We start from the raw sequence: 71,833 nt of genomic DNA on the forward strand, positions 1-71,833 counted from the left end.
CAAAGAAGATGAGGCTTAGGCAATTTTGTTTTCTTCAAATTTTCGAATTTTCGAATTTCTGAATTTTCGAATTTTCGAATTTTCGAATTTTTGAATTTCCGAATATATATATATATATATATATATATATATATATTTTTTTTTTAAAGCTTTGTAGGTGAAGTTTTGAGGTTGAAGCTTTGTTGGGACTATGAATTGATTTTGCTTCACACTACCTTGATCTCGAGTGTGTGAAGCTTTTGTAGGTGAAGCTTTTGTGTTGAAGCTTTGTAGGTGAAGCTTTTGTGTTGAAGCTTTGTAGGTGAAGCTTTTGTGGGTCAAGCTTTTGTGGGTGAAGCTTTTGAAGGTGAAGCTTTTGTGGGTTAAGCTTTTGTAGGTGAAGCTTTTGTGGGTCAAGCTTTTGTGGGTCAAGCTTTTGTAGGTGAAGCTTTTGTGGGTGAAGCTTTTGTGTTGAAGCTTTTGTAGGTGAAGCTTTGGAGTTGAAGTTTTATAGGTGAAGCTTTGGAGTTGAAGCTTTTGTTGGGTACCATGAATTGATTTTGCTTCACACTATCTTGATCAAGAGTGTGAAGCTTTTGTAGGTGAAGCTTTGTAGGTGAAGCTTTTGTGGATCAAGCTTTTGTAAGTGAAGCTTTTGTGGGTGAAGCTTTTGTAGGTGAGTTTTTGTGGGTGAAGCTTTTGTGGGTGAAGCTTTTGTAGGTGAAGCTTTGTAGGTGAAGCTTTGGAGTTGAAGCTTTTGTTGGGTACAATGAATTGATTTTGCTTCACATTATCTTGATCAAGAGTGTGAAGCTTTTGTAGGTGAAGCTTTTGTGTTGAAACTTTTATGGGTGAAGCTATTGTGGGTGAAGCTTTTGTGGGTGAAACTTTTATGTTGAAGCTTTGAAGTTGAAGCTTTGTAGGTGAAACTTTTGTAGGTGAAGCTTTGGAGTTGAAGCTTTGTAGGTGAAGCTTTGGAGTTGAAGCTTTTGTTGGGTACCATGAATTGATTTTGCTTCACACTATCTTGATCAAGATAGTGTGAAGCTTTTGAGAATTTGTAGTTGTCCTCCATTGATGAAGCTTTGTTGAATTTCTTTTTTTTTTTTTTTGGAAAATCTAGAAATTTGTTGAATTTCCCAATTTCCTTTTTTTTTTTTTTTTTTTGGGGAAACTAGAAATTTGAAAATGTGGGAGAGACAACATAGACAAATTTTGCTTCCACACTGTTGAGCAAGAGATTATGATGCTAGCCACACCTTGTAGTAGGCGAAGGTTTGGATGAACCATATACATTGAATTTGCTTCGAACTGTTTTGAACAAAAGTGTGTGAAGTTTTTAAGGATTGTGGTTGAACTCCTTTGATGAAGCTCTTATTGGCACCATAAATTGGTTTTGCTTCACACTGTCTTGATCAAGAGTGTGTGAAGCTTTTAATAATTGTGGTTGCCCTCCATTGATGAAGCACTTGTTGGCACCATAAATTGGTTTTGCTTCACACTGTCTTGATCAAGAGTGTGTGAAGCTTTTGAGAATTGTGGTTAAACTCCATTGATGAAGCTCTTGTTGTCACCATAAATTGGTTTTGCTTCACACTGTCTTGATTAAGAGTGTGTGAAGCTTTTGAGGATTGTGGTTGCCCTTCATTGATGAAGCTCTTGTTGGCACCATAAATTGGTTTTGCTTCACACTGTCTTGATCAAGAGTGTGTGAAACTTTTGAGAATTGTGGTTGAACTCCTTTGATGAAGCTCTTATTGGCACCATAAATTGGTTTTGCTTCACACTGTCTTGATTAAGAGTGTGTGAAGCTTTTGAGAATTGTGGTTGCCCTCCATTGATGAAGCTCTCGTTGGCACCATAAATTGGTTTTGCTTCACACTGTCTTGATCAAAAGTGTGTGAAGCTTTTGAGAATTGTGGTTGAACTCTTTTGATGAAGCTCTTGTTGGCACCATAAATTGGTTTTGCTTCACACTGTCTTGATCAAGAGTGTGTGAAGCTTTCTACGAGTTGTAGTGTCTGCATTGTTACAGAGGGTAAATGTATGAAGCAGATGCAAGAAGGCTGAATAGCTTGATCTTCGCATGTCATACACTGAAGTTGTTGTTGGCTTGCAATAAGACTTTGTTGGTGACTATAACTCTTGTTGGACATAAGTGTTCCCCTAGTTGAGTTGTTAAGCTTGAGGGTTTTTGATTATTTGTGAATGCTGGGAGTTCACATGTACAAGTTTTACCACTCGTCTTCTGGTAGGTGGAATGAATGGTGAATTGATTTCATCACTTGGTTGGTGGTACGAAGGTGAGTTCATTCATCACCTTTCATCACATTTCATCACCTGGTTGGTGGCACGAGGATGAGTTCCTTTTTTACCTGGTTGGTGGCATGAATGGCAAGTTGCCAAATGATATTAGAGTATGGGTTGTATATTTCATCACCTGGTTTGGCAAGAAGGAGAGTACGGGTTGTACATTTCATCACCTGGTTGGTGGCATGAAGATGAATTCTTTCTTCACCTGGTTGGTGGCATGAGTGGCAAGTTGCCAAATGATATTAGAGTACAGGTTGTACATTTCATCACCTGGTTGGTGGCATGAAGGAGAGTACGAGTTGTACATTTCATCACCTAGTTGGTGGCATGAATGGCAAGTTGCCAAATGATATTAGAGTACGGTTGTACATTTCATCACCTGGTTGGTGGCATGGAGATGAGTTCCTTCTTCACCTGGTTGGTGGCATGAGTGGCAAGTTGCCAAATGATATTAGAGTATGGGTTGTACATTTCATCACCTGGTTGGTGGCATGTAGGAGAGTATGGGTTGTACATTTCATCACCTGGTTGGTGGCATGAAGGAGGGTACAGGTTATACATTTCATCACCTGGTTGGTGAGAATAAGGGCAAGGTGTCGAGGCATATTGTAGCAAGTGTTGAATGACACAAAGTATGTTGAACCCTTTCGAAGCACAGTTGGCTTATGTATGAATGTGTTGGAATGTATAATTGAACGAATATATTGTGAAGCTGTTTGTTTATTTGTATAGTCTTGTTGACATATACTTAGACTTTGTTTCATGTTGGAAGCATTCATGTTGAAGCTTTGAACCTGAGTGTTTCATTGCTAGGAATGTAAGAGGATTAGGACCGAGTTGTCTAAATCACCTCTTTATTGAATTCATGCCCAATAGTTTTCGTTACATAGGATGCCGAACGGCTGAAGCTTGACACTTGTAGAATGTGAGTTTACTTGTAATAGTACTTCAAGTGATCAACGTTCCATGGATGGCTAAGGGTCTTGCCATCAGAGCTTTTAAGCTTGTAGGAGCGAGGGCGACTGATGCCAACAACTTCAAACGGTTCATCCCAATTTGGACTAAGTGTTCATTCACTCGGGACTCTGTCGCAGAGTAATTTTTCTTCAATACCCAGTCCCCCACTTTGAAAGAACGAGGTTTGACCCTTGAGTCATAGTAGTTGGAGATGCGCTGCTTGTAGGCGACATTCCTCAAGTGAGCCTGGTTTCTATGTTCCTCGACTAAATCTAAGTTGAGGGTAAGATGTTTGTTATTTTTGCTTTGCACGTAGTTCTGAACTCAGAACGTTGCTTACTCAAGCTCAATTAGGACAACTGCCTCTGTACCAAAGGCAAGTGAGAATGGGGTTTCTCCTGTTGATGTTCGATACGAAGTGCGGTATGACTAAAGAACTTGGGGTTCAAATTCTGGCCAACAACCTTTAGCCTTGTCCAAGCTGGTTTTCAAAGTTCGCTTGATTATTTTGTTGATGGTTCGACTTGTCCATTAGACTGGGGATGAGCTGGGAAGGTAAAATATAAGTTGATGTTGAACTTCGAGCAAAACATCCTGAAATTATTGTTGTCAAACTGTCGCCTGTTGTCAGTGACTATTGCACTGGGAATGTCGAATTTACAAAGGATGTTCTTCCATATGAAGTCTTCTATTTTTGCCTCAGTAATGGTTGTCAATGGTTCTACTTCAACCCACTTTGTGATGTAGTCAACTGCAACGATTGCATAGCGGACCTTACCCTTCCATGCAGGCATTGAGCGGATCAAATCAAGTCCCCATTGGGCGAAAGGCCAAGGGCTAATCATAGGAATGAGCGACTCGGGAGGCAAGTGAGGAATAGTTGCGTAGCGTTGACACTTATCACATGAGCGAGATATTCTGATGGCATCTTGGTGGAGTGTTGGCTAGTAATATCCTTGGCAAAAAGCCTTTTATGCTAAGGATCCAGATCCAGCATGATCTCCGCAGGACAATTTCCGCCTCTACTAGCGTAAGGCATCTTAGGTATGGTAGGTTAAAACCCCGCTCCGCTTGTAGAGTTGGTCATTAATGATCAAGTAACGGGTAGCCTTATATCGAATCTGCTTAGCTTGGACTTTGTCATTTGGAAGAGTGCCATGAGCAAGGAATCTATAAATCAGGGTAATCCAACTATCCCCCTGTTATAAGTTGCACACTTCCACAACCATGATGCTTGGTGCTGCCAACAATTCGACCTGAATTTTTCTCCTGATCTTATCTTCCACCGCTGAGGCGAGGCGAGCCAAAGCATCTGCATGACTGTTTGCCACTCGAGGAATTTGGGTAATCTGGTAGTGGAAGTGCTTGAGCAACAATTGTGTTTGTGCCAGATATGCTGCCATGGAGCTATCATTAGCGTCAAAGTTGTTGGAGACTTGGTTAACCACCAATTGGGAGTCACTGAAGATATCAATTCGTTTAACCCCAAGATGTTTGGCCAAACGTAAGCCTACTATGAGGGCTTCATATTTGGCGTCATTGTTCGACGCCTTGAATTTGAAACGAAGAGCATACTCCATCGCCACTTTGTTAAGGGTCGTAAAGACTAGTCCTGCTCCACAACCATGTTGGTTGGACGAGCCATCAACATATAGACTTCATGTTGGGGCTGTTGGTTATATTTTCTGAGCTTTCGAGGGTAATGAAACCACTTCTTTAGGCATAGAAACGATGTCAACAAGATATGTGAAGTTGGCGATGAAGTCTGCCATTGCTTGGCCCTTCTCAGCTGGCTTTGGTTGGTAGGAGATGTCAAACTCACCCAATGCTATCGCCCATTTTATCATTCGCCCCGAAGTGTCAGGACTTTGGAGTATCTGTCGAAGAGGATGATTGGTAAGCACGATGATGAAGTGTGCTTGGAAGTAAGGGCGATGTTTTCGAGCAGACATGACCAATGCTAGAGCCAATTTCTCAATGTTAGAGTATCGTGTCTCTGCATCTTGTAAGTACTTGCTAGCGTAGTAGACCGGCCGTTAGACATTACCTTTATTTCGAATAAGAACGGAACTTACTGCTGAAGCCGATACCGGTAGATAGATAATGAGAGTGTTACCAACCTCAGGTTTGGAGAGCAGATGGGCTTTACTCATGTAGTCTTTGAGGTTCTTGAATGCCTCGACACATTCATCAGTCCATGTAATGTACTTCTTACTTCCCTTAAGTGATTTGAAGAAATGAGCACATCTATCTGTGGCCTTAGAGATGAACCTAGTTAAGGCTGCCACCTTGCCAGTAAGGTTCTGGATGTCTTTTGAAGTTACCGGTTCCTTCATGTCGAGGATTGCTTTGATCTTCTTGGGATTAGCCTCAATGCCTTGTTGGCTTATCATGAAGGCTACGAATTTTCCAGAGCCCACGCCGAAGGCACATTTATTGGGATTCAACCTCATTCGATACCTCTTCAAAATGGTGAAAGTTTCAGATAGGTGAGCGATGTGTTGGTCAACATGTTTGCTATTAACTAACATATCATCAACGTAAACTTCCATGCTCTTTCTAATCTATTCGGCGAACATTAAATTGACTAGTCTCTGATTAGTCGCTCCTACATTCTTTAGGTCGAAGGGCATGACTTTATAGCAATATAGTCCCCTGTCAGTAGTGAAGGCTGTGTGTTCTTGGTCCGAAGGGTTCATGAGGATTTGATTATATCCTGAGTAAGCATTCATGAAGCTCAAGAGTTCACACCCTGCCATAGATTCTATAAGTCTGTCTACGAGAGGAAGAGGAAAGCTATCATTCGGGCATCCTGTGTTTAGGTCGGTGTAATCGACACACATTCTCCACAAGACCTTTTGGTGCAGGAGACTTTCCTTGGTCAAATTCTTCTTAACAAGGACACCATTTGCTACCCACGTTGGATAATTGACTTCGCGGACGAAGCCTATGCTTTTGAGTTTTTCAACTTCTGACTTCATTGCCTCGTACCGTTCAGCGTTATAAGATCTTTGTTTCTATCTTACTGGCTTAGTCTTGGGGTCAATACTTAAGCGATGACAGATGATATCGGGAGAGATGCCTGACATGTCCTCGTATGACCAGGCGAAAACCTCAGTGTTCTCTTGTAAAAAAGAGATCCATGCCAACCGAATGGGTGGTGACAAGGTGGTGTCAATCTTCACCATGCGATTTGGATAATCTTTTGAGATAGAGGCCTTCTCTAACTCTTCAGCGGGTTGTGCTTGTTGGGTGAAAGAGTCATATCGAGGATCGTCGGGTTGACTAGTGCCACCGTGAAGATCCAAGTTGGCTTCGTCTGAGCTGGTCTTTATGACTTGGTCATGTATAGAAAGGGTTTCCTTGGGCACAGACATATGTTGTTGCTTGACCGAAGTGTTGTAACATGATCGTGCACTAAGTTGATCTCATCTGATGTAACCATTGCCATAGGGGGTTGGAAATTTCATCAACAACATATGTGTGGATACAATGGCCTTGAGATCATTGATGCCTGTGCGTCCGAAGATGACATTGTATGCCGTTGGGCAATCAACCACCAGGAAGTTAGTGGTAATGGTAGCTGTGTTAGGGCCTGTACCAATGGTGAAAGGTAAGTGTATGCTCCCCAAAGGTTGCACGGTATCACCGGAGAAATTTATCAGAGGAGTAATCGAGCGATCGGGCAAGTGTTTAGCTACATTAAGTGCCCTGAAAGCTTCAACAAACATGATATTAACCGAAGCTCCCGTGTCTACCAAGATTCGTCGTACTTCAAAGTTGGCTATGTGAGCTACCACGATCAGTGGGTCGTTGTAAAGGTAGATGATACCTTTTTCTTCCTCAGGGTAGAAACATATTGGATCCTAGTTAGGCTTTTGATACTTGCCTTCCCTGATGTCTTCCACGTGAAACACTTAGTGGCCAGACCTTAAAGCTCGTTCACTATTTTTCATGGCCCTGTTGGAAGATTTAGATATGGGTGTGCCACCACTTATGGAATATATCACATTCACCTAGCGTTGGTTACGGTTATCCCTTGGAGGGTGAAGGAGGAATTGATCAATTTTTCCTTCACATGCCAAAGCTTCAATATGATCACGAAGGGTGATACATTTCTCGCCGTCATGGCCGTTATGTTCGTGGTAGCAGCAAAATGTGCCCATGTTCTTCGTGGGCTTGTAACCCGACTACCTCGGCATTGGCTTCAGTATCAGGTCTGCTATACTGCCGTAAATGGCCATGCATGTGGCGTTCAAAGGTGTGTATGTCTCATACCTCGGGGTAGGGCCTGTCCTGACACATGCTTGGCCCACTGTGTTGACTGCCTGGGGGCGGGCATTATCGTGGCGATACCCTTGGTTATCACGATAGTGTCCTTTACTCCTTTTACTAAAATGGGATTGGTGAAGATGGAAATCTTTCCTTTTGCCCTGAGATTGATATGTCTGTTGACTTGGCGAAGTATTAAGTAAGGCAATAGGAGGTACTGCTACCGTTTAGAAGGTCAAGGTTTTCTCATTTAGTTGAATCTGGCTTCCATTCCCTACTTGTTTATAAGGGGTGGCTGTAGGGGGTTTTCCCTTAATATGTCATTGCCTCAGCGGAGGCATGGTTGTAAGCCTGTGCCATCACCTCAAAGTAAGTCTTCCAAGTGTTGGCATTGATCATGTACTTAAAGAAACAATCACGTAGGCCTGCCGTGAAGGCTTTGAGGGTAATCTTGTCGTCTGCCTCGGCACAACGGGAATACTTATGGCTAAAGCGGCTAGCATACATACGTAATGACTCGTCTGGCTTATGGCGAATAGTGTACAAGTCATCCGCATAGTGCAATCGATCGGTTTGGAAAATGTGTTGAGAAACAAACAGTTTCCTCAATTCCTCAAATGAATCTAGTGTCTCAGGTGGAAGATGACAATACCAGTTTAGAGCTCCACCAAAGAGGGTGGAGGGGAAGAGAAGACATCGCTCTTCGTCGGTGTGCATCCAGTATGCCATGGTGGACTTAAAAAGGTTAAAGTGTTCAATCGGGTCCTCCTTTCCAGTATATAGTTGCAAGCCAAGCTTCTGCTTTGTCTTTGCTTGGAGGGGGTGTCGAGGATCCTCCTTGTAAGAGGGCCAGGCCTAGGTTGGTTCCAATCAGGTATCTCAGCTTGTCGTTCGGCCTTTAACTTGTTTACTTCCTTAAGAAGCTGTAAGACAAGAGGGTCTTGAGTGGAGTCATGTACCACTGGAGCTTTCTTTCGTAAATCTCCATCTCCTTTTGGAAGTATGAAGGTTTGATCAAGAGCATGTGATTTTTCCCTGGGTCATCTCTGAGTCCCCTATACCTTTGTGTTTCTCTAGGACTTGTTGCCCCTTCCCCAATTTGGTAGCCAGCCTGGGACATGGGAGGGGACCGATTCTTTTAGAGACCCTTGGGTCATTGATCTTTGAGCTTACATGGATGGGATTGTCTCGACGTTGCTTTAGGAAGTCTCGACAGTCGCAAAAGACGGCTTTCGATCCTTCCACTCCTTTTGTAAGGAGGTGCCTTCCTCCACTCCTCCTGCTTCGGGTCGAAGTAGCTGGGTTGAGAGAAGTCTCATGTTGGTCGCCATTTCGATGAGTAGCTCACTCCTCAACGGGAATACCCATGTCGAGGGCAAATGACCCTCCGTGTTGGGGGCACCCAGTTGATGGTTGACTTCCACATGGGTGATGAGTTCGTGTGTTTTAGTATATCTAGCCTTGTGGAGCATCTCGAAGACCTTCTCATACTGCTCTTGGAGGATCTCATTCTTCATCGCTATCTTATTTTTCTGAGCCTCCAGCTTATCGACTTTAGCCTGAAGAGCAAACTTCTTTTGTTCATTCTTTCGTTGCTTCGCACCAGGTGCAAGAGGGGTGTCATTCTGTGTGCTGTGGCTTCCTTCGCTCCTCATGTTGGAAAGGGATGCCTGGTCAAAAGAGAGTGTACGAATGGTGGAAACCAACTTAACAAAGCTGAAGAGAGTGGGAATAAGTGTCGTTCCCACAGATGGCGCCAAATGTTGATGCATAAAATCGGTGAGGACTTTGGTACAATAGAAAGTGTTAAGTTTGTGACCTTCGCTAGATTGCTCCGGTCACTAGTGTGGATAAGTATGTAAATGAATAGGGACAGGGAAGCAAACACAAGATGTACATGGTTCACCCAGATTGGCTACGTCCACGGAGTAGAGAAGTTCTCATTAATTGTGAAAGGTTTACACAAGTACATAGGTTCAATCTCTCATTTAGTGAGTACTAGTGAATGATTTAGTACGAATGACATTAGGAAATATTGTGAGAGAATGATCTATATTTATAGAAGAGAGTTTCTAGTTTCATTCTGACATTGACACGTGTCGTGTTGTGATTGGCTTCTAATATTGACACGTGTCGCGCTATGATTGGCTTCTAATGTCGACACGTGTCGCGCTGTGATTGGCCTCCTGGTTGGAGGGAAACTCTTCTGGGTCCTTGAAGGTATAACGTTGACTGGTGCTCAGTAGTTTCGGGATTGGTCAAATATGGTACAAACAAAATCAAAAGTTTTAAGTTTGTATTGATTGCAAATCTGCAAAATATGTTTTACAAAATGATGTTCAAAATATTGCATCCAAACAGATTTTTGCACGATGGCAAGCCATATTAAGTATTTTTTATTTTGACATTGAGTATATCAAAGGCAGCCATAATTGCATCCCAGATTTTTTAACAAGAGAATTTTTGCAGGGGAAGAATGTCCGGAAATAGCAGTAGCCAGAGAAGGCTTCACGCCACCTTTCCAACTCCACCACCAGTAAAACAGGAATCTATTCCTGATTCCTCATCGGCCCTAGCCATTACCAACAAATTTACTCCCTTAGGAGCACCCATAGGTTCAACCATCGGACAATTCTGTCCAAACTACCAAACGGCCTTAGCCAATCCATATGATCCATACTTTTCCATGCCAGCACCATCAACCCTTAAAAAACCTAGCTTTGCTAAAACATCGCCCTATGTCAAGAAAAATCCAATGGAATACATTTTCTGCATCCCTAACCATATTTTAACAAAAGGCAATCCCCAGAAAAAATAGCCAAAACAATCTTGCCCCCAAACTTTCATCACATCCTAACTAAATCTTTCAAAACCCTCAAATATTATCAAGCCATTCTCAGTGAAACAGAAAGCATTGCTATCAAACCTATCTATAGCACCACTCATCAAAACAAAATTCTCTACCATTTCCTACATATAGGAAAATTTATTACAAAACAAGAATGGAGAATTCCCCTCTATCACACCAGACGACTCCATACCTAAAATAATCTCATTCCCAACAACAAATACAGTTATTTCGACTACATTCAAACATGGACCAACATATTTTTACACCAGACATTTGACTTTAGTCATTCTTGGTTTATTGCATTTGATAAAAAATTTAGGTTAAATTTCCCAGCATTGTTTCCTAATTGGTGGTCAGCTCATGGCCCAACAGCCAGCCTAATACCAGAGGACCTCATGCAAATTTTATCGTCTGGTTTCCAGAAGAAGTTTGATCGAAGCCGTTTCGACGACAGAATTACTCTTCTTTCATTGTTTATGGCAAAATACAAGGTCCCTTGGATCATGAAATGGAATTATGAGATAGAAACATGTCAAGTCTGCAGAGCCCGGTGGGTTTAATAGTGGGACAAATTCGATTACGGAAAAATTATCAATTTAATCGCATCGGAATTTCCAATTGAACTTGTTCCAATAATATCTCCACCAGCAACAACAACAAAGGCATTGCCAGAAATCCCAGAAAATACACAGTCCTTATCAGACATTAGTCTTTCATCCTCCTTCGAATGAATCACTAAATCATCCAGGTCTTCCAAAACTTCAAGTTCGAAGAAGAATGAGAAATCCTCACAGCTCATGAAAATGGCAGATAAGCTTATAGCAGAAACAGCTTTACTGTGCAATGAAGATGAAGACCCAAGTTCAGACTCATCAGACGCTTCGTCTCAACTAGCCAAGTGGGCAGATTACCAGGATGCCCAAGACCCATTTGATTTGTAAAATTTCAAAAATGTAATGATTTGTAATCATTTTAAGTTTTTTCCCATGTAAATCGCACAATAGAAGCCATGTGATTTTCATAGAGAAAGCAACAACAGCAGTAGCAACAATCATTCTGACAAGACACTATTCATGAATAGTAAAATCACTTTTTATTATTCATCCATCATTTCTGCCAGCAGCAGCGTGAATACACAGGGAAAACATCATCATTCGCCAGCCTTTACAACCTTTGGCACATGTAAGCGACAGACGACAGCGAGATTCTCGGCCTCAATCATTCAATCTCTTCCTACAAAATACGAATTCATTTTCAGTGGAGGGGGGAAACTTTCGGTACAACATAGCTGAGACTTTCTGCTAATTCTCTAGAGAACAGAAATCACTATTCAGCTCCATCCCATAAAAATATCAAATACTTGTATTTTATTTTCAATCAAGGATGCCTGCGAGCACCATCGTTTTCCTAATCAATCGTCAGTAGACGAAATTGTCAGTTGATTTCCAGTTTGGAATAAAATTATTTTCAATCTATATCTGCATCATTAATTATAATTTATTATTTTCATTATGAAGAATATTTTCATAACTATTGATTTTAAATGGCACAAAATTCTTACTCACAGTCAATTCATTGAGTATTTCAAATTCAAGGTAAATACTGATCAATCATTCATTCAATTCTTCTTATTTGTTTATCATAGCTGGTTTCAGATTTGTTATGGTACAGATGATAATAATCCAATTCCATATTCATCTTATCAATATGATCATTATTGTTCTCATTCTTATTGTCCTTATCAAACTTTCCATCATTAGAAATCTGCTAGTAAGCTTCCACGTACATTTGGTATCAGAGCCAAGTGAATGGTAATTGTATTAGCATCTTCATAATCTACAAATTAAGTTTGTCTTTACAAGCTTTCATTTTACAGTCTATCTTATCTGTCGGTCCTCATAGTCGTTTGTTCAACTCCCCAACCAAACAGTAAGGCGTGTTCCAAACAATAAGACCCAGGAGAGGCATGAGCGGGGAAGGGGTTTAGTCAGCGCACGAGGAAGGTGAAATAGTATAAGTTTTCTGTATTCTGTTTGTTTGATTTGTGAACTCTATGAGTAGATTATTTAGATCTAATTCAATGGTCAGCACTAGCTCTAGGTCCAGTTTAGGCGTTATCCCTGATATTGTTAAGGAAGAACAAAAACTTGATTTTCAAATTGATGAAAGTGTTGACTTTGGAGATTGGAATATCCCCAAGGTTTCAAGTAAAAATATTTACAAAAAGAAATGGTCAGTAACCTCATTTAGAAGTGAACATCATGTTAAAACAGTTGAAAAAGCTTATGCTCTTAGTAAAGAACATGAAACTTGTCAATTGTTTTCATCTGAACAAATCAAATCCCATAGGAAAGATGGTCATAACTATATTCATATATATATATATAGGAGTTGAATGGATTTGTGTCACGCCCCAACTCAAGTATTAACGTAAACCTTGTTTAGAATGTGATTCACTCCTTAACTATAAACCTTAGCAACATAATTATAGTGGGAAATGAAATATAAAATAAGAACATGAATAATTCGCTTGGAACAAATTCAGCGGAGCAACTTATCATCCATTGTAAAATACAACCAAAATTATAACTTAGAAACTACTCAAAGTTCACACATGACTAGCTCTTTATTAAAACAAGAGAGCAAAAACATCAAGCTCATCTTTTTATTTCTTGTACAAAGTAACATAATAGACAACAAATAAAGTAATTTTTATTTCTTGTACAAAGTTACATATAGACAACAAATAAAGTAAACTTCTAGGTTTTTGGTTTCATACCTGCAAAATTTAGTTAGGATGAGCTTAAAAGGCTAGTAGGGACCTATACCTTCAACATTAAAATAATAGAGCTTGATTAACTTGGCAAAAATATTAAAATGTGTTTTAACTATCAAGTCATCTATAGAGCTTTGGATCTCCGAATAGACGCTTTTAGCTGAGCAAATTTAGAAGGGTTGACTTGGGAGATTAGAGCTCCAAATACAACAATTAGTGAAAACAAACTTTAGCATTTATCCACCTCATCATTTAATTCTAGTAATGCCATCACTTAATGTTGGTAAAGTTGTAATACCCCATATTAAATATATACATGTGTATGTAGAAGTATGATTACTATTTCAATGATACAAAATTTTTGTAATATTTTTATCAAAATCTATTCTTATGTACTTGTATTTCTCTATTTTGTATTAAGATCATTTTACATATATACCTAATTACTAATAGAACGGGAGGTGTTGTCAAACTTGGAATGTCTTTGTGCCTACTACTATACTTGTAAGTGATTTTTAGTGAAGTTTTATGAAAGAAACGTGGATCTTTTACCAAACTTCATTTGTATGCCTATTGATTGTAGACTTACCCATAGGAAGAAAATTTAAGGTAAAGCTCAACGTGGCCTTAGATGCTTGTCACCTTGCATGATATTGGTTAACTTAACACGTCTCTTTGCTATTTGAACACATACCATTGTTAATGATTAGCCTAACATTTGGTGTGTTTCTATTGGAACACATATTAGGGTTAATGATTATCTTAAAATTTTAGTCTTTCTATTGGACCACATATCATGGCTAATGATTGACACAACACTTGGTTTCTTTCTAATGGCACACTTTGGAGCTTTCATTCTCAAACTACATGGGAAGGAGGATGCCATGCAATCCTTCTAAAGGAAGGGCACAAACCAACTGAATGAAGAAGAGAGAGGAAGAAGCAAAAAAAAAAGAAAAAGAAAAAAGAACAACTCCATTGAGATCATTGCCATAAAAAGCACTCCCACCAAACCATCGAAAATCTCCCTTTACTCCACCCTGAGAATCATGTAAATAAATGAGAGACAAATCCCAAAAAATACATAAGAACTTACCCAACATATCTCTCCACCAAACTCATCATCATTTTCATATGGTTATCAAAAGAAAGATATCTAAAACCTAGAAATTCGTCATACCTGTTTAGCATACCAAAACACCATTTTCTGTAGCTCAAAACGTAAAGCCTTCTCCATGAAAGTTATTCGTTTACTTGTGAACTATACCATATCCAAATTTGAGATCCATTGGAGTAGTACAACCTCAGAAGCTCAGGTATAACTAGTGGTTGTTCATCCTTTGTCTGTCAATCAGTCAGGCCGGTTGTGAGCTTCAAATGTTAGATTAAATATAGAAATATGGAGAATAATCCGAATAATGACTTTGAGGTACGACTTGAATCGTTTCCTTAAAGTGTTATTTGCCCCTCACTCGAATGAGTTTGCTAAAGGGTTCTTGGCAAATCACTTCCAGGATACAACAAAGTATGGAATATTCGATTAGCAAAACCGAATTATATTCCCTTAGAAATAACTAGAAAGAAATTGTATGAATGTGATGAAGAGAGAAAAGAGTGCAAAGAAATTATGTAGACAACAAATTTCTGAATGATTCTTTTCTACTAATGTTACCACTATATATAGAGAGAATTACACCCTTTAGACACATCCTTTGATTTGAGTATGTCTTTTCACCATGGGATACAACACATTGCTTCATTATGTCCAATGGACATATCTAATACAAACACCAATTACCCAAAGATCATATATGTTGTAAAACATGCAGCAACCGTTGGGTATTAGCAAAAGGTTACAATGCTAATTTGAAAAGATATAATTGTTGGGTCAATGACCCAACTTCCCGTCAAACATCCCCATATATATATATATATATTATTATATATATAATATATTATTATATATATATTTTTAAAATATTCAACAATCATTCCCTATTTGAAAAATATATAGAAAATGATATTACAACTCTCTTTATAATTATCACAAGCATACCGATATAATCATGCATACAATAAAGGTGTCTTTCGAATTAAACCTTTAATTAGTGTAAGTAATTCAAAGTTATAACGAATGCGATGGTGACCTAAGTTTAAACCACCTATTCTTATGTTAAAACCGGAATCACTACACACATGATTATGTCTTATTTCTTTAAAGAAATTCTTGAACCAATTAAGCACTATTATGGCCTTGTGCTTCATCCTGGTTTCATAAACATTTACAAGAGAAAACCCAACTCTTGGCAGAAGCGGCACCACTTCTTATGTTTATATAGGTGAGGTTCCTTCCCATGTCCCTGCTACTATAGACATAACTACAAATAACCTCATTAAGAGTTAAAACTCATCCTCCTAAACGTAGCAGTCTTGCACTGATCATCCTGGAATGAGCTATATAATAATTTTCAGTGCTTACACAACCACTTAACAATAACTTGTTATTACCCATTAAACTTTTAAACTAGTGATGTTCTAGACAAAGTCGGGTTACCATTATTGGTGGCTAATTTTCAGTAAAGGGTTTTAGCCCCATTCCACTAGATGTACTAACTACCAAAGCTCTTGAAAGTGCTTTCGTTAACGGATCCGCCAAGTTATTACTTGATTTAACATAAACAATATTAATAACTCCATCAGTTATTAATTGCTTGACATATTCATGTCTCAAGCTAATATGTCTAGATTTTCCATTGTATACCTTATTGTATGCTCTAGACAAAGTAGCCTCACTATCACAGTATAAAGAAATGGATGGCATTGGTTGTGGCCACAACTCTATTTCCAATAACAAATTTCTAATCCATTCCGCTTCTTTACCTGCTGCTGTTAATGCTATAAATTCAGATTCCATAGTTGAATGTGTTATACATGTTTGCTTCTTCGAAGCCCAAGAAATTGCTCCTCCGGCAATTGTAAAAATCCACCCTGATGTAGACTTATTATCATTAGCACTTGTTATCCAACTTGCATCTGAATATCCTTCAAGTACTGCTGGAAACTCAGAGTAAGTTAAACTCAGGTTAATAGTTCTTTTAAGATAACCAAAAATTTTATTTATTGCTTTCCAATAAGCAGTACCTGGATGACTAGTGTATCTAGAAAGTTTGCTTACTGCAAATGCGATATCTGGCCTGGTACAATGCATGGCATACATTAAACTTCCGATTACACTAGCATACTCAAGCTGTGCAACAGACCTACCAGAATTATTAAGCAAAGTTTCACTATGGTCATAAGGGGTATTTGCTTCTTTTATTTGTAGATGCTTAGACTTAAGAAGCAATTTTTCTATATAATGTGACTGACACAAAACGTAACCCCCACTATGCTTCTTTACTTTAATTCCCAAGATAGTATCTACTTCATTCAAATCCTTCATCTTGAATTTTGAATTTAGATACTCTTTAGTTTCAGATACACCTTTCATGTTTGTACCAAAAATAAGCAAGTCGTCGACATATAAACATATAACAACACCATAATCATTTGTGAATTTAGAGTATATGCATTTATCAGCACTGTTATGTCTAAATCCATATGATAAAATGACAAAATCAAACTTTTCATGCCATTGTTTTGGTGCTTGTTTCAATTCATATAATGACTTTACTAATTTACAAACCTTCTTTTCATTCCCAGGGAGAACAAACCCTTCTGGTTGTTCCATATAGACTTCTTCATCTAAATCACCATTTAAAAATGCTGTTTTCACATCCATTTGATGCACATGCAAATTATATAAAGATGTCAATGCAAACAATATTCTAATTGATGTGAGCCTAGCTACTGGTGCATATGTATCGAAATAGTCTACTCCTTTTTTCTGCTTAAAACCTTTGGCAACTAGCCTGGCTTTAAATGTCTGAATAAACCCGTTTGTATTGTATTTTCTTCTAAATACCCACTTACAACCTATTGCTTTTGATCCTTGGGGCAAGTCTACTAAAACCCATGTCTGATTAGATATTAATGATTCAAATTCATCATCTATAGCCTCTTTCCAAAAGGCTGCATCTCTTGAAGTCAATGCTTCGCTTAGACTTTTAGGATCATCCTCAACATTCAACAATATGGGTATTTTCTTAAGAACCTTTGTTCTATTTCCTTCGACTAAAAATACAATAGATTGAGATGAAATAAAATCAGAGCCTAGAGTCTTTTCTTTTCTTACCCTTTGGCTTTTCCTTGGTTCATTAACAGTTTCAGACTGTTTTCTTTTCTCACCTTGAGATTGACTAGTAGACGGATTAGAGAAATGTGTTTGATCATTCTCTTTTCCAGACACTGAGTAGTCATTATAGAATTTATTTTCTATAAATTCGACATCTCTAGACTCAACTATTGTGTTCGAGTCTAAATTAAGCAACCTATATGCCTTTGAATTTTTTGCATATCCTACAAATATACTTTTAATTCCTCTTGGACCCAACTTGGATCTCTTAGGATCGAGTGCCTTATAAAAAGCTACACAACCCCATACTTTCAAATATGACAAACTTGGTTTTCTTCCTTTCCAAATTTCATATGGTGACACATGTGTCTTCATAGATGTAATTCTATTGTGTATATGACATGCAGTAAACAATGCTTCACCCCATAAATATTTTGGAGTATTATCATTAATCATCATAAAATTAATCATTTCAGTGAGTGTTCTATTTTTTCTTTCTGCCAAACCATTTTGTTGTGGTGTATAGGGTGCAGTTCTTTGATGTACAACACCATGCTCTTCACAAAAAATATCAAATTCATGTGAAAAATATTCACCACCTCTATCACTACGAAGGCATTTAATTTTCCTTCCCTTTTGGTTTTCAACTTCAGCCTTATAGCGCTTAAAGCACTCAAAAGCTTCATCTTTATTAGACAATAAATAAACATAAGTAAATTTAGAACAATCATCTATAAATGTGATAAAATATCTTTTTCCTCCTCTTGTTAAAACACCATTAAATTCACATATGTCAGAATGTATTAAGTCTAATAAATTTGTATTTCTTTCGGTAGTTGGAAAAGGTTTCTTAGTCATTTTCGCTTGAATACATATTTCACATTTATCATTATAATCATCATTGCAAGCAATAAAACCAAGTGTGCGCATGTATTTTAAAGATCGAAAATTTATATGTGCTAAACGTAAATGCCATAAATGAGAGGAAGATTCAACAATATAAACAGAAGAATTCACTTTATTATTGATACTTAGTTTGAACATCCCATCACAAGAATATCCCTTCCCAACAAACATCCCATTTTTCGACATTATTAACTTGTCGGACTCTAGAACAGTCTTTATACCGTTCTTACATAATAAATTTGCAGACACAAGATTCTTTCTAATTTCTGGAACATGCAGTACATTAAGCAACGTCAATTTCTTCCCAGAAGTAAATTGAAGTTCAACGGTTCCTTTTCCTAGAACTTTGGCGGAATTATGATTCCCCATTAAAACTTCTTGATTGTCCGTTGATGCTTCATATGTCTTGAATTGTGCATTGTCATTGCACACATGTATAGTAGCCCCTGAGTCGAGCCACCAATCGGAGGATTTTATTACCGCTGCCATATTCAGTTCGGTAATCATGCCAATATGCATCATTGATACCATTGCAACAATGTTATCAATTCCAGAGTTTTCCACCATATTTGCGCTATTGGTCTTATTGGCATATTCCTCACTTGCTTTTCTGTGTCTACAATCACGAATGTAATGGCCTTTCTTTCCACAATGGTAGCATACACCATTTGCATTCTTTTGATTGTTGTTGGAATTGGTCTTCTTAAACTTCCTTTTGTCAATTTTGACTTTGAAGTTCTTTTTATATTTGTTTCCTTCGACAATGTGAACTTTAGAGAAATCTTGATTTGCAAAATTCTTATCATGATTTCGAGTTTCCTCTTCAATTTGAATACCCTTTTGCAAATTCTCTAAACTAATATCTTCCACCATGTGTAGAAGTTTCTTTCTATAGTTATTCCATGTTTGGGGTAATTTTGCCATAATAGCCCCAACTATCATAGGATCCGGAATAACTATTTTAAGTTCACGAAGCTTTGAAACCAAGACCAATAATTCATGAACTTGGTCTAGGATGGGTTTGTTATCAAACACAGTGAATTCATAATATTTGAACATTAAAATTTTATCGGTACCTCTTTTTTCCGTTGTGTACTTGTGTTCAAGTGCTTCCCAAATTTCCTTTGGAGATTGAATGTGTGCATACAGGTCATATAAACGATCAGATAATGTGCCCAAGATGTGTCCTCGATATACCAATTCATCTTCTTCACGCTTCTTTCGATCGGCAACTATATTGTCCGAGTCTTTGTCACTTGGTTCACGAATAGGCTCCAATTTCGGGTCCAACACATATATGACATTTAGAACAGTAAGCGTGAAACGCATCTTGTCCTTCCATCGGGTGAAATTTGATCCATCAAATTTGTCTAACTTGTAGACATCTTGATTGATAATCTTTAAAGCCATGTTATCAGATTTGTTATCCATAACGAAAATAACACTTTAAGATTGTTAGATTAAATATAGAAATATGGAGAATAATCCGAATAATGACTTTGAGGTACGACTTGAATCGTTTCCTTAAAGTGTTATTTGCCCCTCACTCGAATGAGTTTGCTAAAGGGTTCTTGGCAAATCACTTCCAAGATACAACAAAGTATGGAATATTCGATTAGCAAAACCGAATTATATTCCCTTAGAAATAACTAGAAAGAAATTGTATGAATGTGATGAAGAGAGAAAAGAGAGCAAAGAAATTATGTAGACAACAAATTTCTGAATGATTCTTTTCTACTAATGTTACCACTATATATAGAGAGAATTACACCCTTTAGACACATCCTTTGATTTGAGTATGTCTTTTCACCATGGGATACAACACATTGCTTCATTATGTCCAATGGACATATCTAATACAAACACCAATTACCCAAAGATCATATATGTTGTAAAACATGCAGCAACCGTTGGGTATTAGCAAAAGGTTACAATGCTAATTTGAAAAGATATAATTGTTGGGTCAATGACCCAACTTCCCGTCAAACATCCCCATATATATATATTATTATATATATAATATATTATTATATATATATTTTTAAAATATTCAACATCAAAAATCAATTTTTTCTTATTCAAATCAAACTACTCTCTTCATAGAAGTTGTTACTTATCCTATTTACCATAACATATCCAAATCACAGAAAGATCCAACGGTCCATTCATTCCAGATCCTCGAAATACTATCACAACCTTGAAAGTCTCACAGAAAATCCTGCAGTCATCTTTGGAGCTTAAAAACTCCAACTTCCTTAGCTCAAACAGAAATACTTCCTTTATAAAAGTTTCTCCTTATCATCTCTTGTATAACATATCCAAAAATCACAACAATCCAATCTATATGTTGACTTGTATGCCAGTTCGAACAGCAGATGTATGGTTGAGCTAGCCTTCTTGACCATCCTCTTTGCATGGCCAACATCTCCGGTTTTCTGTCGCTCACTTTCACGGAAGTTTTTCAGCAATTCGACTCATATTACATATTTAGAATTTCAGCTACATTAAAGCAGAGAAAGGGAAAGTGGCGAAGGAAGGAAGAGAACAAGAGGGAGGAAATGAAATTGAAAACAATAAAAAGGAGAAATGGTAATGTATTGTTTATCATTTGTGTTGTTAAAGATTATTACTTTGGCAAGTGACATTTTACCACAGTGGTGAAAAAGAGTTGAGCCCTTGCATGAAGGCGTGGGTTCAAACCCCGTTGGTGTCTAAAATTTAACATATAATGTAATAATATCTATCGTTTGACAAAAAAATAAAAGATTATTACTTTGTTGTTGATATTATGATTATATTACTCTTGTTACTAATCAGTTTGATTTATGTTGAAACTTGAAAGCTTGTTAGAGAAAATGTGATTATTGATATCTATGTGAATATGACATATACATATGCATTGCAAAGCAAGAAAGAGAGTTGAGTTGTGAGGATATTCAAGGGATGAAGAATGCCTTGAATATAAAACAATGAATCTTGTAAATGTCAGGCGTTGGGGGAAATGGCTTGAGTATACAAATTGGTTGATTATAAAATAATGAAATCTTGTATATGTCAAACGTTGCGTGAAGAACTTGAATGCAACTAGGCTTCGGGGGAAGTGCCTATATAACAAAGTGAAATTGAGAATTTAATTATAAAATTTGGGCTTAAGGGATGAACAGGAGTTAACTCATATTCTAAGGTATTCATAGCCAAGTGAAATAAGCATGGTATGGAACATGCAGGCCTTGGGTATGTGTTAGCGAGATTAGAAGGGAGTGAGTACATTCACACATCTCATTGCACATATTTATTTATTTGCAAGAATTACTTATTTCAATTATTATTTTTATTCGGTTGTGATGTAATTTGTGCACTAGTTTTCTTTTGCTGCGTTTCGAGAAAATTTATGTAGTAAACTCAAGATTATGTAAAATTTGTTATATGATGTATTGTGTTTCAGTTACATATAGCTATTATTTTAATTTTTCCTTATCATGTCTTGGTTATAGAATTTAAGATGTGGCTCACACCCTAATTCGTGAATAGTTCTTATTTGTAGGTTGGGACATAGCAAAAATCATCACTTAACGCCGTTGACCTAGCAAATCCAAATTTTCAAAACTTGGAGCAGTTATTTAACATATTTTAAGAAATTTAGATTAATTTGAAATCATCTCAAAAGATTGAGTAGTTATTCGCACTTAACCAACTTTTTATATTATAAATAATAAAATATAGGTAATGCTAGGGAGATCAAATTCTTTAAACTAAATGATGCAGTTGTAGATAATGATAACGTACTTATTTCTTATTGGTGACCTACAATGACGGCTCCATTGGTTCTAATTGCATATACCTACTAATTTATATGCCCTTTGTTTTGTAAGTCCATCTTCGTTTTATTTGTTTTTCATTCATCTATATTGATTTATGATTTCAGATGGGAAATTATAGTGTTTATTTGAGTTGATGGTATTCAAATTTTGAAATTTGAGATGGCGTTTGTATGTAGATGATTTCAATCTTTGGTTACATTGTATTTGATGGTCGCTTATTTTCTGTCTGGTTGCTGAGAAAATGTAGGAAAATGAAAAATATTTAAAATTTGAATTTTTTTTAACCGACAAAAACTGATATCATGGCGGGAGAGAAGGCAGAAAAAAAGAACCCATCATCATATAATTCAAAGTTCAACTTACTAAGCAGAGCACAAATTTCTTATCATCTTTTTCTTTTTCCTTTTAATTATTTTATAAATTTCATAACTTTTTTGTGCAATTGATAGCCGGATTTAAATGGAAGATTTTGGCTTTCTTTAAAGAATTTTATTTCTTAAAAAAGAAGATATTCTTTTCACAATGAGATTTTCTAGTGATTTTGCTTTCAACCTTGGAATTTTCTGGGGCTTTTTATGTTAAGCAAATTGTAATTTCTGGTAATTTTTGTTTTCATATTGGTAAACAACAGTTAATGACTTCCTGTTCTTCCTTAACAGTTCTAGTCTCAAGTCTCTTGTATTACTGATTTATTCCTCTTGCAGATGAGGGTATCTTATTTTCTCCTTTTCAAAAGGATTTTTGTTGAGGAATCCATATCATATTACGATTCCAAATTTGTTTTCAAATGTGATAAGGATATGATTCTGTATTGTCTTTTGCATGTTGTTAATGAGATTGGACTTTGGTATGGTCGCCATGGCGCTTCAAGACGAATGGTTCTTGAGTGTAGGACTCCGTTAATGGTTGCTTCTAAGTATGGTAGTGTTGACGTTGTGAAACTGATTCTCTCTCTTTCAAAGGCGGATGTAATCCTCTCTCTCGGCCCAGATAAGACCACTGCCCTTCACTGTGCTGTGTCTGGTGGGTCTGAAAAAGCTGTTGAAACTGTGAAGGTTCTTCTGCAGGCTGGTGCGGATCCCAATGCTACTGATGCCAACGGATGTTTCCCTTTAGATGTTATTGTTGCTCCTCTGAATTGTTCCAATCTGAAGGTTGTGCTTCAAGAGCTCTTACAATATGGTGGTTCAGTCCATGCTTTAAGTGTTAGTTTTGGATTTAGTTCACCATTTCTTTCAACGACTCCGACAAATAATTCCTTGCTATCATCAATCCCTGATTCAACATGTAACACTTATGACATACATGGTTCTTCTACACCTGAAAAGAAAGAACACCCTTTTGATCTGTCACTTCCCAACATCAAGGATAACATTTATGCCACAGATGAGTTTCGAATGTTTTCATTCAAGATCCGGCCTTGTTCGCGAGCATATTCACATGATTGGACTGAATGCCCTTTTGTGCATCCTGGTGAGAATGCAAGGAGAAGAGACCCGAGAAAGTTCCAGTATAGTTGTATGCCATGCTTGGATTTTCGCAAGGGGACATGTAGACGTGGAGATTTATGTGAATATGCTCATGGGGTTTTTGAGTGCTGGCTTCATCCAGCACAGTATAAGACTCGACTCTGCAAAGATGGCATGAGTTGCTTGCGTCAGGTTTGCTTCTTTGCCCACAAACCTGAGGAAATGCGACCCTTGTATGTTTCTACTGGATCTGCCATGCCATCCCCTCATTCAGCAACCTCTGCTGCTGCTTTCATGGACATGGCTGCAACTTTGAACGTGCTGCCTGGCTCGACCAAAGCTGTGGAGGCCATGTCACCTCCTTTTACTCCTCCCATGTCTCTTCATGATGGTATTTTCGACTCTTCCATGGCATGGCCTCAACAATATATCCCCGGTTTGTATCTACCAGGCAGCAATATTCAGGCAAGTCGTCTGAGATCTTCTTTTAATGCAAATAATGTTCCTACCGAGGAGGTTAACATGTTGCATAATTTTGAAATGCAACAACAGCAATCATTTCATGATGGGTCTTCCTTCTCGCATTCATACATCAGTGCTTCCTCAATGAGTCATCCTCGCCGTCAAGAAACCTTGACACCTTCAAATCTCAATGATGTTTTCGCTTCCCATCTCTCATCCCCTCGATTTGCTGACCAACTTGCAAACTCATCTGCTTTCTCATCCTCAAAAATATCTATTGTTCGCAATCAACTCCACCAGCAACAATCAATGTTATCTCCTATCAGAACAAATGTGTTCTCTCCAAGGATGGTTGACCAGAATCTCTTGCAAGTTCCATTTGGTCTTTCCTCACTGAGGATGATGTCACCTCGAAGCATGGAGCCTCTTTCTCCAATAGGCACTAGGGTCTCTACTCTTGCTCAGCAAGAGAAGCAGAAGCCGCTATACAGCCCCAACTCATGTGATGCTGGATCCAATGGTGTTGGTTCCCCTATGTCTATGTCAAAATGGGAGTCTAGCAGTGCAAAACTAGATTGGTCTGTTCAAACAGATGAGCCAGGTCATTTAAGCAAATTAAGTTATACAGAACACAATGTCAACGAGCCTGATGTTTCATGGATTCAATCTCTGGTGAAGGAATCACCATCTGATGCAAAGGAAATAACATCTGTTCCAGAATCAGGCACACTGCTACCTATCGAGTGTTCTAATTGAAACGTCATGCAGTTTCCAAAGCAGGGATTGAGCAGTTGCAGGTTTACCATGTTGCTGAGTGAAAACGAAATCATTTTTACTGGGCTTGGAGTCGGAGGTAGTTACAACAGAAATACAAATTCTTGAGTGGGTTGGTAACAGTAACAATAGAAGGAGGGTACTGAACAAAGTCTACAGAAAAGAACCATTCATTTTTTTTTTTGGTTGAAAAACGGGGCTAAAAGCAAGAGCCCAAACAAACCTACTCAATAATAAATCTAGACCGGGAAAGTCGATCCTCACAAATAAAACTCTATGAGAAGACCAACCCAGGTGAAGGATCTTCTCTCTCAAGTCCCAAGTCTATCATTACTTAAGTATTTAAATTTCTTTTTTACCCTTAAATTATTTGTTATATAAAAGCAAAACTGCAGAAGCTCTTGTTCTACCATTTTTTGTTTATATTATTTTGAGCAACTTTTTTCTTTCTTCCAATGTCAGACGCATCTTTGATACCGTAATGAAATTAAGAAATAAATATATTTATTTATTTTTCCTGAGTTGTGTGCTCTTTTTTTAATTGCTTTGGATTAGTTCCGGTGAACAAAGTGGAACATATTCTTTCAAGAAAGTGAAAGATGGTGCAATTTGCACCTGATGCAATTTTCTATTGTACTTTGGAGTATTCTATACTCTGGAGTTTTCAATCGTTGGATTCTTGATCAAAGATACGGTTACCAAGATCTAACGATTAAAACTCTGAGCAACTTAGAATCTTTAAATAAATTATTGCAGAGGCAGATGGTGATAAGAGTGTGGTACACTTGGTTCTTTCCTATCTTTGATTGTCCCTGCATTGCTTTTCCTCTACTTTCGTCAGTTTCCTTGTTATGAGAATCTGGTGGTGAGGTGGATTCCAATAGGAAGTTTGGTGGGTTAGGGCTTTTTGATTTGGATAGGTGGGAAGTTGGTTTTTGATTAGGATAAGTGGAAAGTTGCTTTATTTTTTGTATGGATTTGTTCATTTTTTTTTCTCTTTTCTTTGAGATTAAATTTGATGCTGGACCACTTATGAAATGATTTATTTTACTTTCTTTGTGTTGGGTATTCAAGCTCGTTACATTTTTTCAACATTGAATACAGAAGTAACGCTAGATTGATAACCCGGTTTTCTTCTGCGTTAGCACTTGAATTTCTCTGTGATTTATTCCTATCTTGATTAATATTTCAATTACATGAAATTAAGTTCACTTTCAATTTGGCTGTTCAGTCACCATGGATGCAATTGTGTGAGAAATATGCAGAGAATGTGCAGTCCTTTCTCAAACTACACTAAAAAACTTGTACAAAAACAAATGCGTTGCGAAATATTTGATCAGGGATTTTCCCCAACATTGTAAGTTACACGCAGATATGGTTTTTGTATGATTTATCTTCATGTAAATGAAATCGGTAGCAGCAACGAATGGAAGCGAAAAAAAAACTGTTGAACTTTCGAATGAGTAAAACCGGTTCGCATTTATGCGCGGAGGAATTCCCAGGGTCCTGTTCCTGTTCCTATCCTGCAATTGCATACCAATATTGTAAGTTATGGGATTTTTTTGTGTTTGCGCGGGCAAAAACTGTAAGATTATACCTCCAAAATCCGGCAAATGTCCGAAGACTCATATAGATGGTCAAAGCAACCCAGATTCCAATGAATCCATTGGTATAGGAGAGTACAAACAGAACTAAGATGCTGACAATAGCCACCATAACCTGGAGAGAATGGTGATCATCAAGTTAACTTGTATCCCAAGGAACTAAATTTGGCTAATTAGCCCACATAATTACTTGTATTACAAGAAGGGGACTAAAGACTTGCCATGGAAAAAGCTGAGTACACGAAATCAGATGCTCCAAAGTTGACACCGTCGAAAACAAATGCCAAGGCATTGATGGGCTGAGTAGCTGCAACAAACTGGTTTTGGATTGAAGACTGTTAGTTCAAATCGAAATGCCATTTAGGATTGAAGAAGTGTAAGTCAAACATTGTGTTCTGTTTCGAGACAAGGGGACTTACTGGAATGCCTATGCCAATGAGATGTAGCACATTGGCATCTTTTGTGAATAATCTTGCTCCATACTGCAACCCCACTCCGAGTATGGCAGCGAGCATCAAACCCAAAACCAATCCCAGCTGCAGTTTAAACGCAGTTACGAATATTTGGAGAAACTGACATCATATGAAATCTGTACTTGATTCTTTGAAATTTTTTACACACCTGTAGCACTCGGGATGCAGTGGCTGCAGCCTTATCGTAGTCTTTTTTGGCAAATGCACTTGCAAGTATGGCCTGAAAGCGGAGCAGGAAATTTCAGCACGAAGGCAGTTGATCATCATCAGTTCTAACCAAACTTAACAGCCTAGAAGTTGATCTTTCTATCTATTTACTATAGAACTCTACTGGTTATCTGCCTAATTTAGTAAATATCAGTATTGAGTAGTTTCAAGCATTAACGAAATGATCTCCGACCTGTCCAGCAACAGCCAGCCCATCAGCTAGAAGGGAAGTTGCCAACCAGACCTGCAAGCAGACTTGAAATGCAGCCATGGGTGTCGATCCCTGACGTGCAGCCAACGATGCAGCCAGAGTCACACAGAATGTAACAGCAATGACCCTCATTAATAACAGAAAACCTGGAGTAAAGAAAGACTAATGGGGATAAACTTCATAATTAACGCTACGCTAACTATCTTTTAACAAACACTTCCAATGTTTTTGGGTCACTAAAAGCAAGGCCCAAGGATTACAGAATAAAATCTCACCATTTTTAAGAAATCGACTGAATTGGAGATGTTTGATACTTGGGGGTAATAGATTGACTTGAGCCATTAATCTCCACAGGAGTATGAAACATATCAAGTACCTGCGTAGGATGACCATTTTATTGATAACAGGCAAAGCTGGCATACAATGTAGAATTCCAGAGAAAGCACACCAAGACAACAGGACTGAACACAAACATGAAACTTGGGAAAGGAGTTAGATAACACTTACTGAGATATAACATGAGCAATAGCCGCACCGGTGACACCCAGATGGAAAACAAAAATAAATATTGGATCCAATATTATATTTGTTGCATCTCCTGCCACTAAATTCAAACAGATAATTTATGGATTAGAAGAAGCTGAAGACTGTTTAATTCTGGTGAAATAGATGCAGTCAGAAGCTAAAGTTTAACAGCGTTAAGGTATACCAGTGGCGTATAAAGGAGTTTTTGTATCCTTCAACCCACGGAAGATCCCTTGCATAGCCAGTGAAAGAAGAACTGCAGGAGCACCGAGCGATCTCAGCATCAAGTACTGCTGTGCAGGTTTTAGCATAGGGGAATCCTAAACGAACAATAGTTCCTTTTATTATTAGAAATTAGAGTACACAGCATTTTAGCGTTTGATACAAAAAATTATTTAAGTAAAACCATATGCCAAAAAGAAAATAATTAGCTTACAGAACCGACTCCCATAAAGTTCAATAGAGGTTTTGCTCCAGATATGAGGAATATGGCTTGGATGAGGCCAAGGATGCTGCCGATAACCATTGCTGATGACGCTGATGGGATATACCTTTTCTGATGATCGGTTGTAACTATTTCAAAGCTTGTAGCAACGGATTTTGAGTTGTATGCATTTTGAGTGGCATCTGAGAAATAACATTGACGAAAAATAAAACTATCAAGTAAGAAGCATTTCCAAACTTAATGCAATCACATTCTGTAAGTCTGTACACACTGCATACGAAGTACATTAGGAAAAAGATATGGAGCATACCGCTTTCTGGTATCAACTGTTTCATTTCATCATTAATTGATGAACCTGTTTCCAGGTAATCGCTGTCCTTTGCCTCGGGACTCACTGTTCCAATAGTATCTTCTTCAGCAACAAAAGATGTTGTGACACTAACAAGTGGGAATATTGCAATTCTTGATGCTTGATTAAATAGAGCAATAGAAACTCCTACAGCAGCAAGCTCCACTGGACCTTTAAACATTAAGATAATTCATTTCAGATCAAAGAACATACGAATGTTGAAAACAAAAAACTAAAAAGAAAGAAAAGTACCTATTTGACCAATGAATGCTGTGTCGACCAGAGAAGCAATTGGATCAGCTGTCAAAGCCAGCGCCGCAGGCAATGCAATTGACGCTATTTCTAAACCAAGTTTGTCCAAATTAAGAACACATCTAGACATAAAAGAGAGAGAATCCAAGCATTAGATTAGACCATCTATATACATTAATTCACATACAATCTTTTTCGGTCGTTTCAATTGTAATTACAATTCACTTAACTTTATTAATCGAGCAAATTGCAGGACTACATGATTTGTCAGGAAAGGAGATGATAACTACTTTCTCCTAATTGCAATAATAAAATCATTTGGAAAATATGGCTCTTGGAGCAAAGATATCAGACGTAAGAAGGTCAAGCTGGTCTAGCCATGGATAATAAAATCACAACAGCCAATGGTTGTGAGTAAAAAGCTCGCGTTGCTTATAGAAAGTACTTTTCACTGCTTTTCTGCTAGGTTCAGTTTAACAAAAGCTTTAATTACAAACCAAGGTGGCTCCTAAACAGGGAAAAGGAATGTAAAATGCATAAAATCGATCGAAATAATATACCTGCAATCCTTAAAGAAAATGCAGATAGGACTTTTCCTTGTGTTCCCATATGAATATGAACCATCTTCTTCTGCCATCGGTTCGATAGCCGATTCAATGAATTTATTTTTCACTGGGATGTGGTTACAGAACTAGGTGCTTATTGGAAGCAGAATTATCAAAGCAATGGCGATAAAATCGATAGACGAGAATTCACAAATTGTGCTCCAGACCCTGAAGATTATAGTATCTGTCAATTCATAACTCGTGTTTCTTGCAAACCCAAAAAGTCACAGATGAAGCACCAAATAAAGTAGACTAAAAGAAAGTTGGGTTCCAAAACGTTTCAACGCTTGAAATTCCCATCCTTCAAAACAAACATTCAAACTCAAAGACTTGTAACAGTTTCAAAACATTCCAATTAAAAACAAAACAATCAAATGAAAGTCTTCTAGACATTAGCTTTGGAAACTAAACACCAGCCAATTTCTCAGTCTAGGCAAACGAGGGCAGAGCCAAGGTGGCTAGAACAGTGTGCTCTGAATCCTTCCCCTAGTTTAGATTAAATTAAAACATCATATTCTACATAATTCTTCGGATATCGCTCTAATTTAAAGGAAAAAAAAAAAAACCTCAGTCTATAAGAAAAATTAAATTCAAGAGAATTTAAAGATAGGAATTTAAAGCTTGTCAAAGAAGAAAAAAAGAACTAAAAGAAATTTACACATGAAAACCAAAACTCACTGACTTTTGAACCTTGAAACTTTCATTTACTTGAGCTTTGAAACTTGAAAAGCAACTGTGTGTGTATGTGTGTGTGTATTGAAGAAGGCTATTTAAATCCAAATTCCAAATTCCATGAGAGAAAAGGACCTCCACAACAGAAACACCAACTGGGGCAGGCTCTTCTTCTGTACGTTAGAGGGAGGGAGGGAGAGAGAGAGCGCTTTCAGAGCTAGCATTTAAGCTCTTCTCTTCCAAAATTCATATTTACACTATTACTTTTCTGCTAGTGTTATAAATAAATAACTTAGTTTTATTTGTGTAATCAAGCACAAAGACTCTTTTGCATAAGTCCCTTTATTCGGGCTTCATTGATGTCTTGAAGTAGGTTCTTCTTGGCCAATAGGTGGCCACGTGTAAATATATTATGGTTGGACTTCCATCTTATACAATTAATTCATTAATCGACTTGACATAGGGGTGGGCAAACGGGTAGAGGAACCGCGGGTCGGGGCGGGTAATGTAGGTTCGGGGCGGGTACGGGCCGGGTCCTTCTTTTTTTGGGAACAAACAGGGCGGGGCGGGCCGGGCCATGGTTATTTACGGGGTGGGCCGGTTCCTAAACCTTAGAAAAACGGGGCCCCGGACCGACCCGTTTCCAATTATAATCAACGGTTAAGATTGAATGATAATCTATCATCCAATCTGAACCATTAATTTGTAACCTAGGTTTCCAAATCAGTTTCAGTCTCTCACTCTCTCATTCCCACGCCCACCTCTCCACCGTCACTCCATCGACTCCCTCGACTCCGACGACATCCCAGAGAACTCCCATCACCACCGCCGCGACCAACACAACGACTCCACCACCACCCATCCAACCATCCTTCGACCTCGACGACATCCGTTACTTCGCCGGCTACTGTAAGTCTACTGTCTACTTCTCCGAATTTTATTTTTGTTGATGCAGAGGATCAGTAGCATGAATAATAGGATTGATTAGAGAACTGCTTGCGTTTTTTCAGATCTGGGTTTTTTTTGTTGATGGTAGACAATTTTGAATTTAATTGGAATTTGGATCAAGAACAAGAACTGCGTGCGTTTTTCAGATTTGGGGGTTTTTTTTTCTTCTAGTTTTGATTCAAGTAGTCTCCCTGCGTTTTTCAGACTTATGGCCATCGTTTTGATTTAAGTTGTCTCCCTGCGAAAATAAAGCTTTCTTAACTGGAGCAAATATTTGTTCCTTAATTTGTTGGAGGATGACTTACCCTTACAAACCAAAATGTTACGAACTAGATTTGAGTACTGTCAGACTAGATTAACATCTTGTGATTCGTTGAATGGAGAGCCAAGACAAAAGTAAATCCCGTTATGTATGAGTTTTGTAATTTTTTTCATATAATGGATCATTACAGTTTTATTTTTTAAGGGATTTGAATCTGTGCAAATGTGAATGAGTGACTGTGAATCTGCAGGGGCTGGGAATGTGCAAATGTGAATGAGTGAATCTGCTAGGGCTAGGACAGAATTTGAATCTGTGCAAATGTTACACATTTCTCCTTTGGTGTAGGGTTCTAGCATCGGTAAGTGGTGATAACAAGTTTTGAGAAGTTAGTTCTTTGATGAGCTGTGTAAAATGCAGTTTTGAAACTGTGCAGTTTTAGAATTTGTGTAAAATGCAGTTTTGAAACTGTGCAGTTTTGTGATGAGCTTAGCTATGTGTTTTGATTTTGGTGGAAGGCAAGGACTTTTGTCATCTCTAAGAAAGCAAGGACTTTTGTCATCTCTGAGAAAGCATCTGAGTTTTCCGGATTTTAATTTTATTCTGGTTTTAATAAAACAAGTGTTTACTTTGACTTGTTTATCACTTCAGGTTGTTTATCATGCTAAGGCACTTCCCCATTGAGTCAAGAGGACGTCAAAAAAAGCTAGAGGAGGTTTGTGCGTATATTTCATTCATCAGTGGCAGTTTTCAAACACAATTCTTGCAATTTGTGTTAGGAATCATGGTTCCTAACTTATTTACGTGGCAGGTTGGATGGGTCACAGGCATTTGCTGCACATGCAGTGTTTAACTCTCTGCTGTGTATTTATGTGTTGTGTGATGAGCTTAGCTATGTGTTTTGATTGTGTGCAGTTTTAGAATCTGTTTAAAAATGCAGTTTTAGAATCTATATGTGCAATGTTTAACTCCCTGCTGTGTATTTATGTGTTGTGTGATGAGCTTAGCTATGTGTTTTGATTTTGTGCAGTTTTAGAATCTGTGTGATGAGCTTAGCTATGTGTTTTGATTGTGTGCAGTTTTAGAATCTGTTTAAAAATGCAGTTTTAGAAGGTAATTCTTTTGTTTTGTATAGTTTGGTCTATAACTTTATATTAATTTGTTTACAATTAACATCCTTTTGTTCTTTGTTGTAGAATATAAAAGAAGAAAAGCAAATGCTAATGTTATATCTACAAGCTCAACCATCCCATCAAGTGATGCTGAAATTGAAGCTCCTCATCAAACAACTCAAATGAATAAAGGAAAAGGAATTGCGGTAATATTTTAAACTTAAATGAATATGCTTTACTTTTCAATGATTCAATGAGGATAATATGATGATGGACGTTAATAATATCAAGTTTATATTTTATTTTTCCTTACAGATTCAATGAGGAATGATGTTGGAACTTGGATGTTGGAATTGGATGTGGTTTCCTATGTTCATTTGGAATTTATTGAAAATGTCATGTTTATGTTGTTTTGAATTATTTGATTTTTGGACTTTGGAATTTGGATGTCTTGGACTCTCGGTTTTGAATATTTTGTATGTTGATTCGATCTTTAGATGTTGGACGCTATAACGTTATTTTGGATGTATTGAATATGTGCAATTGTAATTTGCACAGATTGCAAATTTGTGCAATTGCAATCTGTGCAGTACTGTAGCTGTGCTTTTTTTTTTTTTTAAATTTCAATCTATGCTTTAAAGTTTAAACAGGAAAAAAAAAACAGAGGACCCGTTGACCCGGACCGAACCGGCCCGTTTCAACCGGGCCGGGTAAGGTCCGGTTCCTATTTTAAAATTTGTAATGCCCGACTCGGCCCGGCCCGTCTCACTTTATTCCGGGTCCGGTCCGGTCCCTTCAAAAATGGGCCCGGCCCGGCCCGTGCCCACCCCTAACTTGACATATACACATCACTTGTTACATGAGATGATACGTGCTGTACAAAACTTAAAACTTATGTTGAAGAATATAATCCCAGGTTTGAAACATGACAGAAAAAATATTGCTACTTATAAGTGAAGGGTTTCACTCCTAATAACTCGAGACATTTTGTGTTAAAATTTAACACATGTTGGATTTTGTTGGTGGTTAAGTAAAGACAATATTAATATGACTAGTAGTAAGTAGCTGACCTGACTCGAAAATTTTGATGACTTGACTTGACATTACAGAGTATATATTGTATTACTAATAAATTAATAATTCTATTACTAATAATATTAAGACGTTTTGTAATAAAATTCAACACATATCTAATTAAGCAAGTAACTAAATTTGTACAATAGTATTAAATCACAAGTAGTCCACTAACTTGTCTAAAAAACTTAAAATTTAACAACTTAAGCTCTCTAAGTACAATCAATATGTTGGTAAACACCACCATCACTCAAATGAGAATTTTCCTCCTATAAAAACACGTAGGTTTGGCTCAAACGGACTACTCCAAGAGAACTCATACATGCTTTAATGGGGTGATGGTGTGATGGCGAACTGCCATGAGTGGTGATTACATGTGTCGATGGGTGATGAGTACCAGATTCCCAGAGAGAAACGCATGTTTGCATCACTACCTTAAATCATGGATAGTGGGGACACCCAGTGGCACTGCATGCATGGTTATGGCTAACGGAAGGGGATCCGGATCCCCTCCATCTAATCCTCTTCATCAAACAATCCAGACCCTTAAAATTTAATTCAACGGTTAAAGTTAGGTCAGAAAACGGCTTGAAAGTGGCTAATTCGAGACCAAGACAGTCATTTTCGAGCCATTTTCCGATCAAACCATGGCTAGTTAGCTATCAAGAAAGGTATCATTCTCTTCATCTCGTTGAGAAGTATGATTTTGGTTTTTGAATCACTCAATTTCGTTGAGTATTGAAGAAGTTATGAACGTTTAAAGTTTACCCAGTTTTCGGCGAGTTTTCCAGTTTTCCCACGGACCAGTCACCTTTCAAGCTATTTTTCAGCCATCTCTGTTAACAATTGGGCTTCCAAATAGGTATAATCTTATTCTACACTTTCCTATCTTTATTTTGATATATTATGGGTTGAATTTGGTTGAAAAACGATTGAGCTACAAAACTTTGAAAATTGCCCAAACTTCCGGCCAAGATCTCTGAGACACTTAATGGAGTTTTTAACAGAATGACTAAAATAATAGATGATGGACAATCTTAGAGACCATTTATATTGATTTTCAATCTCAGGGACCAAAGTGATGTCTTATTCAAATCTCAAGGATAATTTTAGCTATAAAGTGGGCTCGTGTTTTAGTCGTTGGATCAAATTTTACAGGTTTAAATTGTTTGATGAGGAGAATTAGGTGGAAATAATATCTCTTTCCATGGCTAACAGCCAAGTTTCCATCACTTTCAGGTTAAATGACTGGTGGTAGCCAAGTCAATAATGGAAAATTCGAAGTCAAGCCAATAATAGAAAATTCCATGTCATCGAATTAAAGTGAAATTAAATCAAATGTAATTTTACAAAAATTCCAAGTCAATAATATATGTTAGGTTCTAGATTCGATTCCTGATATTGATGAATTACATGATGGTGGTCAGATGGAGATTAAAATACCTCTATAAATATTCTCAGTTCCAAAAAAGATAGAATGTTATGGTGAAACCACTAACTAATTCCTTTTTTTTTATAGCATCATATAAATATTGATATCTCGAATGTATTATATTTTAGACTTGTTAATTGAAATAGGAATGCACTTTTGGAAACCTCTGATTGTGCTAAACTATAATTTAGGAAAATATCTCAATCCGGTTTTACATAACGAACAACGTAGTAAAGATTAGTATGAAAGAAATATCGTACTCTTCTTCTAAAAAAAATCATTCATACCGTACTTGTCACATCCCGGCCTGGGCGCCCATCACATCCCGTCACATCCAGGCCTGAGCCCCCATCACATCCTGGGCTCGATTTCACCGTAGCATGATATTGTCCGCTTTAGACCACAACCACGCCCTCACGGTTTTGTTTATAGGAACTCAGAGAACTTCCCAGTGGGTCACCCATCCTGGGATTACTCTCACGCGAACTCACTTAACTTCAGAGTTAAGATGGAACCCGAAACCAGTGAGCTCCCAAAAGGTCTTGTGCTAGGTAGTAGGGCTGGGCACGGGCCGGGCCGGGCCCAATTTTGAAGGGACCGGACCGAACCTAGGTTCAAACGAAACGGGCCGGGCCGGGGATTACATTTTCTAATATAGGAACCGGACATTACCCGGCCCGGTTGAAACGGGCCGATTCGGGCCGGGTCCACGGGTCCTTTTTTTTTTTTTTTTTTTTTGAAAAAAAAAAATTGTACAGATTGCAAACTGCACAGATTTGCAAACTGCACAGATTGCACAGATTTGCAAATGGGCATAAAGAGTGAACAATTAAACAGAGTGAACACAAGCAGGCAGCACAATTAAACAGAGTGAACACACAACACACAAATTGTTGACCGACAAAAGACCAAAAAGGCTGAGAAGTTTTCATTGCTGTTGGCAAGTCAATGCCATCGTCTGAAACTTTATCACTACCCTGAGGGGGTTCCCAGGACCAAAAATCAGGACCTGGAGTCCTGGTTCTTGAAATTTCCGATTGAGGCACTGGCACAACTACACTCCTAATCTGTGCTCCTGTTGAAATTAAAATTTTTTGATAACGAAATGCTCAAATTACTGACATGCTAGTTATAAGAAACAAAAACAAAAAGTATTCAATTCAATTTGATTACAAAATTCAGATGCTCATCCACTAACTTTTGAAAAAATACCAAATCAGCATGCCATTACTTACAATTTGATATAATGCGATCTCCGTGAAACAATTAAGCCATTTACATTTTACAATTTGATATAATGCGATCTCCGTGAAACAATAATCCCATCAGCATCCAAAACATATGCAGGATATCAAACTCTAACTTTTTTGTTCTTGGAAATTCTGGACTTCAATTAACAAATAAAACTATACCTATCTTTATCTTCATTACCCCAAATTAAAATCCCATATTTAAACAAACAATCAGAAATTCAAATTGCCTAATTAAAAATCAAACACAATGTCCAAATCTTTACCTTCTTGACGAGCCCCAATTGTTCCGTCACCACCCCCGCCACTCCCACCACCGGAACCTCCGCGATCCCCCGCCTCAGTCCTCAACTCATTATTCTTTGTCCTCCAAAATGGCGCGAGCAGCCGCGATCGCGGCCGCAGCTCGATCAACAACCTGCATTCGCTGAACCCGGTCCCTTTCCTCCTTCGAAACCTCCAGAATCTTTTGGAACTTCTCGCTCCTCTTCTTCTCCAATTCCTCAACAGGCTCCACACTCTGATCATCAACATCGATTTTTGCAGAGTCGAGGGAAGGTAACTGTCGAGGGACCGAGGTCTGACCGTCTGAGAGTTTGAGAGACAGTGAGAGTGAGAGTCGGGAATCGGGATGAGACTACTAGTAACCTAGTTCGAAAACCCTAAAATCCCAAATTCCAATTTAAAAACCCTAAAATCCCTACACCCAAAATTCAAATTAATAACAAAACCCTAATTCAAAATTACCTAAATTTTAGAGGGATGATGGCCTGGGTTCTCTGGCGGTCACGACGGTGATGGGGTGATGGAGTCACGACGGGGGGGGGGGGGGTTGCTGTCGAAGAGGAGAGAATCGACGGCAAGGGTGATGGCCTGGGTTCTCTGGGATGTTGTCGATGGCAAGGGTGGTCCCGTTGTATTCGCCGAGGAGAAACGACGGTTGGTGAGGGGATCGGAGTCGAGGGAAGGACGGTTGGTGAGGGGATCGGAGTCGAGGGAAGGTCTGAAAGTTTGAGAGAGTGAGAGAGTGAGAGAGTCGGGACTCGGGAGGGAATCGGGATGAGAGAGAGATAGAACTTAGGGTAAAACTAAAACAACGGTTCAGATTAGATATGGTATCTTATTCATCAATCTGGTCCATTCATTTTAATTACAAACGGGCCGGTCCGGGTACCCGCGGTTCCTATACCCAGGAACCGGCCCGGACTGAAATTCACAAAGACCCGCCCCGGCCCGCCCCGTTTCTTTTTTTTTTAAATAGGAACCGGCCCGTACCCGCCCCGAACCGCCATTACCCGCCCCGACCCGCGGTTCCTGTACCCGTTTGCCCAGCCCTACTAGGTAGAGATGTGAATATATATATATAAGGCTTAGAGGATCCACTCCCCTAAGCAACGTGGGATGTTACAATCCACCCCCCTTAGGGGCTCGACGTCCTCGTCGGTACACTTCCAGCCAGGGATTGGCTCTGATACAAAATAGTCACATCCCGCCCCGGCCCCCTACCACATCCCGGGCTCGACTCTGCCGTAGCACGATATTGTCCGCTTTAGGCCCCGACCATGCCCTCACAGTTTTGTTTCTGGGAACTCACACGAGAACTTTCCAGTGGGTCACCCATTCTGGGATTGCTCTCACGCGAACTTACTTAACTTCGGAGTTCCGATGGAACCTGAAGCCAGTAAGCTCCCAAAAGGCCTTGTGCTAGGTAGAGATGTGAATATACATATAATGCTTAGAGGATCCATTTTCCTGAGTGATGTGGGATGTTACAGTACTCTTCTTCTAAAAAAAAAAAAAAATTAATTTGAAGACCTAATTAATTTTACATATCTTGTGAGTCTGGTAGTGTATTTATGCACTTTCTTTGTGAATACTATATATTATTACAGGTAGAATGCCCAAATCTAGTTACTTTACCTCTCCTGAGGATAATTTAATTACTTGGCGAAGCAATAAGCAAAGGTGATTAATAGCTCAAACACTGAAGTTGAATATAAAGAGATAGTCAATGAAATATGTTTCAACTTATTTGGCTAAAAATTTGTGGACTCAACTTGGATTTAATCTAATCTGATGATGGATCTATATTATGATAAAAAGGTTGCTTATGACATTGCTCATAATCCAGTTCAAAATGATTGTGCGAAATATATTGAAGTAGGTAAACATTTTGATAAAAGAGAAGTTCGAAGCTCAAGATGTTTGGTTTCCGTTTGTGAAGTATGAACATTAACTAGCAAATATCTTGATGTAGGTAGTGTAAGAGTAAAAAGGTGTTTTACAATTCATTTTGAAAGTCAGCATTAGACATATTTATGCACCGATTTGAAGAGGAGTGTTGACATGAGTAATTTTGTTGATTAATTGTAAATAGGATTTTGTTTCCTATCGTCCCTAAGTTAGGTTAATCACTTTCTTATTTTACTAAATCTTTGTAACTAGATCTGTAAAAATGATCAAGGCTCTATGGCCCGGCCCGACCAAATCATAGAGCCGGGCCTTATTTAGCCATTTTTAAGGTGTGATGCTATTTACATTTTTTTTAGCTTTCACACAATCTTTTCTATTTTCCGGCGTCAAATCGAAAATTAAAGAAGATAAAAAAATATAAATTAACAGAGACTATGTGGTGGTAAAAATGGTATGTAGATGGCACCACCATTTTCAAATGGGTAGGGTCAGGGGCCTTACATATTAGGCTCTAGGTCCGTCCATGGCCTAGCTCTACGGGTCATGTATGATTCTTAATATTATATACATATAGCCTTCAAAACTAAAGAATACTCATTTGTAAGTGTTTTGAAAATGATTGAAAGCATTTTGGAGAAAATATTTTTGTGTTCTAAAAGCATTTAAAGTATTTCCTCCATGAAGCACTTTAAGGGCCGGTTGTGTTACACTTCTTTAAGAGGGACAAGACTAAGTGGGACTATAATCCTATGTTTGGTGCAGCAAAGGATTAAGTTAAATGACGTTAACTCGGACGGACTAGGATTCTCTCTTCTCCTCTTTCCATTCCCTCATCTCACATTCTCTTATTTTATCTTTCTCTTACCATAAAAAATTAATATAAGATGTTAACTTGGCTTAATCGTGACAGTTCAAATAGGAGGGGAGGGAAAGGGAGGGAAGAAAGGAGGGGAGAGAATCCTACTCCAACACGGACTCGCCTCGACTCCGGGCCTCTCTATTAGTGCCTTTATCTAACCGTCTCAAGCAGACCTTCTCCAATGACCGCAGTCTAAAATCTTAATCTGATTACCACCCAGAACCCCTCCATCCCAATTGCTGCTCCCCGCCCCATATTCTCATCTACAATTTGCAGGAGAAGAAATAATGAATTCTTCCAATTTCAACAACAGAGAAGGGTGAGGGGTGAGGGATCAGTAGGGATGAGCAACGGTTATGGCGGGCGTGTAACCGCAGTTATTTACCCATAACCGTTTATGCTTATACCCACATAACCGTTTACCCGTTGGGTAATTGTCTAAACGGTTATATCCATACCCATAACCGTTTATAAACGGTTAACCATACCCATAACCACATACCCATTTAACTGTAACCGTTTAATACCCGTTTACTCATTTATCCTTTTTAACCCGTTTATCTTTCTTTTTTTTACTATTACCCATTTTTCATCCGTTTACATGTTTTTTAACAATTTGAAAATTAAAAAAAAAACTGTCATAACTTTCTTTTTTTGACAATTAAACACCGTTATAAGTACATTCATCGTACATTTCCATATTTTAATTTTTTAAGTCCTTATTCCATTCCAATAATTGAAATAATAGTTTACGGACAATATTTTTAACGGTTACCAATGAAGGTAAATATAATATTTGCTAAGTATTATTGGGTTACAAAAATTGTTTAGAAGACATTTCTGTCAAAGCATTTCTATCAATTTTACGATTACCCGCAAAAAATTTAAATTGATTTGGCCAATTCCTTGATGATGAGAATCATCATTCCTGTAGCAGTGTTATTGAGAGAAGGACCGATAAATTCCTTGCTAATTTATTAGGTGCTAAGTATTATTGGATCGAGAACATGGTTTGTGTTAGTTTTACATATATAAAATAAATGGGTAAACGGTTACCCGTTTATAACCGCGGTTAATACCCATAACCGCCCATTTAAATTTCGTAGGTAAACGGTTATACCCATAACCGTTTATTTATCTAAACGGTTACCCATAACTATAACCGTTTAATTTAAAAGGGTAGGTAACCGCGGTTACCCATAACCAATGGGTATTTGCCCATCCCTAGGGGTCAGTGGTTGAATACGTAGGAGCACTTTGTGAATTTAGTTGTAGATCTTTTGTTAGAACGGTGAAGGGTCTTGAAGCAGAGCAATTTGTGAATTTTTTTCTTTTTGTTTTGTTTTGTTTTGCAGACAATGATAGAAGAAATTGAAGAAATGGTAAAAATAAAAATGATTTAAAAAGTGTGGATCAAAAATAATAATTTGGGTCCTAAAAAATATTTTGTTTATAATGCACCAAATACTTCACTATTCTTATCCTGCTTAGTCCAAGCCAAGCCAGTCCAGCTTAGTCACTGAAGTTAGTCCAGTCTGAGATAGTCCAATGCAACAACCGCATCCTATAGATCTTAATATTAACCAAATAATCATCATATCAATTATGTATCTAGTAATGATGGGAATATGAATTTATAAGTTAATTCAATAATTCGAATCTGATAATCCGATTATATACGCACTATTAATTCAAATTTGGATGGAATAAATCCAATTCGAATTTAACTTTTTAGAGATATATTATAACTTTTTAAGTTGTTTGATGAATGTATGACAATTCCCCACACTCAATTGCAACATTAGGGTGCTTACATTGCACAAAAGTATTTACCACGAAATATAGCATTGGAGATTATAAATAGGCAGTTGGAGTTGAGTCTATCCATGTTCATTTTGCAAGCAAACATTCGGTCACTTGTGAATCAATCCAAGCAGTACATTATAAAAAAGGGAATTTTAACGAAAAGCACCCGGTACTGTTCACTTTAACGAAAAACCACATTTTTACACTAAAAAGTCAATCCTGGTACTATTCACTTTACCATTTATTTTGTCCTTATCATTAAAACTCAAAGTTTTCAAGCCCTTTTCATTAGTTTTCCTTGTAAAAAAATGCCTCCTTTCGACACAGATAAAGATGACGAAAATGAGTCCATATATCGGCAGATGTCACTGGTAGATGTTCCAGACTTCCCTCAGGTTGATTTTTATGGAAACAGATACCAGGACCTCGGGGACCGTTGTCGGGAGAACGGGAACGAAGAGGCTTTGTTCCGACATGGAATGGATCACTACTTTGGTAGAGGAAGTACCAGCAGCGCGCTGGGACGAGAATGGCTGATGCGCGCAGCAAACGGCGGGCATCCATGTGCATCCCTTGCTTATTGCTCGATTTTGGTGATGTCCGGGGCAGACGAGGTCCCAACAGGTCTAAACATCATGTCTAATGCAGTTAATCCATCGAATTTACAGGAATGTAGGGACAGAATGGCTGAATATGTTGGAGGCATGCCATATGTTAGTATGGAGATGGTTTTCAGCACCATTTTTCCGTACTGTGAGCAAAAACTACATTGTAGTGCATGTGGAGCCGATTTAGAAAATGACTGGACTGTTGGAATGATGGAAGCCACCATGATTGGGCAAAAGCAAATCGAGTGGAATGGGGAATGCAAAGCCTGTGATATGCATTGGGAGGTGTTCATATTTGGTATGCTTTTCTGTAGCCGATGGATGGACTAAGTATGCGTGGCAGTTATCTGAATTGTCCTGGTGGATATGATTTTCTTTTTTAGCACATAGCGTCTCAAGTTTAAACCTTTTTTCACTCTCTCATTCTCTTAGTGTAGCTTAGAATAATGATATCGCTTGTAATAATATATGTTTTTCTTAACTTGTGATATGAATAATGTCTTATGTTTTAGTTTATAAAAAGTATGTGTCTTGTGTATTTTCTCTTATATATGCGACGAAACTTTGTTTCTATGATCCTGGAAATTACAAGAGCTACGTAGGGCGTATGTCAAGTAACTATTGAGCTAATTATGTCTTTATATTGATGTGGGCGTCTCAATTTGGAAATGAGCTCGGTCGGGTGAATGAAGTGAATGTGGTGATGCGGTGGTCAGTCACGCTGCTGACTTTTGCACTAAGAAACTTCGACCGTCAAAGAAACACGTGTTTAATACCAAAAATGCGCAACTTTCTCCCACGAGTACCCAATGCTGATCCCTATTTAAGTTGGACAACGTGACACAAAGGTCGAGTAACTAAATAACAAACTTTAATTCTTCTACGAAAACTTACGTGACATGGGTGCAACATCACATGACGTTCCGTGCCAATAAAATAAGATCACGTAAACAAAAACTAACACACATCTTTATTTTATTGATGGCGGTGTACCATGCACAGTTAATTATTCAAACTAAAAGAATTATGGCGAAAGGTACGATCCCTTCGTTCTTGATATACCACCAAGAAAATAAATGCAGCACAGGATAAGGGTACATTCAAGCATCAACAAATGATGATTCTTCAATTGTATTGTCATGCTACATCAAAATTTGGGGTACATTTTATAATTTCTGCTCTAAATGGACCTCCTATGTATACCCATTTTTCACCAAAAGGTCTCAAGATTATTTCCATGTGAAAGAATTCAAGGGAAAGATCTTAGTGTGCCCCGGAAAGAAGTGAAACAACCGCATCTGAGTGAACAAACAGAAAAAACCATGCCGAATTTCAGGTCGGCAGGTTTTCAAGGCCAACCACTTTTACCACAAGCCGATGAACTTCCACCAAACCCCTCCAACTCCAAGCCAAATAATGATGTTGACCACGGATACAAGGAATCCGTAACCCCACCACTTGGCAAGTGGGACGTAGTTAGCACCATAGAAAACAGGTGCTGATCCAATGCCGTAATGGGTAAGACCACCCATGAGGTTGGAGAGGAATGCAAGCACCATCGCTCCAAAGTATGGAGGAGTACCAAGGGCAGTAGAAACAGACAAGAATGCTGTAAACATGGCACCGATATGAGCAGCTCCACTGGCGAAGAAGTAGTGAGAGTAGAAATATAGAAGAACCAGAATGCCAAAAGACGCTTGCCATGAAAGACCCAATCCGCCAACAAACTGTAAAAAGAGCAGAATCATTGTTAATGATGACCAAAATTAAATACAGTTCTTTAGCAGATTCATTGAGGTTGAGGCTCTCGTCAGAAGATTCATTGAGGTTGAGGTCATATAGCAGGAGACACAATAATGGTGCACCGATGCATATGCTTTACTTGAAGTAGATAACCTAGCGAATTGTAAATACAGTACTTTATGCCAGTAAACAAAAACATCCCGAAATTAGATGATGGGTAACCGGCAGATTGACTTTTGAGCTAGTTAAACTTAAAAACTTGCCAAAGTGAAATTATGTAGGGATAAAAAACAGCAAATAACAACTCTGAAAGGACCATAAATTTAGTTACGATGAATCCTCTTTTATGTTTCTGTAGTCTGTACTAAAGTTTTTCACCACAGAAACAAACAAAAGAAAAATGTAATGCTAACCGAAACTTCAAACTACATTTATAACTTTTAGTAGTGGTGATATCAGAAGCATGCACAACTATGTGACCAGTAAGCGGAAAGAAAGCCTAACCTTAACTATGGTCTGGCTAAACCAAGAAATGAGACCATATTTGTTGAGATACCCAGCCATTGCTATGAGTGCAGCAAACCAAGTAAGTGTATCCCAGGCCACTGATTCAGCTAAGCACTCCTTCCATGTAATAACACCAGTAACGAGGAGAACAGATAATCCAAGAATAGCAGCAGTTACAGCATCCACACCCAAAATTCCTCCGAAAATCCAAAGCCCCACCTGATATGCGTTCAGAAAAAAAGGAGGGAAACTATAAGCATGAATATTTTAAACAACACACTAGATTTTACATATGCATCCAAAACAGTTGTGTACACGTGTTAGTAAAGGGAGATAATTTACCACAATCAAGTGATCTATTAGAATACTAATTCAAGATAAACTGCTAGAATTCATGGCATAGGAGAAATAAATGTGCGAATTATAACCCGCAACCAATGATCAAGGGGGACACCAGCAACTTGAACAAACAGCATTCAATGATCACGCTTAAGGTAAATGCTAAACTCTGAAAGGACAGGTTAAGAAAAGTTAAAGGCTCGTTTTTAACCGAAGGGGAAGGATGCCTACAAAAGACGCAGCAAGTAACAGCCAAAACAAGTTCCTACCCAACACCTTGATAATTTGAGCAACTCAAGAACAAGAACCCTACACAAGACTACTTCCCCTTATTTGGTGACAAGGGGAACCTTGCCAGTAAAGTTTTCAAACAACATAATGCTCCGTTCCCAAAGCACCAATTGAATCAATGCCACCTCACAACAAAACCTGAAAGTAGACAAGTCAACTTTGCAGGTGCTGAATGCATATCATGTCAAATGGGACTACCATCTATATAAGAACCATTCTAGTATACTAAATATGAATGGTAATGCGTAGCCATTCTACGCAGCATCATAGAAAATAGGAGTCTTCAGCAAAAAATGGAAATGGATGGTATTTTATGTAGCATCGTGGAAAAGGGAAAACAGACAAATGCCAACAGCAATTGACAGGACGAATCAATCAAATTATCTAAGGAACATGCAAATTAAAAAACTGAAGGCACGTACAAACTTAGAACATCCAGCTTATTTGTCAAAGCAGATCAACGGAACTGAAACCAAGCATGCCGCTGATAACTAAACAAATTATTGCAGGTATTCAATCCATAAACTTGTCACAGCCTCCTTCGATAGTAACAGAGCATAGCTCTTCAACAAGCACAACCCATTAATTTAAATCTTACAAATAACAGTGTTGCTCTTCGACATTGCAAAAAATTGAAGTTATGCTAGAGTAACTCAATGCAGCACCTGTCCTCAATACATTTAGTAATCATACCCAATTATTATCAAATTTAGCGTAGAAAGCAACTTCAAAACATACCCAAATTTGAAAAACCGAAAAGTACACGCAATGCAGGCATTTTAACAAAAAAGAAGAAATGCGTACCGTAAGAAACAGAGTCCCGGCCATGATAATCTCATTTTTAGACATTGGCCCCATCTTCTCCAGCCTCTCCCTTGCAAGCTTTGGCGCGTCCGGGCTGCTCTTCACCTCCGGCGGGTATATAATGTACAACAGCAGAGGCACCACAATCAACGACACCAAACCTGGCACAATCGCCGCCTTGGCCCAATCGGTCCACCCAATCGTCTGCTTAATCGTGTTTAATGCCAAGTTGGCGCTCAAGGGGTTAGCAGCCATGGCCGTCAAGAACATTGCCGACGAAATCACCGAAGTCTGGAAGCACGTGAGCATCAACCACGACCCCAACTTACCCTCGGTCCCGTCACCGACATTGCTGCCGCAGGCGACGCAGAGGGACTTCACCAACGGCAAGAAAATCCCTCCGGCTCGGGCGGAGACGGAAGGGATCGCTGGGGCCAGCAAGGCCTCGCTGAAGACCAGACTGTACCCTAACCCCAGAGAGGAGCTACCAAAGAGGGAGACGAACTGGTACGCAATTCGATTTCCGAGTCCGGTCTTGATGAAGCCTCGGGCGAAGAAGAAGGCGAGGGCGATGAGCCAGGGGATCGGATCTCCGAAGGCGGAGAAAGCAGCGCCGAAAGTCAGCGTTTTCGTGAGGACGGAGGCGCCGAGGCCGAGCAAGGCGACGGCTCCGAGAGGCAGGGGCTGAGTAATGATACCGACGATGGTGGCAAGGAAAATGGAGAGAAGCTGCCACGCGTTTTTGGTGACTCCTGCTGGAGTAGGGACGAACCAGAGGATAACTCCCGTCGCGATCGACGCGATTAGAGGCTTCATAGCTGCGCCCTGCCATGGTTCCTTGGCGGGAGTGATGGAGGACCCACCGGTGGCTACAGTGGCTTTGACGGAGAAGCCACGGCGGGAGTGAGTGAAGTCCCGGGTTAAATTGGGGAGTTTGGGGGAGGAAATGAGGGGGGAGAGGGTTTTGTTGAAACCGAAGGCGGCGGTTTTGAGGGAGTTTCGGCGGGTTTGGGAGGCGGGAAACGGCTTTAGGAGTAGCGATTTGGGGAAGGGAGTGCGGGATCTGAGGGAGGGGAGGGTGGAGGTGGAGGTGGTGGCGGCGGTTGTGAGGGCGATCGACGCCATCGGAGTGGGGGTTGGGACCTGCTGTGGCGAAGCTCAGAGAAGCAGCTGCGGCGGCAGCAGCAGCATGTGTTGTTAGGAGTAGAAATGGTCGAAATGGAGGCGCTAGAGGGGGAGGGGTATTTAAGTCAACGTAGGGTAGAAATGTGGGCCGTTGGATCGGGATTTGACGGAGTGGATTGGTGATAGGAATGTACGACCTTTTAAACTTTGGAAATGCCGTCTGGAGTGGCTGCTAGTTGGTACTTGGAAGTTTGAAATCGAAATGTCCGTCTAGAGTCTCTGATTGGGTGCATTAAAAACACGGTCCGATAAAATATCACCATACACGTAAATTCACGGTCACGATCAACATGTTTCGTGTAAATCTTTCTCGTCGGCCTCAACAACCGGGGCGCTGTGTCGGTTGGAAAGTCCACGTGGCAGGATCTGAGTGGATATGTTATAGCTTTTTCTTGTAGATGACATGGGGATGGAGAAGGAGAGGAGAGGGACGAAGGGAAAGTGATCGGATCCACGTGGCGTATAGGGATTGGTCCGTGGTATTTGTCTGGTCGTGAGGAATGGTAAGGGAACAAAGGGCTTTCTGACAGTTTGAAGGAAAGGGAAAGTGGGAGACTAGTGCTGGACGCAGCAGAGGAGATCTACGCCTCTGGGCCACTACTTTTAAGCACGCGAAAAGACATCAATGCCACTGAGAGTCTAAGAGTGGAAATTATTAGGCACCACACGAGTTCACGTGGGTGGATCTCGTTGTCCGGAGTGTTTTTGCGTAACAACGAACTTCAGATTATTTAAAATTAAACATAAATATGATTAATAAAAATTGGTTTACAATAAACGAATAGAATGTGAGGATTCATTGTTGGAATATATTAATATTTTAAGTATTATATTGTTTGAGTTTTTTTATAAGTTTAGTTTGGGCCTAGCCAATAGTGTGCTTTGTTATTCATTAGAGAAAAATTAGTTATAATGTAGCCTCTTAGGGTTTTATAACCGTTTCGGCATTTTCATTTGTTTAATAATATTATTATTTTGTTAGTCTTGTTTGTTCCGCACTCTGATATTCAACTTGTTATCAGAGCAGGTTTCATCATTCGGGATTTAATCTGCTTTGGGTTGGTATCTGTTTGCTTGTTTCCGTTGTTGTATGTGTTCAGATTGTCTAGTTGTGTTTGATTGTTTGCAGAAAAAAAGTCTGGAAAAAGGTCTGCTGAAAAAATAAAAAATAGTTTGTTTCTGACCGCCTTGCACTTCGTTCATGTTGCTGCAGTCAGTCCCGTTGCATATGCTCGCTTCCGCAACTTGTCATCTTGTCAACCTCCTCAATATTGTCCAAGTATAGATCTGCTAAAACCCATAAACCTATGCACCTCTATCTCGCGGAGGTGGAATGTATGCCCTCCCATTTCCATACTCTCCCTTATCCCCTCCTGTTTGTGTGGTCATAGTTAAGCCACGTCAACATTTTATATTCCTATTACTTTTTGTTTTATTATTTTTTATAAAAAATTAATATAAAATGTTGGCGTGGCTTAACCGTGATCACACATCACAGGAGGAGATGAGGAGAGTATGGAAATGAGAGGGCTAACAATCGCACCATCACCACCTGCAATATGAAGAATCTAGATTTGAGGATCCGCCGCCCTGCCTGCTTGTTGTCTTCGCCTGTTTCTTCTGTCTTTCTCCTTTTCTCGTGTCTGCATAGAAAAAATAAAGAAGGCAAAAAAGAGAGAAGTTGAAAGGCAGGAGAAAAGAAAAGAAAAAAAAGGAAAAAGGAAAAGAAAATAAGAAAGAGAAAAAAAAAAGGAAATTTTTTTTGGCTGTTTGTTTTAGGCCACACGGCCAAAGGGAAAAACATGGTTAAGTTTGTGTTTAGGCCACATGAGTTATTGGCTTGTTTGAGATTGTTTTGTGACCGTCATTCAAGTGCTTGGAATTGTGACCACTCGAGTGATTGTGTTTGTGTTTGTTTGTTCATTGCTACAATTGAGATATGGAAATCTCGTCCGTTTAGTGACGGGTTCTTTCCATTCTCTCAACTCTAGCCAGTTTGCTAGCCAGAATCAAGTCAAGTCAAGAATCAAGAATCAAGAATCAAGAACTAGTTTGCCAGTTTGCCAGTCAAGTCAAGTCAAGTCAAGTCAAGTCAAGTCAAGTTTGCATGCCTGCCAGTCTGCCTAATGGAGCCAGTCCGCATCTGCTTGTTTGCAAACTCATGTCGTATATCACCATGAGTTTGACAGGGGGTGTTAGATTATATTAGTATTTTAGGTATTATATTGTTTGGGTTTTCTTATAAGTTTAGTTTGGGCCTAGCCTGTCAGCATTAGGGTTAGTTTATTATAAATAGAGTGTTTTGTTATTCCTTAGAGAAAAGTTAGTCACAATGTAGCCTCTTAGGATTTTGTAGCCGTTTCGACATTCTCATTTATTTAATAATATATTATTTTATTAGTCTTGTTCGTTCCGCACTCTGATATTCAACTTTCATAAATCCTCATAAAGAGAATTCAGAGAGGATTCTCATCTGAATTATTGGGCTTGTAAATTTGTCTTGGTCTTGCTTCTCAAAGTGGGGTAGTGGTTTTAATTATGTTCCATTACACTGAGATTTTAAAATAATGTCTACACATTTCAGGTTATTTGAACGTATGATTCTTTGTTAAATTGATTAGTGATAAATGTTAGACTAGCCCTTCGTTCGACATAAAAGTCACATTTGCATTAGGAATTGAGAACAAAAATGGGAAAAGAGTAGTCTTGATTTGTTCTATGAACTGCTGGTTGAGAGGAAGACGAAACTTTATGATGACTATTTGTTATTTAAGCAGTGCAAGTGTGGTTTTCTTGTCAGCCTAGAAAACTAATCTCGCACTTGTTATGTCATCAATTTGATTCTCATTGAAGCTGAAGAAAGTTGAAATTTTATTGTCCATTTTTTGAAATTTAAGGCTTAAACATTGAGGCGTAGATGTGGTTAGCTCATGAGTTTGTTAACACTTCATGCATTAGAGAGAGATCAATGAAAATCAAATCATACAACTCAAATTTTCCATTGGTAGGCAAATATCCAACCTAGCCCAGCCCTACCCTAGTCACTGTCAAGGCCCTAGTTCTTCCCATGCCTCCTCACCTCCACCCCCATTTTAAATAAACGGAAGATTGTAAAATATTTGAAAAGAATTTGTAGCTCGCATGGTTTTAACTTTTGAGCATTTACCACTGAGCCACCATATATGTTCGAATACTTTTTTCCTTAATCTTGTCGTATAAACATATAGTACAAATGCTTAACATGTAATTATATGATTAAGTGTAATTCACCTATCGATCACAGTTAAGCTTAGGTTACTAGTTTCCACCATACTTTTGAGAAACAACTCAACTGCTTTATCAGAAAAAATGGAAATTGGATAATCAGAAAACTATAATTTTCTAAACGAGTGAACGACTTGATATGTATAGTTTATAATAAAAGTTTAAACAAATTGTTATCGAAGTTTCGCTTTGGCAGAGTTGTTAAGGCGTCTACTTGCTAAGACTTACTCCAACCCTTAGAGTAAAATTCAAATTTCTCCAAGTATATAGCGTTTCAACGTGAGAATTCGAATATCTCAGGCGACGATATTCTTTTTATTGCTTCTTTTTTTTTTCTTTTCAACTTTGTTTCTTTGTTCTCTTTGGGCCGAACCTTTCTTGCTGTAATTACTCAACTATTCCCCACTACAAACTCATGATGTGACAACCAAAATCAAAGCAAAGGTTGATGACTGAATTTGTTATTCTCCTCTCATTTTATTGTATAATTTTTTAAGCAAATTATATTTTACATACTCAGAGTTTGATATCTATAACATATTGATTCGCGAAGATTAAAACGTAACAAAGTGCACGCTCAAAGTTATAGATCCTTGCAACATTAATCCTTCCATTAATTAAGTTGACGGTAGGTAACCATTACATTTGAAGGTATGTAATTCAATAATTTTTTGAAAAAGGTTATATTTTACACACTTGAAGTTTGATATCTATAACACATTGGTTTCCGAAGGTTAAGAAAGAGCAAAGTGCACTCCCGAAGTTGTAGATCGTTGGAACAATAATCCTTCCATTACCTTCTTGCTTTTCCCTTTCCATGATCTGCTGTTGAAACCACTAGTTTCATTGTTAAGTTTGGCAAATAATAATCTTCTAATCCTTAGTTTGGAATATAAATCATGTTTATGGACTACAAATGATAAAAAACCAAACATACCTTGGTGTATATTTGGTATGATACAAGCCATGCATATGTTGCACATGAACGCTAGGTTTGAAGCTATCTTGATGCCAGTTCATGACACTCAAATTAATTAACCAAATATGCTTTCATGATCACGATCTGATTTTTTCATTTCTCCATTTTTTTTTCAAAACTATAACCCACTGCCTGCACAACCACCCTTCTCACCACCACTTTTTGTTAGTCCCAGGGCCGGCCCTGAAAGTAGCCGGAAGAGGCGACCACCCAGGGTCCCAAGTGGGAGGGGCCCTGAAATTCATTTAGCTTATCTGTTAGGTTATGGATAAATACCATAAATCTCAGGGCATGACTAACTAAGTCCTTATCAGTCTCATGCCATTAAAACCCAACGAATCAACTCACCTTGAGAACTCGACAAAAGATGATGAACTGCGCTAGAAAGAACTCGAAGTCATTTCCTCACTCCTGAACCTTAATCCCAAAAACTATATGGATAGCTTAGGGTTTGTGATGATTGCAGAATGAGTAGGGACCTTAATTATTTATAGGCTTCAACCTAATAAAGTCATACCCATAAATGGAATATCTTATAAAACCCTAATAGCCTATGACTGTACTATCAAAGCCTGTGACAAGAAAATCCCTTAATTGCACCAAGTTAAATTCGAGTATATCACTTAACTTGGTGCACAAGGAATAATTATAATTAAGTTCTAACCTTGTTTCCTAAGTAAACTGTGAAATGAAATCCAGTTAGGGAATTAGGGTTTGATCTAACTGTTGGTATGAATCAACTTTCCTATTTATTATGGATTTGTAATTGTTAGGGATTTCCTCCTTGAATAGGACTTCTATGTACCAAGACATCCTTTTACTTGTATATATATTTCCTCCTTGAGAGAAGAATACAACACAACAATTCAAACCCTAAAATTCTCATAGTTTTACACGTTTTTCTTGGCATCAAAACATGTTTCAGCCTGTCTTTTTCCCATAAAAAAACCTTAAACTCCAAAAACCTATTCTTGCCTTGTGGCTTCCTTGGCTGCCGGCCCCTAAACTTGTAATTGTCTTGTGTTTAGGACAATCAATCCTACCCAAAACCAAATTTTTTTACCAAGTACTGCTTTGTGTTTTTTAAGCACCACAAAAATCTTGATCCTCGTGTGTGCATCTTGTTCTTGGCAGTCGACACTGAAAATCTTAAACCTAAGCCTACCACAGCAATCTGTTGCAACCATGGGAAATAAGACAATATTTTCTCTTGTTGATCAAGTATCCCCTTCTGATGATCATGAGTATTTAGGAAATTCGGGAAAAGACTTAATTGCGTCTAGAGATTGGGACTTTAGTTGGATTATTGATCCTGAGCTATTCACTACATGATGTATGACAAGTCTCTATTTCAATCCATGATTCCTCCTCCAAAAGAGAGCGTCATCACTGTCAATGGAGGTTATTTAAGTAACAGGGGCTGATTCTATTGCAATCACTGCATATTTATCCTTACAACATACATTGCTTATTCTGGCATTATCAAATCATCTTTTATCAGTCAGTCAAGTTATCAAACAACTGGATCCTATAGTACTAATTTTTTTCGCTTCATTACTTGCTTCAGGATACCCAGACTCGGGCTATAATTGGGCATGGTAATGAGAAAAGGGGGTTGCATTATGTCGACATGTGGCTCCTGGCAAAGTGAATCAAGTAAGTAGTGGGACTTGTGAAAAAATTAAGAAGATTTTGTTATGGCATTGGGCTTGCCTTGTTTCGCTATTTATGAAAGCTGGTTGTGTCGTTATTTGATGGTATTTTAGATTCTGAACTAGAGTGTCATGTATGTACTCTAGCAAAGAGTCATCGAACCTTTTACCTTATTGAGTTTCACTAAAAGAATTGTTTCTTTTGAATTAGTGCATTCTGATGTGTGGGGTCCTTCCCCCATTTCAACTTTGCAAGGAATTTGATGGTTTGTGTTATTTGTAGATGATTATACTAGGACAACTTGGCTCTATACAATGAAACACGAGAGCGATATTACTACAATTGTTAAGAATTTTCATTAGATGGTTCAGGCTCAATTTTTGCTTCTTATTAAAGTGCTCCGCTTTGATAATGGAGGTGAGTATGTTAATGTCGAATTATAACTTCTTGTTTTTCTCAGAGCAAGGCACCATGCGAAAAACCACTTGTCCTCAAATACCTCATCAGAATGGGGTGGTAGAACGGAAAAATTGACATATTCGTGAGACAACAAAGACACTTCTCATTGAAACCTTTGCTCTGTAATCTTATTGGGCCGATGCAATTACATATGTCGTTTACGTGATTAACCGAGTGCCATTCGAAGTACTTGATTTTTGCACTCCTCTAGTTGTGTTAGCAGATCATGTGTCCTTGACTCCTTCCCTCAATCCCACCCTTCATATTTTTGGGTGTGTGGTGTATGTTCACCTTCACAATAATCAATGCTCCAAGCTTGACCTTTGTGCAGTGACATGGGTTTTTTTTTGGGCTTTGCTCCACAATAAAAAGGCTACCAGTGTTATCATCTTTCATCACATAAACTCTATGTCATTATGGATGTTACATTCTTAGAATCAAAGATTTTCTTTTCTCCTGATGAACCCAATCGTGTCCTTCAGAGGGAGAAAATTTATGAAGGATCGGTTTGGAGTTAGAAAAAACAATTATTAAACAATAGTTGTTGGAACCAAATTTGTACACCGCATGGATAATGGGGGCACAAATCCGAGTAACGTGTAAAATAGTAAATAACCATGAGCAAGCCTAATATCCTCTTAGGGGGGGAGGGGCAAAGGTTCTCCGACAGTCAAGTTAATAAACAAGTATTAGAATCAAGCACTGGGCAAGAGAATTAGAGTGTGATGATTGCATTAATAGAGATGAACACTAGAATAATATATTTAAACCAGTCGGGAGAAAGATTTTTTAGTATAGAATCCTTATACTAAGTTGAGAGAATCCTAAAGGATATTTAGATGTAGATATTGCATCTTCTTTAGAAGTGTGATTACTTACGGCGTATGCTAATTCATAGATTGTAGGAACTCCAAGACTTATTGAGGAAAAACTGATTCCATACCAGATTAGAACCTCGTGTCTTGCGAAACAAGCATGGTCACTTTCAGTGACGTCCCTCGAACTTCACCCACTGCTCCGGAATATGATGATGGTGACACCACTACTCCATTAATCCAGCTCTGCTTGGAGCTGTTGAGTGACCGGACTTCTGAGGTATTTGTATTTCGATCCATCTTACTCCCGCCCTGAAAAATCATAGTCCCATAATTGCCCCTAACTATGTATCCCAAGGAACTTGTTGCCCTTGAAGATGGATAGTTCTCCAAAGACCATGCCTTTAAGAGTAAGTTGGAATACATATAGTTTAGTCTTCTATATTCATATGACAATCCGACTTGTTAAGTAGTGAAGACATTTAGGATTAGACGTGCTACCTTGAGTGTCGTTCCCTAAAGGTTGCAATGATGAAATTTCCTTTGTTGCATGTGCACAAAAAACAAGAATCACCTATGATATTCTTCACTTATTTTAGCCGTCATATTTATTGATCCCGAGAGAAATCGGTCTACATTCAACGGCTAGATGACTCCGTAATGTGCCACCTATATAACTTTAGACATTTCTCTTCATCTTTCCAAAAATCCCCATATCATTCAAAGAAAAAAGCTCCAACTTTTTACCCATACATTAAAAAAAAAATCCTTAATCCCTTTAATCTTCTTCAATGATCTCTTCTTCAGCTGAGCTTCAAAACTTCTCCATATAACCTTCCACTAACGAGGATGTGCAGTCAGGAAGAAGGCCAAGCTTTCCTTTAGAGCCATTTGGACCTTATGAATCAGTCTAGGGTTTGGTGGGAAACCGAGCATGATGTTCAGGCTACTCTTCTTTCTTCATCTAATCCTCGACACCCTTGCACCAAAATCCACCAATGGTTCTTGGACTTAGGCCCAAGGTTTCCCCTGGCTAATCTCTTGAAAGGCATATTGATTAGCTACAATATGGCTATTTGGGACTTAGCCCTGACCACCTTCAGGCTCATCACATACTTTGATCTACTTAATCACTAGTGTGGGGCGGATCTTGGTTTTCAAAAGTTCAGGATGTTGTATAATGCACACAAAACTTTGATGACCATTACTACTTCACGCCAATACCCATCCTTGTTTATGAGCCATATATCCTGGATGTTCCTTGGCAAGACAAAGATTAGTTCAAGGATATCTTGGTAGTTGATGGTGACAAGCAACTTATATCTTGACAATGACCTTGAGAAGGTCGGCATGTGCCAACCAGATTTGATTGACAGGCGATACAAATTCCTTTTAAGCATCAGAATTAGAACTGTATGACTTTCCCAGTTCGATTCTCGGATTGCATTAAGAGTACAATCATCAACTGTTTCTCTAAGTTTCCTATACCTAACCACGAATGGATCCAAGCGAATGAGGTTTAGAAGGTGATTCATTTCCTTAAAACCAAAATTTTTCCAACTCCAGCAAAGAAGAAACAAAAGCGATCTGGCAACACCTCTTCAGTGTTGTTGGCTGCATTTTCTCAAACATTGCTACCGATAACAGAAATAGTAACCAAAATCCTGAAGATGAGGAAAAGATTTTGCTATTGAGGAGAAAAAAAATCCTGTGCTTTAATAGCTGTAGTCCCAGAAACATTCACCCCACAACTTCTTATTGAAGAGTCTTAACCTCTTCCTATTCCACCTCAAGAACCAACGCCATAACAACCACCTAAATCCAAACTTGAACCTATGCCTTCCCAACAGCAGAACGATAACAAATACTTAGGTCAGGCTCTTTGTTTCATGGTAAAGCGATTTAAACTTTTCGAAGTAATAAGATATTAGAATAAAATAAATAAATGTATTAGAAACCTTCCATTTTTGCGCTTTTCTCAGAAAATTCAGGCCTTGTGACAAAACTCTTCTTCACACCATATGAAGTTGGGATTTGTGATTCTTAAATCAATCATGAATTAATTGTGATCGTCGTCTTTGTTTTTGTTGTCACTCGCAGGTAAACCTTTTACCATCAAATCATCTCCGATTCCGTCTCGAAGGGTCTCTTTTTAAAGCTTAAGACATCCTCAACATATCCTCAGAAGGAACCTTTCTTAAAACATGCCATATTGACCTTCAAAATACCTATACATCCAGAAACGTCATTATGGGAAAACTGTGCGCTTGGCCTTGTTTTCTTTGCCATGGCCAAACGGCTTGGAATTAAAGTCTAGAATTTTGACACCATTATCTTGAAAAAAATCACAAATCCACTCAATTGGAATTACTCCAAAATTCCTTCTTTTGATCTCTTTTTTTACTTTTCCAAAGAAGATTCACATGTCAATAGAGTGATTTAGACGGGAGAATATAAATTCACTCTCAATGAAAGCACCAATTGTTAGAACCAAATTCGAACACATTCATGGATGGAGGCGAAATCAAGTTGGGCTAGCCCATGATCTCTGATAAGGGGAGAATGAGGTTGATTAAGGTGTGTGGTTGAATTCGAAATGATTGCCTACATATCTTCAGGAATGAGAGTGAAACCACATGTGTAGTTCTAAAAAAGAATGGTATGATCCATCCTTGATGAATAGCCTATGGTGGGGCATTGGGAGATGAGTTCTCCATAAACAAGTCTCCTCAACATTGGTCACCACTCTCGGATGCCAATAGCAACCCTTGTTTTCGTCCACAATTCCTCGACTTTTATCCGAAATCCCATCTTTGAACGACGGAGATGATACGAAGAGGTCCTTCAACTTGTGCCGAACCTGAGTGACCTCTTGCTCTTCTGTGGTGGATTGTTGTCATGATTATCGCTATCGAAGGGTGGAGATGCGAATGTGATGAAGGAGATAGAAGAGAGAGAGTGATCTCAATCTTACAATTTTACGTGAACATTTGAGATTATTTCATCCTAAGGGTTCACATGGAGATGATCTGAAAAAGATCTTGATTCGTAAATAATTGAAATAAACCACCAGTCAAATCTAGCAGTAGATCCCATTAGATAAATATGTACCCTAATTAGTTAGAAGCTCACACTTCAAAGCTCGACAGATCCTTTATTAGTCAACCACTCTTATTTGGGTGGACTATATATTGTGATTTATCTAACTAGTAATAAAGGCAGAACCGTGCACCATATTTTTACACAATATTTAACACAAGTTCTAGACTTTTTTTTTTTTTGGTAAAACAATATTTAACACAAGTTCTAGACCGTTATTTGGATGCAATCACTTTTGTCACCTTTAATTTTTTAAATTATGCATTGTGAAGAAAATCCATAATTAATTTTTTTATTCTCTTTCCTCACTCATTAATTGTATTCCATTAAATTTCTCCTCCTTGTGCTTCGATATTTTGCTATCTTCTTTCATCTTTTTTTTTAGCTCATTTGTTTTTGTTTTTATTTTTATTTTTTTATTATTCTTTACCGATTTCTTTTGGAAGGACTCGGCGTCATGGTCAAAGGATGGTATAGGCTTGTTTATTACTTAATGAAATAGGCATACACATTTTGTAGTTCTAGCGCAGGCAATTTTCTATTCTGCTATGTTATGCTTCAGATTTTTCAACTTTTTTCCACGGCTTAAATGAATTCATAACCATAAAATAACCAAAATCTTAAATGAATCCATAATCCTAAATCATAAATGTCACCATAAATCTACGTTGCGCTGTCATTGAACGCACCACATCTAGCCATGAAAAACCTGTAGCAAGGGGAGGATTTGGAGAAGTGTCAATCTCCAACAATTTGTGTAAAATAGCAAAAAGAGTCGTGTAATAGCGACTATAAGTCTTTTTAGACTAAATTGGCCAAAAATAAATGCGCAAATCACACAAAAGTCCTTCAAAGTAACAATAGAAATAAAGGAAAACTAATGAAAAGGGTTTGAAAACTTTGAGTTTTAATGATAAGGACAAAATAAAGGGTAAAGTGAATAGTATCATGATTGACTTTTTAGTGTAAAAATATGGTTTTTAGTTAAAGTGAACAATTCCGGGAGATTTTCATTAAAACTCCCTACAAATAAAGTTAGAGAACCCGCAAAAATAATTGTCTCAAAAAGAACCATATGTTGGCTTTTGAATCCTCTTTGTGATAGTTAGAGAAAATCAAAGAAAACTAAAAGAGAAGTATTCTTGGGATTTTCATGGGCATTGTCTTTCGTTCCTCCTAACCACAATATAAAGAGGGTTTTGGGAAGGGAGAAGACACACCAACATAAACAATTCTCTTAGCTTTAAAGATGAAAGGTAAAGCTCGAGCCTCCGACCTCTTGGGGAGTTGTGTGCTCGTCGGCTAGGAAGCATCCCCGATGGAAATTCCTGCCATGAACATAGTTTTGGCACGCCCGGTGGGATTTTTTGATCAAAGAAATATGTCAAAGGGATCAGAAGATTTGCAAACTGCTTTGTTGCACATGCTACAAAGACTGGAGAACGCCTCCGCAGGCTCCAGAAAGGAAGATGACCCGGTTCTAAGACCACCTATTCCTATATCTTTACCTCACCTTGGGGAGAAAGATGATAGGGAGAAAGGTGGATTTAAAACCAACCAACTAGAAGAAGCTGCGGTGACGGATAAACATACGGATCCCTTCTCAGAGGACCCTGTAAATATGATCAGTATGGCTTGGGCGGAGAAGGGGAAAGAGAAGGTCACAAGAGAAGAAGAAAGAAGATTGGTTGACAAACCCATAAAAGGGGTGGTTAACTTGCCCAAATATCCAAGAGCCGCCATAATCAAAGGGAGGGTGTTGTGCAGTAAGTGCCAATGCAAGTGTGAGCTCGAAATACCGCCCACAGGAGTCCTCATAGATCATGAACTGATCAGGAGGAATGAAGAAGAAAAGAGAAAAGAGGCACAAGAGAAAGCTCGACGGACTGCAGGAAGGGATACCTCCCGAAGTGTCTTTCAGCGGTTAGGAGGCGATTCCCAACCGAGGGCTTTATAAGAGATATTTCGCAACCATGAAGTTTCTGAGGAGGCAGAGGATAAAGATGCCAAGAAGCCGAAAGAGAGGGGTGTAGAGCACTCTCAGTACGACCATATGGGAAGAGAGGTAAGGAGGAATGACAGGATAACAAACCCTGTCAAAAAAGATAATCCTGCCTGCCTCGGGGGAAAATGGTATGTGGTTGGGAAAAATGGACAGCCCGTTAAGCAAATGGGAGCTTCCATGGTCAGAAGGGTTCAGAGGCAACACAAAGCCTACATGAATTCCTTAAAAACCCCTGCGACGTCGGAAGCTTCCAAAAATCAAAAGTTGGAGAAAACGTCATCTGGGGGGAGTAGTCAGCTCCGCTGGAGGAGTAAGAAGGTGATGGAAAAGGCTAATAGCAAGACTGAAGGTGAAGGAAACCATGTGCCACAAAGCCTACACCCTGGGAAATATAGAATCTTGAGGAGAGCTCAAGAAGATATGGTTATGGTGCCAACTCCCGGATGGAAGATAGAGCAGCCTATTTGTTTTAGAACTGTCTTACCTAAGAGAAAACAACATTCTCTATCATTAGTGGATCCCTTCGAGGAAGTTCCAAAGAAAACACCATATTCAGGTGTGAATCAACTAGAGGGGGCACCAGAACCACTGCTTCCACCAGATGCGATGGTTTGGTTGGATGAGTTCATGGACCAGATTGGGAGCAAGAAAGAAGAACTGCCGGAGCCTAGCAACTTTCATATAAACATGGCGTATGTGTTATCCGCCATGTTTGTTGCCTAACCAAATCAGCCCGCCACCATGGAAGGATATTACTTAACAACTGAGCGATGATGGCTCATGTCAATTTGGAGATAGCTGAAGAAGGAGAGTCGGGAAAAGCTGAATCATCCGAAGCATCCAAAGAGGGTCTTTTAAGGATCTATACAGACAAGATGGTGTTCAGTCGCTCGAACATTTCACTTGCCAATCATCTGAAGCCTATATATGTGACAGCTCATTTGGAGGGGGTGCCCTTCAAAAGGATTTTGATTGATGGAGGAGCAGCTGTTAATGTACTGCCGGCCAAGTAGATGAAAAAGTTGGGGAGAGGCACATAGGATCTTATTCCTACAGACCTCACAGTTTCTAGTTTCTCGGGCGCTATCACCAAGATTAATGAGATATTGCCTTTAGAAGTAGATTTAGGGTCTAAACATATCATGATGGCATTCTTTGTGGTGGACTACACCTCCACCTATGGAGCCTTACTCGGAAGAGATTGGATCCACCAAAGTCTTGCTATACCTTCCACTTTACATCAACAAGTGGCTGTTTATCATGAGGCAAACGCAGAAGGGCCAGACTTTTGGGAGATGGTAGAGGCCGAATCACGGCCATTTCTTCCCACAGCCAATGTAGCGGAAGCAAGTTTCTGCAATCCCAACGTAGGAATCTTGAAGTGTTCAGGAGCAGATAAGAACGGCCGCCCTACTAAGGTGACGACCCAAAAGCTTCTAAAACAAGGAATGCTCCTTACTAGAGAGGAGTGGGATAGACCTTGTATCGTCTCAACACCCCTACACCATCAATGACAGAACAAAAAAGGAAGGATCAGGTAATGGCAGTCAGATCCGTGATTAAACGACTGTTGGTGTATGGGAAAGGAAGAAGATAAGAAAATGAGCTTTTAGACAGAGAAGAGCAAGAATGGCAGGTAGGAGCTTCAACCAGCGAGGATGAAAGAAAGGAGGAATCTTGTCGAGAAGAATTAGAAAGGGCCATTCAAATGGCCGAGTGCATATATGACCTAGATGGGCCAGACGACTTGCCCGAGAACCCAGAGCTAGTCAAATTTTTGTGTGCAGAACCTGATAAGCCACCACCAGAGGTCCAAGATCCTTTGGAAGTTATTGAGCTAGGAACAAAGGAGGATCTAAGACCAATACAAATCAGTGGTTTATTGGAGAGTGAGGATTGGGCACAAATTATCTATCTCTTACAAGAATTCAGAGATTGTTTTGCTTGGCATTACATTGAGATGCCAGGTTTATATGCAACCTTGGTGGAACACAGAATGCCTATCAAGGAATGATATAAACCTGTTAAGCAAGCACCACGAAGGATGTCGAATGAGATAAAAGAGAAGGTCAAAGAAGAGATTGAGAGGCTAGTAAAAGCTGGATTTATCAGGCCAACCAAATATGTGGAGTGGTTAGCCAACATTGTACCCGTTTTAAAAGCCATAACAAAAGCAGTACGATGTTGTGTTGATTACAGAAATATTAATGGCGCTACACCGAAAGATGAGTATCCCATGCCCATGGCAGATCTATCCATAGATGCAGTAGCAAAACACAAAGTCTTATCTTTGATGGATGGAAATGCCGGGTATAATCAGATAAAGATGGCTCCGGAGGATATACATAAAACAACTTTTAGGTGCCCTGGGCATGTAGGGGCATATGAATATCTGGTCATGCCATTCGGGCTCAAGAATGCTGGTGCAACCAACCAAAGGGCGATGAATGTCATCTTTCATGATCTAATTGGCCATAATATGGAGGTGTATATTGATGATATCGTGGTGAAATCCAAGACAGAAGAGCAGCATAAGATAGACCTCAGACATGCATTGACAAGAATGAGGATCCACAAATTGGAGATGAATCCAAAAAAGTGTGCGTTTGGAGTGAGAGCGGGCAATTTCTTAGGATTCCTGGTTCATCAAAGAGGTGTAGAAAAACTCACAAAGACTCACAAAAAACCTCACAAAAACCTTGCTATGGTAAAACCCAAGGTGGGAGAAAAACCCATAGACTAAGGAGAAAAGTGATAAGTTGCATTAAGTCAAAACTATACGTCTTCTGGACGTAAGTAGAAGAGCTCACAAGGGTATGACTAGCCCAGGATGGGTACCTCATTAAAACCTAGTTAGGTAGCAAAAATCTAGTGGAAAAAATGCTCCTAATTCTAGGGAAAATAGTACATTAAGATCAAGTAAGTATACTTTTGGATACTTCCCTTGAGTTTGACAAAACTTCCAAATGAGAACTACAAGCATTGCATATGAAGAGTTAGGCATACCAAATTCTCGGACAAGCTTCTAGAATGTTGACTTTGGCAGTGACGGCATCTAGAAGTCGACAAGGTTTTCTAGGATCGGCTTGCATAATTTCAATCTCTTGATGCATTGTTGATGTAGATGTAGACACAATATGTCTTGGCGTTGACTTTGTTGATGTACCATGTCTTGGTCGGGTTGATACATGAGGCATAGTCTTCATAGATTGTCGTTAGGACTCAACGATGAATGAAAACAGCAAGTAATTCGAATATGCTCAACAAGAGCTCTCAACCATGTCTCACATGTGCTGTAATGAAGTAAGGCGAATCTTGGAATGATTCAATGATTTTGCAACTGAGGTCATATCGTGGACCTCTGAGATATTGCGATATCCCTAATGATAAAGACATAACCATTTCGGGATGTGCCTTTTGCGGGTTTGATAAGTAATCAGCATCAACATAACAAACAAAGCAAACATCATTCCGAGGATCAGGGCGGGTCGGATCCGCTCAGGATGCGTTGGGATTTGCCCAAATCCGTAGTTCATTTAGAGTAGTGGAAAACGTCTTTAATACCAATTCAATGGTTGCATGTAGGTGTAATGCTGCATCTTTACCAATAGATTAACAACAAGGACATGTCATTTATAATTGCAATGAGCTAAGTACAATAAGCGCAAAGTTGAACTCAGATATGGAACTTCAGATTCCATAACCTCTTCAAGGGTCTTGTTTGCATATAGCGTATGGAAGATCATAGATATACTCAAAGGTAACACCTTTGGGGTGTAGTTCAGCTGGTAGACCAAAGTACTGTCAGAACAATGCTTTAGATTTCAGGTCAAGGTATTAACAAGTTTTCCTAACATCCTTCATCTCAAATTCCATCTTCAGGTGCGATGCAGTTTTCTCAAGCTCTTCTAGAGTCTTAGTGAGATTCATGTTGTTGATGCATAAAATCAGTGGGGACTTTGGTACAACAGAAAGTGTTAAGTTTGTGACCTTCGCTAGATTGCTTCGGTTACTAGGGTGGATCAGTATGTAAATGGATAGAGACAGGGAAGCAAACGCAAGATGTACGTGGTTCACCCAGATTGGCTACGTCCACGGAGTAGAGGAGTTCTCATTAATTGTGAAGGGTTTACTCAAGTACATAGGTTCAAGCTCTCCTTTAGTGAGTACTAGTGAATGATTTAGTACAAATGACATTAGGGATTATTGTGGGAGAATGATCTCCTTTTATAGAAGAGAGTTTCTAGCTTTGTTCTGACATTGACACGTGTCGTGTTGTGATTGGCCTCTGATATTAACACGTGTCGCGCTGTGATTGGCCTCCTGGTTGGAGGGAAACTCTTCTAGGTCCTTGACAGTATAACGTTGACCAGTGCTTGGTAGTTTTGGGATTGGTCAAGTATGGTACAAACAGTGCTCCCCTAAGTTCCCGAGTGAGGGAAGCTCCTCAGTTGGGGACTTGTAAGATCCAAGCTGCTGAGTAATCACGAAACTTCTAAGTATCGAAATGTGGTATCGTTTTCACTTACCTTATCTATCTTATAGGTATATGTGCCATCTTCTCTGGAAGTACTTTCCCTTCATCCATGGGTGGTATCTTTAACCAATGGAGATGCACAAGGTAATGTATCAATTTCACTTGAAGCTTACTTGTAGTTTTGGGCTTGGTCAAGCGAGATACAAACCCTATAGTAGGAGTCCCCCAAGTCTCTGAGCAAGGAGATCTGCCGAAAGAGGTGGCAGACAAGGTAAGCAATTTGAGTTCCAAGCAATCAGTCTCAGATCAACAGTTGGATTTCGAATTCCGGCTGATTGTTCTCATTCTCCCTATCTTGCAGGCATCAAGAAGGATAAAAAGAAGAAAAAGGAGAATATATGATATGAGATACTTTTACTTTTGAGGAAGTAACTTTCCACATGCTTATTCTTGAACTGGGCTGGAGGGTTTTCTGGTTTCCTCCAGAGTATAAGGTCGACTCAAGAATTTGAAGGTCAAAACAATTCCATCAAATCAAGAGTGCGTTCGACCGTGATGATATGAGATACTTTTGTTGTTAACAAAGTAATAGATGAATCAACACATGTTCTGTTGCACTTGTCTCCACATGCTTCCTTGTATCCTTCTCACTTGCCCTATCTGTTCCTTAGGCAAATGTGGTATCTTTTTTAGAAGCATAAGATGTTGAAGATGATTACTTGAGAGCAATGCCAGGTAAGTAATCAGACAAGGAGTTTCAGGTAGTCAGTTCCTGACTGAAAGCTTGATTCCAAGTGCTGACTGATTGCTCTCTTTCTCATTGTTTTGCAGGTAAGAACAAGGGCAAAGGAAAGATAATGAAAAAGCATGATATGAGATACTCTTGCTTTTAACCCTGATGATATGAGATACTCTTGCTCTGGTGTGGCTTGTTTGCAGAGGTATTATCTGGGGGAAAAAAGCTGAGTATTTAGAAAGACTTTGCTGAGAGTGCCCTTTCAGATATGAAAAAAAGTTGAGCATTTTTTTTTTTATTTGCTGGTCTGCCTGGCTGTGGAGCATGGAGGTCCACATATATAGGAATTATCCCAACAGCGAGTAGCAATGTTGTTCCTTTACCCTTCTCGGTCATAGCAATGTGGTGGGAGCTGCAAGATTCACGTGTTTTAACTTTGTCAAAGCGCTTTGAAAAAGTGATCTGTGGTATCTAGAAAGCTTATGTTACGTGTGAAGATTGCAGACAAGCTTAATCCAAGGAAATCTGGCTCTTGAAGTTTGGAGAGCGGTGCCTTTTTGGTTTTCGAACAAGCAATCCTGTTGGGGATCTGGCTCTCGAGATTCGGAGAGTGTTGCCTCTTCAATTTTTGAACAAGCAATCCTATTGGGGATCTGGCTCTCGAGATTTAGAGAGCGGTGCCTCTTCGATTTTTGAGAAAGCAATCCTGTTGTGAGTCTGGCTCTCGAGATTCAGAGAGCGGTGACTCTTTGACTTTTGAGCAAGCAATCCTCTTGGGAGTGTTTTCTCGAATGTGAGTAAAGGTTGGGCATTTTTTCCAGTCTGCCTTGCTACGGAGCACAGAGTTTGACACACATAAGGACTTTCCAGTTATCAAGCAGTGTTGCTGTCCTTTTACCCTCGTGGGTAATAGTAAGGTACCTGAGGAGCTGATGTTGCGTGTGGAGATTGTCGACAGATTTTACTCAGGAAAATTCGTTTCTCGAAGTTCGGAGAGTGGTGCCTCTTCGATTTTTGAACCAACAGCCCTGTTGCCTTTTCTTTTATAGGGGCACCAATTGTGTGCAAGAAGTACGTTAAGAGAGTTATTGCTTGTAAAAAATTTCCCCTTATTTTTATAGTTCAGAGATTTATTGGACCTCATTTCTCCTTCATCATTTCTGAAAATGTCTGGCCCATTCGACCGTCGTTTTAACTTGAACTTTGGTGAAGAGGTAGCCATGCCTCCTCAAGACAACATATGACGTCTATCCTTCTTATCCCCTACTGGTCCTCTTACCGTTAGGGACTTTGTGACGAAGAATGATATGACTACTGCGGTGGTGGCTAGGAACATTCTCACTTTCTAAGATAACAGACTACTTTCTAAACGGTCTGATGAGTTGGCTGTTAAGGATTATCTGGCTCTCAGTGTTCAGTGTGCAGGTTCTGTGTCTAATATGGCCCAACGCCTATTTGCTTGAACCTGCGAAGTTGAATCATTGGCGGGTGAAATGATAATTCTCAAACAGGAAATCAGAGGGCTCAAGCATGAGAATAAACAATTGCACATGCTCGCACATAACTATGCTACAAACATGAAGAGGAAGCTTGACTAGCTGCAGGAATCTGATGGTCAGATTTTACTTGATCATTAGAGGTTTGTGGGTTTGTTCCAAAGGCATTTATTGCCTTCGTCTTCTGGGGCTGTATCGCGTAATAAAGCTCCAAATGATCAACCTTCGGTGCCTCCTCCTTCTGGGGTTCTGCCCAGTACTGAAGCTCCGAATGATCACCCTCCGGTGCCTCCTCTTTCTGGGGCTCTGCCGACTGCTGAGACTTTTCCTGAGCAACCTTTGTGACGGCTCAATCTTGTTTGTTTATGTTGATTCATGTATATGTACATATTTGTAACTTATCGGAGGTATCAATAAATAAGCTTTGCTTCATTTCAATGTATTGTGTTAAATACACCAAGGTCTCCTTCACTAAGTTCTTTGAATTTTTTCTTTTGTTGAAGCTTGTATGTTGAAGCTTTGTGAGTGAAGCATGTAGGTTGAGGTAATGCTCCCTTAATTTCCTGAGTGAGGAAAACTTCTCGGTTGGAGACTTGAAAAGTCCAAGTCACTAAGTAGTCATGAAACTTCCAAGTACCGAGGTGTAGTAGCATATGGTAGGAGTCCCCTAAGTCTCCGGTCAAGGGAGTTGACGAATGAGGTGTCTTGCTAGTAGCCAAGTTTCCAAAGTAACAAAACTTCACCATTTTCCTTTCTAAGTGGTAGCTTAAAACTCCTCTTTCATGTACATTTGTTATGAAAGTTGTTAAGCCCAAAGAAGGGGAGGTCTAGGCTCTCCTTTTTTTTTTTCGAATTTTTGAATATTTTTGAATTTTCGAATTAAAATTTTTTTTTTTTTAAATTTTCGAATTTTTGATTTTTTTTTTTGAAGCTTTGGAGTTGAAGCTTTTGTTGGTGAAGCTTTTGTGGTGAAACTTTGTAGGTGAAGCTTTGAGGTTGAAGCTTTGTTGGGTACCATGAATTAATTTTGCTTCACACTAGCTTGATCAAGAGTGTGTGAAGCTTTTGAGAATTTGTGGTTGTCCTCTATTGATGAAGCTTTGTTGAATTTCCCAATTTCCTTTTTTTTTTCTTTTTTTCTTTTTTTTTTGTTGGGAAAAACTAGAAATTTGAAAATGTGGGAGAGACAACATATACAAATTTTGCTTCCACACTGTTGAGCAAGAGATTGTGATGTAAGCCACACCTTGTAGTAGTTGAAGGTTTGGATGAACCATATAAATTAAATTTGCTTCGAACAATCTTGATCAAGAGTGTGTGAAGCTTTCTACGAGTTGTAGTGTTTGCATTGTTACAGAGGAGAAATGTCTGAAGCAGATGCAAGAGGGCTAAAGAGTTTGATCTTCGTATACCATGCAGTGAAGCCGTTATTGGCTTGCAATAAGACTTTGTTAGTGACTATAACTCTTGTTAGGTATAAGTGCTCCCCTAGTTAAGTTGTAAAGCTTGAGGGTTTTTGATTATTTGTGAATGCTAGGAGTTCACATTACAAGTTGTACCATTCGTCTTCTAGTTGGTGGGACGAATGATGAGTTGCTTTCATCACTTGGTTGGTGGTACGAAGGTGAGTTCCTTCATCACCTTTCATCACTTTTCATCACTTGGTGGTGGCACGAAGATGAGTTCCTTCTTCACCTGGTTGGTGGCATGAGTGGCAAGTTGCCAAATAATATTAGAGTACGGGTTGTACATTTCATCACTTGGTTGGTGGCATGAAGGAGAGTACAGGTTGTACATTTCATCACTTGGTTAGTGGAATGAAGGAAAGTACGGGGTGTACATTTCATCACCTGGTTAGTGGCATGAGGATGAGTTCCTTCTTCACCTGGTTGGTGATAAGAGTGGCAAGTTGCCAAATAATATTAGAGTACGGGTTGTACATTTCATCACCTGGTTGGTAGCACGAAGGTAAGTTCCTTCTTCATGGTTGGTGATAAGAGTGACAAGTTGCCAAATAATATTAGAGTACGGGTTGTACATTTCATCACCTGGTTGGTGGCACAAAGGTGAGTTCCTTTATCACCTAGTTGTTAAAAATAAGGGCAAGGTGCCGAGGCACATTGTAGTAAGTGTCGAATGACATAAAGTATGTTGAACCCTTTCAAAGCACAGTTGGCTTATATATGGATATGTTGGAATGTATGATGTTTATGTATGAATGTGTTGGAATGTATGATGTTTATGTTGATTGATATTAGTGATGCTTATGAATGTTTTGCTATGCATGAAGGGATCCATGCTTTCGATATGTGAACCATGTTGGTTGTAACACTTAGTATCACATACTTTGTGTCAAAATACGCATGTTGAAGCTCTGAGTTGGTGTATAGGGGTAGGTCAGCGTAGACCAAGTGTTCCAGTGCTAGGAATGCAAAAGACTCAGAAGAAGTTGTCTGAATTCCCTTTTCTTTACATATTTGCCGAATGGCTTGTGTGACAAAAGATATCAAGCGGTTGAGAGTCGAAACATTTGTATTGTGTATGCCTTCTTATAATAGCATTTCCTTCAGTACTTAGTCCTCCACTTTGAAAGAGTGAGGCTTGGCCCCATAGTTATAATAGTCGACGGTACTTTCACCCCTGGTTGTCTTGATATGAACTTTTATCCCTCTTGTTGTAATGGGCTTGCTGAGAGTAAAAATCATTCCTCTTACCAAGAGACAAATACGTTTGGTGACTTAGCGAGTAACTAAATGAGGTAGGAGTTGATGCATTGGGTGTCTGAATGGCCAAGATCTCCTCACTTGGTAGAACTTGACTTCCACTTCCCACTTGTTGATAGAGGTTAACCATATGGGGGTTCCCTTGGTGTGTCCTTGCTTCAGCGGAGGCGTGGTTGTAAGCCTGTGCCATCACCTTAGAGTAAGTCTTCCAAGTGTTGGCATTGATCATGTACTAGAAGAAACAATCACGAGCCTACCGTGAAGGCTTTGAGGGCGGTCTTGTCATCTACCTCAGCGCAGCGAGAATACTCATGGCTGAAGTGACCGGCATACTCTCGTAGTGACTCGTCCGGCTTCTGGCGAATAATGTACAAGTCATCTGCATAATGTAAGCGATCGGTTTCGAAGATGTGTTGAGAGATAAATAGTTTCCTTAGTTCTTTAAATGAGTCTACTGTCTCGGGTGAAAGACGACAATACCAGTTTAAAGTTCCGCTAGAGAGGGTGGAAGGGAAGAGAAGACATCGCTCTTTGTCGGTGTGCATCCGATATGCCATGGTGGACTCAAAGAATCGGGTCTTTCCTTCCAGTATAGAGTTGTAAACCAAGGTTTTGTTTTGTCTTCGCTTGAAGGGGGTGTCCAGGATCCTCCTTGTGAGAAGGCTAAGCCTGGGTTAGTTCCAGTTAGGTATCTCAGCCTAACGTTCGGCTTTCAACTTGTTTACTTCCTCAAGGAGCTGTAGGACAAGGGGGTTTTGAGTGGAGTCATGTACCACTGGAATTTTCTTCCGTAACTCTTCATCGTATCTCGGAAGTAGGAAAGTTTGAGCAGGAGCGTGTAATTTTTCCTTGGACTCACCATACTGACTTCTAAGGCGAGTTTGTCGGAATACCTCTGAGTCCCATGTACCTTCATGTTCCTTTGGGACATGTCGTTCTTTCCTTAGATGGGTAGCTGGCCTGGGTCATGGAAGGGGACTGAGTCTTTCAGAAACCCTTGGGTCATTGATTTTCGAGTTTATGTGGAGGGGATTCTCTCGACGTTGTTTTAGGAAGTCTCGGCAGTCACGATAAATGGCTTTCGATCCTTCTAACCTTTCTGCAAGGAGGTGTCTTCCTCCACTTCTTCTGCTTCGGGTCGAAGCAGTTGGATTGAGAGAAGTCTCATGTTGATCAATGTTTTGATGATTAGCTCGGTTCTCATTAGGGATACCTATGTTGAATGAAGGTGACCCTTCGTGTTGGGGGGCACCCAGATGATGGTTGATGTCCATAGGGGCAACAAGCTCGCGTGTTTGAGTACGCCTAGTTTTGTGGAACGTCTCGAAGAACTTCTCATATTGTTCTTGGAGGATCTCATTCTTTATTACTATCTTGTTGTTTTGAGCCTCCAGCTTATCGACTTTAGCTTGAATAGCGAGCTTCTTTCCTTCCTTCTTTCGTTGCTTTGCGCTAGGTGCAAGAGGGGTGTCATTCTGTGTGTCGTGGCTTCCTTTGCTCCCTATGTTGGAGAAGGATGCCTGGTCAAAAGAAAGTGTACGAATGGTGGAAACCAGCTTGACAAACCTGAAGAGAGTGGGAATAAGTGTCGTTCCCACAGACGGTGCCAAATGTTGATGCACAAAATCAGTGGGGATTTTGGTACAACATAAAGTGTTAAGTTCGTGAACTTTGCTTGATTACTCTGGTCACTAGGGTAGATTAGTATGTAAATGGATAAAGACAGGGAAGCAAACACAAGATGTACGTGGTTCACCCAGATTGGCTACGTCCACGGAGTAGAGGAGTTCTCATTAATTGTGAAAGGTTTACACAAGTACATAGGTTCAAGCTCTCCTTTAGTGAGTACTAGTGAATGATTTAGTACAAATGACATTAGGGATTATTGTGGGAGAATGATCTTCTTTTATAGAAGAGAGTTTCTAGCTTTGTTCTGACATTGACACGTGTTGTGTTGTGATTGGCCTCTGATATTGATATGTGTCACGCTGTGATTGGCCTCCTGGTTAGAGGGAAACTCTTCTGGGTCCTTGACGGTATAACGTTGACCGGTGCTTGGTAGTTTCGGGATTGGTCAAGTATGGTACAAACACATGTCATTTGACATAAATTGTAACTTTAACAATTCGGAATAAGACTTCATAGTTTAACATGCAAGGGCTTACTTCATATCCTTAACTAATCAAATAATCACTTAGACGGGTATACCACATCCGTCAGATTGTTTTAATCCGTAAGTGAACGCCTCAAACAAGTTAAGAAGGTGTTTCGTGGTTTGGAACTATTTGAACCAGTCCATGTAATTCTTCGAGAACTTTCATGTAAATCTCCGTATCTATATCCCCATGGAGAAACACTAACCACATTTCATAATGCTGCTATCAATCACAAGGCGTTTGAGAGAAATCTTACAGCATCATATCGCATTATTTCATTGATTTCAATACGTTTCCTTTCCCATTTGTAACATAGCAGGGTTACCTTGGACAGTGTAGGAACAATAGGTCCAAAACACACTTTGTTAAGGAATTTTAACTTGGATTGTAATTTCGGTTGTCCAATCAGTTCTACGTTGTCACTCAATCAACAAAACATGGTTTGATATCGTCGCTTTTTCATTTATGTCGGTAGCTACCATATAAGTGAGAACATTATTGATGGTAATCTCATTTCAATTCCATTTTCTCATCCAAACTAGTATACTGGACCAAGAATTTCAAGTCTCAGGAACAATCCGGATTAATCTCATGAGATGGAAATGATTTGAGACAGCGATTAAGTATGGATTCATTTTGTACCATGATCTTCCTCTTCTAGGGAAATGAATCTTATGAATCGAGTGATCTGTCATACTCTATGCCAGGATAGATTGATTGCTATCCGTCGGGGTATCGAACCGTCCAATAGAGGTAGCACACCCTTCGGGGATGTTGACACGTTGTCCATTTAAGTACGTCTATCCTTGAAAGTATGTTTACAACTGGTATATGATCTCGTCACTTTAGCTAGATCAGAGGAATGCGTCTGGAGCAATATTCTGAAAGCTAGAATTCATCGCACTTGCTTATCACACTTGTACGGTGCAGGGATCGAGATGAGACATTGTGGGCAACCTCCATGCAAATTCGTATCGTTCTACAGGAATGATGATGTTCTTATCTCCCTCTAACGACGGGAAGACTGTCTCATTGAATGACAATCCGTAAATAATCGGTAAATAGATCGATTGCAAGGGCTCTTAAAGAGCTAGTGTGAAGGAAAATCATAATCGACGAAGATGCACATCCTTCTTTGAGGACCCATGTTGGTACATTATGGCGGCATAACTTGACACATGGAATGCACACCCAAATCGTAAATACGAAAAATGTCAGGTTCGTACCCAGTAACTAACTGTAACATCAAATAAGTTGGGTGGCAATGGGCCTTAAGGCGAACCAACATAGCTACATACAAGATTGCATAGCCCTCGGCAGAAATTGAAAACTTGGTGCGTTCACAAGGTATGGGCGATCAATTAAATTGCACTTTATGATTGCTATGCGAGGCTGTTTTGGGGT

At 39.0% G+C, this 71,833-nt stretch overlaps 4 protein-coding genes and 1 long non-coding RNA gene across 10 annotated transcripts; 3 read left to right on the top strand and 2 right to left on the bottom strand.

Moving 5' to 3' along the window:
- The first annotated feature begins 22,665 nt into the window (after positions 1-22,665).
- On the top strand, positions 22,666-25,335 carry LOC103418965 (zinc finger CCCH domain-containing protein 56-like). The gene has a single exon (XM_017327741.3). The coding sequence runs from the start codon at positions 22,814-22,816 to the stop codon at positions 24,794-24,796; it is 1,983 nt and encodes a 660-aa protein (XP_017183230.3). The 5' UTR covers positions 22,666-22,813; the 3' UTR covers positions 24,797-25,335.
- A 796-nt stretch (positions 25,336-26,131) lies between these two features.
- Positions 26,132-30,489, bottom strand: LOC103427283 (protein DETOXIFICATION 42). 4 transcript variants are annotated; one of them, XM_070819172.1, is made up of 14 exons: positions 30,293-30,489; positions 29,441-29,653; positions 28,881-29,002; positions 28,590-28,799; positions 28,271-28,461; positions 28,019-28,154; positions 27,817-27,913; positions 27,585-27,685; positions 27,292-27,455; positions 27,040-27,111; positions 26,838-26,954; positions 26,640-26,735; positions 26,412-26,533; positions 26,132-26,337 (listed from the first exon to the last, which is right to left on the bottom strand). In XM_070819172.1, the coding sequence occupies exons 2-14, from the start codon at positions 29,515-29,517 to the stop codon at positions 26,295-26,297; spliced, it is 1,548 nt and encodes a 515-aa protein (XP_070675273.1). In that variant the 5' UTR covers positions 29,518-29,653; positions 30,293-30,489; the 3' UTR covers positions 26,132-26,294. The 4 variants fall into 4 exon arrangements, with proteins under 4 accessions (XP_070675273.1, XP_070675275.1, XP_070675276.1 ...); XM_070819174.1 differs by having other exon boundaries at positions 30,314-30,465; XM_070819175.1 differs by having other exon boundaries at positions 30,164-30,336.
- A 410-nt stretch (positions 30,490-30,899) lies between these two features.
- Positions 30,900-33,073, top strand: LOC103427282 (uncharacterized). 3 transcript variants are annotated; one of them, XR_011579363.1, is made up of 6 exons: positions 30,909-31,066; positions 31,618-31,725; positions 32,016-32,079; positions 32,395-32,477; positions 32,561-32,682; positions 32,792-33,073. It is a non-coding gene; the product is annotated as an uncharacterized lncRNA (long non-coding RNA). The 3 variants fall into 3 exon arrangements; XR_011579364.1 differs by having other exon boundaries at positions 32,444-32,477; XR_003774882.2 differs by lacking the exon at positions 32,395-32,477 and having other exon boundaries at positions 30,900-31,066.
- An 8,103-nt stretch (positions 33,074-41,176) lies between these two features.
- Positions 41,177-42,214, top strand: LOC108172394 (uncharacterized). The gene is made up of 2 exons (XM_017329926.3): positions 41,177-41,220; positions 41,383-42,214. Exon 2 carries the CDS (start codon positions 41,399-41,401, stop codon positions 42,026-42,028), a length of 630 nt encoding a protein of 209 aa, XP_017185415.3. The 5' UTR covers positions 41,177-41,220; positions 41,383-41,398; the 3' UTR covers positions 42,029-42,214.
- A 579-nt stretch (positions 42,215-42,793) lies between these two features.
- Positions 42,794-47,339, bottom strand: LOC103427334 (dicarboxylate transporter 1, chloroplastic). The gene is made up of 3 exons (XM_008365398.4): positions 45,383-47,339; positions 43,946-44,167; positions 42,794-43,425 (listed from the first exon to the last, which is right to left on the bottom strand). The coding sequence occupies exons 1-3, from the start codon at positions 46,505-46,507 to the stop codon at positions 43,063-43,065; spliced, it is 1,710 nt and encodes a 569-aa protein (XP_008363620.3). The 5' UTR covers positions 46,508-47,339; the 3' UTR covers positions 42,794-43,062.
- Between the last annotated feature and the right edge of the window lie 24,494 nt (positions 47,340-71,833).

The sequence above is a fragment of the Malus domestica genome, chromosome 03 (genome assembly GCF_042453785.1).
Source record: "Malus domestica chromosome 03, GDT2T_hap1".
NCBI lineage: Eukaryota > Viridiplantae > Streptophyta > Magnoliopsida > Rosales > Rosaceae > Malus > Malus domestica.

Coding starts and splice junctions, on each gene's coding strand:
- LOC103418965 (XM_017327741.3), top strand. CDS start 22,814: ATGAGGGTATCTTATTTTCTCCTTTTCAAAAGGATTTTTGTTGAGGAA.
- LOC103427283 (XM_070819172.1), bottom strand. CDS start 29,517: ATGGCAGAAGAAGATGGTTCATATTCATATGGGAACACAAGGAAAAGT. Junction 27,112..27,291: donor GGCTGGCTGTTGCTGGACAG/GTCGGAGATCAT, acceptor CTCCGCTTTCAG/GCCATACTTGCAAGTGCATT. Junction 26,534..26,639: donor TGTACTCAGCTTTTTCCATG/GCAAGTCTTTAG, acceptor CATTCTCTCCAG/GTTATGGTGGCTATTGTCAG.
- LOC108172394 (XM_017329926.3), top strand. CDS start 41,399: ATGCCTCCTTTCGACACAGATAAAGATGACGAAAATGAGTCCATATAT.
- LOC103427334 (XM_008365398.4), bottom strand. CDS start 46,507: ATGGCGTCGATCGCCCTCACAACCGCCGCCACCACCTCCACCTCCACC. Junction 44,168..45,382: donor CCGGGACTCTGTTTCTTACG/GTACGCATTTCT, acceptor AACGCATATCAG/GTGGGGCTTTGGATTTTCGG. Junction 43,426..43,945: donor TTAGCCAGACCATAGTTAAG/GTTAGGCTTTCT, acceptor CTCTTTTTACAG/TTTGTTGGCGGATTGGGTCT.